This window comes from Canis aureus, chromosome 35 (genome assembly GCF_053574225.1).
Source record: "Canis aureus isolate CA01 chromosome 35, VMU_Caureus_v.1.0, whole genome shotgun sequence".
Classification (NCBI taxonomy): Eukaryota; Metazoa; Chordata; class Mammalia; order Carnivora; family Canidae; genus Canis; species Canis aureus.
Genome location: NC_135645.1, coordinates 951,152 through 1,020,431, shown reverse-complemented (window position 1 = coordinate 1,020,431; position 69,280 = coordinate 951,152). Strand labels below are relative to the sequence as shown.

At 55.8% G+C, this 69,280-nt stretch overlaps 1 protein-coding gene across 15 annotated transcripts; it reads right to left on the bottom strand.

The window, feature by feature from the left end:
• Positions 1 to 38,691: 38,691 nt before the first annotated feature.
• Positions 38,692 to 68,181, bottom strand: BDH1 (3-hydroxybutyrate dehydrogenase 1). 15 transcript variants are annotated; one of them, XM_077884235.1, is made up of 8 exons: positions 63,833 to 65,371; positions 59,626 to 59,761; positions 59,044 to 59,170; positions 54,180 to 54,252; positions 53,491 to 53,601; positions 43,644 to 43,785; positions 40,689 to 40,841; positions 38,692 to 39,478 (listed from the first exon to the last, which is right to left on the bottom strand). In XM_077884235.1, exons 3-8 carry the CDS (start codon positions 59,124 to 59,126, stop codon positions 39,009 to 39,011), a joined length of 1,032 nt encoding a protein of 343 aa, XP_077740361.1. In that variant the 5' UTR covers positions 59,127 to 59,170; positions 59,626 to 59,761; positions 63,833 to 65,371; the 3' UTR covers positions 38,692 to 39,008. The 15 variants fall into 15 exon arrangements, with proteins under 15 accessions (XP_077740361.1, XP_077740356.1, XP_077740353.1 ...); XM_077884230.1 differs by lacking the exons at positions 59,626 to 59,761; positions 63,833 to 65,371 and adding exons at positions 62,258 to 62,502; positions 62,856 to 63,755; XM_077884242.1 differs by lacking the exons at positions 38,692 to 39,478; positions 59,626 to 59,761 and adding exons at positions 45,115 to 45,316; positions 62,258 to 62,502 and having other exon boundaries at positions 40,701 to 40,841; positions 54,189 to 54,252; positions 63,833 to 65,409.
• Between the last annotated feature and the right edge of the window lie 1,099 nt (positions 68,182 to 69,280).

The following is a 69,280-nucleotide window of genomic DNA, read 5'->3' as shown; positions in this document are numbered from 1 at the left end:
ATAAAAATGGTTATGTGATCCAATAGAGTAGAACTGACGTTAAGAATGAAATGACTGCATCTGTTTACCCTCCTTTGGAGGCCAAATCCCCCTGTTTTGTTTTTCCTCTTCCCCCTGTTGTTTATCTCTGCGGAGAAGGTGGTTTTCAGGCCAGCAGAGTGGGAACCAGACGTGCGTGCTGCGCCCTGGTCAGGGGTCCAGCCCCAGATGCCGGGGACAGGAAAATGAGATTTGTGTGTGATGCAAAGTATTGTTGACTTGACACGGCACCAGCAGGTCACTTCTGCAGCGTGCACCCAAGTGGGGCCAGGAAACAGGCCCTCTGGAACTGTTTAAGGCAAAGATAGATACAAACCAACTCAGAAGATGTTAGCACAGAATTAGCAGACTGGAGCTCTGGGCAGCATATGGCTAGCAGACACATTTCGTTTGGCATGAAAAGGTTTTTAAGTCCCTGGATTGGTTTCCAATGTTTAAAAATTAGGATATTTCACATGAATATTCAGATCTCGAATTCTCTCGAAAAATTGGAACATGGTTTGCACTCCATCTGCATTCCTGCCTGACAACACTTGCCGGGAGCCGCGAGGTCCCCGTCCCGTTGGGTCAGGCAGCGCTTGCCCATCGAGTACAGGCCTCGTCATCCGGAGCCCGCGGTACCGCGCCTGCCTCTCTCTCTGCAAACTTGTCGGGCTCTGACATTAAGGATTTGAGCGCAACCACTGTTTTAGCATTTGCTTACTCTTTATATCAGCTTCCTTTTTTAACTGCCCGGGGGCATTTTGGGGTTTCTTTTCAGAGTTTGAATGTCTTAGACGTGGAGGCTACTCCCTGGCCAAAAGTTTTATCGCTGCTGCTGTGTTCTTTGCCTTTGGCATTGAACCCGCAGCCGTAGAACCATAGACCTATCCGTCTAAACAGTGGAAGCAGTTTACACAACCGTCTCATTTAGGAATTGAGGCTCAGAGAGGACAAGTGGCTTCAAGGTCACACAGCGACTTGAAACAGAGCTAAGACTAGAAGCCGTTCTAGTGTGTTTCCCCTGACACTTCAGCCCTTTCTGGGGCGCTGCTTCATGATCCTGCATGTCTCAAAGCAGGAATATAATGTCCCAAGTCATTGTGCAATCTGAAGTCTGAACAACGTGGGCCTGTTGGGCATGGCTATCTGCTCTCCAAGATGACCCCAGATGATAAGGCCCAGCGTTCAAACTTGGTTTCTGATTTCCATCTGTTGACTTCGGGGAGCTCTGAACTGGGAGCGAGGCCAACTGGGCTCAAGTTTCAGCTCTCCCTCTCAGCAGCTGTGTGATCTTGGGCAAGTTTCCTTGCCTCTCTGAGTCAGAATTTCCCAATTGTAAGATAGGAATGCCTGCCTCACAGGGTGTTGTGATGATCACAGGACATAAGAAACGTGTGCAAAGTGAGATAAATGCCAGTTACTATTCCAGTGCCTTGAACTCAGTTATCAGAGGATCTCAGATTCCCGCATTTTGCAAGCGAGGCAACGGAGGCTCAAGAAGAGTCGGTCCACAGCCGGCTACTGGCAGAGCTCAAAGGGCAAGCGGGCCTCATGTCTCCCCAGCCACCAGCACAGATGGACTCGGATCTAAGTTACAGCCACGTGCGCCCCAGCACATGGGCAGCCGGGGAGTAGCCGCTGGCCGGGAGGCTGAGATGGGAAATGCCTTGACCTCCCCTCATGGAGGTCTGCGGAAGTAGAGCCCCAGCCTCAGAAACAGAGTCACTCACTGGCCCTTATTCCAAGAGCTGAGCCCCAGACTTGCCCTGGTTCCCAGTCCATGAGCGTGAGCTGAGGGAGCATTATACTGTATAAATGAACACTGTTTTTGCAAATTTGTGGGACCTGCCAGCCCTCTCAGTTTAACTAGATCTCCGCAGTGACATCCAGACATGTTCTGCATTAAATTAGAGCTGGTAATTTCAGAGGGAAACAGCTCTGAAATGGCATGAAAGACGAAAATCTGTTCCTTGAAAAATGGCACCATATGTGCTGCATTGCTGCAGTTACGGTAAAAGGCTTTTCCTCCCTTTGTTACTCATCAAGCCGCCAATGTTAATGTCAGATTTGCAACAGAACCATATACTAATGGAACCCAAATTAGCTCTAAAATTAGCTCTTAACAAGAAACTGGAGGCTAGCTCAAGGCAAGCAGATTTCTCTGACTGTGAGAGACAGAAAGCATTTTAGCACAGCAGCCACATATTGATATTCTGGGGCCTCAAAAAAGATCACTCTTTGAGTGAATCGCCCAGGAAGAGTCGTGTGCCGCCTGCTGTCTGCCTGTGTGTCAGGAACTAGCAGCTCAACCTGCAGTTTTAAGAAAACCTCCCTCCCCCCCGCCCCCCAACAAAGAAGCTATTGAGAGTCTGGAGCATGACTGAGGAGACTGAGGGACGGAAGGGGTCAGGTCTGGATGGGGGACCGGGTCCTGGGAGGGGCAGTATTCTGGATTTTAGAGCCTGTTCCATTATCATTGTCCAGCTAATACCTTCAGAGAACCTAGGGACTATAGAGAGACCGGCGATGGGAAATATTTATATGGGTAAAGAACACTGAGCAGCTGTAATGGGTAACCGTGAGTTACATTCCACCCTCTGGGAAAATTTTTGAGAAGCACGGGCTACACTTTAGAGATTAATTAATAGAGTGGTAATCACCACTAACAGGCCCAGCCCGGCCAAGTCTTTGCTGCCCCTGGCTCCTCGATGACCCCAGGTTGGGATTTGATGGTTAATAGGTCTGCATTTTGGATGCCACCCCAGGTGTGCAGAACAGGGCCAGGGCGGGGGTGTTGGGGCAGGGGTAGGGGGTGCGGCTTCAGGCGGCAGGATGGGTGCGGAGAACCTCAGAAACCTACCAAGGAAAAGACGGAAGAAGAAATCAAAGTAAGGATGCAGTTGAGGAGTAGCAGGAAGGTGGCTCAGGTGCAGGGTGGTTTGAATCAGACACCCTCCCACTGGGCAACATGTATCCAATTCCATGAGTGGGGAGTCTACATTCCCATCTATTCGGGGAAGCAACACACTCCTGTTTGGCCAAGGAGCGCCCCTGAACCTGACATTGAGGGCATGGAAGTTCCATTCGGCTTCACACCTGAAACCTGCATTGAGCACTGTCGGTCGAGTACTGGGTTGGTTAGGCTAAGTCCTCCTGTCGACCTCGGGGAGCTCAGTGTATTGAGGTGGTGCGATGAGCACACAGATAACCAGAATGCAAGCGACGGTGTGTGAGAGCGCTTAGGAAGGACCCAAGAAAGTATGTTGGGGCTACAGGTGAAAGAGCGACTAGATCTGCGTTGTGCGTACCTGCGCAGTCTGCCCGGAAGAGGCAGTGTCTGGACTGGGCCTCGAAGGATGGGTAGAAATTAGTTACAGGATTTTTAGACCACCAGAGGCCAAAACTCTAAGGGAAAAGAAGATAGTGTAGTGGAGAAAGCTCTGGTTGGGTTCTAATCCCAGCTCAGCATTAAAAAATCGCTATGTATCTTCAACCAATTCATTGCATTTCCCTGGCAATTAAACAGGACAGTGTATATGAATGGGCTTTGTAAAAGATAAAATACTACGCAAACGCTAGTTTTTGGTCATGATACTCCTACTGCCTCACAGGATTGTTAGGAGACTTCTTTGAAAGCGCTGTTCAAAAGAAAGTCATTATTATAAAAAAAAAAATTGGGGGATCTTCTGGCCCCAGAAAGAACTGTAGATGTAATAAAGGTTTATCACATTATCAACAATCGAAGGAAAAACTGAAGCTCAGAAGACTCTGCATTAGGTTAACTAGAATTACAACTGGCAGGAACATATTTCTCATTAAATTAAAAAAAAAAAAAGAGCTGTTTAAATGAAACAAATATCAAGTTCTCTAATGATGCTGATAGATCAATATTTAAGATGAAGAACTGGCTATCATAATTCATTTTTCTCCCGGCAGGACAAATCTCATAAACTCACCACCTTCTGTGTCGGTACAAATAGATCCATCCTTCCGGATTATCAATACGGTCTAAGATCTACGGTGCAAATGTGCCGACGCTGGAGAGAAGGCTTGCATTTCATCCTTTTCTAAGCCTGCCAAGAGCTTCATGAGGTGGTTTCTAATACACCTTAGTGGTCAATAAAACAAGCTCCCTTTGGATAAATCCCTCAAACGCAAGGGAAAGAGAGATTGCCAGTTAAAAGCAACAGACCACAGGGACGCCTGGGGGGCTCAGCGTCTCCCTCAGGGCGTGATCCCGGGGTCCCAGGATCGAGTCCCATGTCGGGCTCCCTGCAGGGAGCCTGCTTCTCCCTCTGCCTCTCTCTCTCTGTCTCTGTGTCTCTCATGGATAAAAAAATAACATCTTAAAAACAACAGACCACAAGTGATAGCGCCTCTAAATGGGGAGGAAGTTTCCCGGGGCTGCGGGAACAAGGCCACCGCAGACCAGGTGGCTCCCCTTGGCATCGTCTCACAGTCCTAGAGGCTAGAAGTGGGGGTCAGGAGGGTGGGTTACGACTCAGGCCTCTCTCCCTGGCTCGTGGTTGGCCAGCGTCTCCTTGCGTCCTTCCTCGGTACCTGCCCGTGTCTCACCTTCCTCTTCTCAGGAGGACACAAGGCATATGACCTCATGTGACTTTAATTATCTCTTTAAAGGTTTTATCTCCAAATACAGTCACTTTCTGCGGTTAGGACTTCACCGTATAGATTTGTAGGGGTGGGGAGTGGAGACATGATTCCGCCCATGAAAGGAAGGTACTTGGGGCCTCATGTAGCCTCTAAGTAAAAAGCTGAGCAGCCCCGGTGGCTCAGTGGTTTAGTGCCCAGGGCATGACCTTGGAGACCTGGGATCGAGTCCCACGTCAGGCTCCCTGCATGTGGCCTGCTTCTCCCTCTGCCTGGGTCTCTGCCTCTCTCTCTGTCTCTCAATCTATCTCATGAATAAATAAATAAAATATTTTTAAAAAATAAAATAGTAAAATGCCACAGGTGACCCCCGCAATACCAACAGAGGACAGAGATACTCCCATCCTGTGCTGCCCAAATGGCACATCTGTAGTGTGAGTTTAGCCCACTCGTGGGGCTGGCGTGGCCCCGTGGGGACCCATGGCGGGGAGCACGTATGGCCTGTGCGTCACGTTGAGGTGAGCCGCGGGCACCTGAACAGCAGCTGGAGCAGTGGCGAGGCTCGGGGGAAGGCGGGAGGAGGGCCGGGCAGCTTGTCCAGGAACCGTGTTGGTTCTTTTTCCTCCTGACAATATTTTTTTTTCCCTGAAGGACTCGCTGCTGGCCAGTTCGGAAGGTCGGAGAGAGCTCCCGAGGCCCTGGAGGTCACCCCTTCCCCCGGCCCCAGGCCTGACAGGCCACACCTCGTGGGGAAGACACAGATGGAAAACACGGTCTCATCAGCAACGGGCTCGGCCCTTTCAGGTTCCCAGCAAAATATGCAAAGAAAACAAGTGTGTTCAAAACCACTGCACCCCACCCTGCAGATGGGGGACCTGGGCCCTCCAGTCTGGAAGCTTCCGGGTCTTCCTGTGGGAACAGGGGGTGTGACGGGAGGCGTGCTCCGGAATGCCTGCAGGGTCCCACCTGGGCCCTCCCGAAGGACACAAGCCCAAACAGGAGCGACAAAGGGAACGAGGGAGGCGGCTTCCAGCCTGATGAGGCAGGGTCACCCAGAAACACTCAGAACCGAACCAGGCCTGACGGCGCCCGGGCTGTTGAACGCTCCTGGCGCCAGGAAGGTGCCTGTGGGTACAGGGTAATCCTCGCACCCTGAGGCAGGGCGCACTTCCTTTATTTCCCGGACGAGAAAGCCCAAGTTCAGCGAGGCGAAGCAGGTCGGCGCCCCGAGACCCACAGCTATGAGGGCGTCGGGGTCTGACCCGAAGCGGGGAGCCGCACACATGCGACGCGGCCTTCCTCTGTGGCTACCGATTCCTCAGGGGCCTCGGGCCCCGGCGTCAGCACCCAACGGCTCGGTCCTTTGCCTCTGCCAAGTGGCCACTCGGGGCCCTGCTCGGGATGGCACTTGGAAGGCCCGTAGCAGAGGGGAACGGAGTTCGCGCGTCATCAGGTCAGGATATAAGCCACGCTAGGGCGCCGGGGTGAAGCCAGCACCCTGGCTGCGGGTGAAGGCCTCGGGAGGCCCAGGGGAGCCCTCACCGGGTGCCGCGCTGCTGGCCTGTCGGCGAAGACGAGCACCCAGCCCGAGTGCTGCGGGGTGAGCCGCAGAGCAAGCCCACACATTTCCAGCCCCCGTGGGGTGGCCCTCCGTGAGCGAAACGGCGGCCCCCTCCCGCCACAGCCTCCGCCGTGCGGTGCTTGATCAAGGATGGTGACAGCAACTTCTAGGCTGAAACAGCAACTTCATCGAGAAGACAGAAAACGGAGAACAGGTCGGCCTGCCACTGGCCCTGCTTCCTCGCGGCAGCCTGGGCTTCGCCCCCTGCCACGCAGAGCCCGGAACGCTGCCGTCTGCTTCCCTTGGCGGGGGGAGCCCTAGGGCCGCAGAGCTGGGGGCCGGAGGGAGGCACGCAGGAGAGGAACGCCGTGCCGGTGGGATGGAATCGGGCTGGTTTCCACTTTCTTTCTCTTTTTTAATTATTTTAATTAATTACTTATTTATTTTAAAGATTTTATTTATTTATTCACAATAGACATAGAGAGAGAGAGGCAGAGGGAGAAGCAGGCTCCATGCCGAGAGCCCGACGCGGGACTCGATCCTGGGACCCTGGGGTCACGACCTGGGCCAAAGGCAGGCGCCAAACCACTGAGCCACCCAGGGATCCCCTGTTTCCACTTTCATTGCCCCCTGGAAAGCACACAGCATTTCAAAAGTGTCCTCAGAGCTTGAAAAGCCTTCTTCCTTTCCTGCATGTTGTGGGAAAGAAGGTCCTAATATGTTTCAGAAAACTGTATTTTCTCTTCTGGAATTGGAATTGCGGACTAGGTAAGGGATGGAAGAGGCAAGGGAGAGTCGGATTACAGCATCCATCTGTCCCGTCGCTAAGGTCTGTACCCACGCGCAGAGCCTGTCCTGGCGGGGGACTCTCGAGAGCGTAGGAACACGGTCTCCCTGGGGGAAATCCAGGCTCCTTCGCTCATCCTCGTGGAAAGCAGGTATTCGCTTTTCCTTTTTCTTAATCAGAACTAGTTTCTTCCCTGAAGCCGTTTCTAAAAAGCTATTGATTGTCCCGACTGGAACAGGCCAGGAGCAATGCTGGGTCCCCAGGAGTCCCTTTAATGCTCTCTGTTGGGGGGGGGAGGGGGCGGGGGTTGTATTTGTCTGCAGACTGTTCTGGGGGCTCCCAGGCACCGGCCACCCGGGCCGGGGAGGTAAGCTGGCCCGCACCCCCCCACCCCTGCCCCCGGCCTGTGTCCTGCTTGTGCCCCTGCCCACAGGCACCTGCTGCAGAACAAGCTGTAGGCTGGGCAGAGCCGCTCAGGGGGAGGCAAGGGACCAGACCCACCGCGTATCTCGGAGCATCGCCTGAAGCTCTTGGGCCTGTGTTCCAACCCCAGTCTGCACCGTGGTGACATGTCGGCCGCATGGCCCCAGGACACTGGGCCTGCCCCCGGGCCTCGCCTAAGGTGGTGCCTGCCCCTGGCCACGGGTCCCTGCTGATCCCGGAGCGCCCAGCCGCCTACACGGCAGAGGGGACACAGGGGAGTGCAGGCACGCGGGCCCGGGCCCAGCTGCCCCCAGGAGCCCGGAGCCCGCAAGCCCTTTCTGCTCTCTCCCTCCTCCCTAGATGCAGAAGGGACATTGCGTTTGCTTATCGCACGTCCCCTCAGGAGATGGTCTCACAAAATGAGCAGCTGTAGTTTCCTCCAAGCCGTGGCCTGTCCCCCGGCTCCCCCAGGGTCCCCCCCCTTCCTCCAGCTCCCAGGATCGCGCCGCCTCTGCTGAGGAACCCGACGGGCACAGCCCTTCAGAGGATGGGAATTTTAAGAGGGGCCTCTCGGGGCACCGGGGCGGGGGAGGGGGGGGTGCTCGGCGGGTGAGCGTCTGCCCTCGGCCCAGGGCATGACCCGGGTCCTGGGATCGAGTCCCCGTCAGGCTCCCTACAGGGAGCCTGCCTCTCCCTTGGCCTGGGTCTTGGCCTCTCTCTCTGTCTCATGAATAAATACATAAAATCTTTAAAAAAAAAAAGCGGGGGGGGGGTGGACCTCCTGAAGGAAGAGGTGTCAAGACTCAAAGAAAAGCATTCCAATGCTAGGATCCCGCACACCGGGCCGGTGCATCCAGACCCAGGAGGGGGTCGGAAGGGAACAAGTCTCTCTTTTGCCGCCCGGTGGCCCCACCACTGGCCTCCCGGGCCCGGGCTTCCCCTGCCCGGCTGCGCTGTGACGGGCTCCTCTTCCACTCGGACAACCTGCGGCCCAAGGCGGCTCATCCCAGAGAAGCCCGCTCCCTCCGGAGGAGGCCGCCAGCAGCCGGGAGGGAGAACCACCGTGAACAAGTGGGTCGGAAGGTTTCGCCGACACCGCAGGTGATGGACACTTTGCTCCCCCTGGAGCCCCGGGCTTAACCCCTGAAGCCAACCTCAAAACGGTCCGAAATCACCTTGGACCGCCTCCCTCAGGAGCTCCGGGCTCCTCCGCTTGCGCTCCTCGCCTCGCCCTCTTCCCTCTTTCTCCCCCATTTTTACATGTGTCCAAGTCCCACGTGGTCCTCGGGACTCGGAACAAACCGCCACTTCCTCCGGGGAGCCGCCCTGGATTCCCTGACTGGGCATGACCTCTCAGGCCTCAGTCCTTTCCCTTCTCCACTTTCCTACCTCTGATTCCAAACATCATTCGCGGGACTCTGGCCCGGTTCTTCCTGAGGCTGAAAGGGCCCCGCCGTGGTGGCTGGTCCAGAAACAATGAGGAAAGGCAGGAAGGAGACCCGGGGCCAGACAGGGGTCTCCTGAGTCTGGGATCCGACAGGGCCACGGGCCACTTTTCTTTGTTTTCTGCTTTGTTTTTGTTTTTTTTTTTTAAGATTGTATTTATTTGAGAGAGAGAGAGAGAGGGACAGAGAGCATGAGCTTGGGGCCGAGGGAGAGCAGGCTCCGCTGAGCAGGAGCCCACGTGGGGCCTGACCCCGGCCCGGGACCCTGAGCTGAAGGCGGCCGCTTAGCCCACCGGGCCCCGCAGGCCTGTTTCGTGCGACCCGGCCGCGGAGGCTGTGCAATCTGCTGTTGGGGGTGAGGCGTTTGCCCGAGGTAATGCCCCCCCCCCCCGGGGTCCTCCGCTCACGGAGGAGCCTGTGCCCGAAGCCCATGACCCACCCAGGCGCAGGTCCCCAGGGTCGCCTCGGCCCCCCTCCTGGCCGTGCACCCCGGCTCTCCTTTGAGTCTGGTCTCCTGGGCTCCCTGTCACACTCGCTGGGGTTTGAGCCTCTGGCCACTGGGTCCGCGGCGTCACCTGTTTGGACGAGGCCGTGTGCGCGCGGGAGCCTCGAACAGATGGACTGAATCAGCAGAGACAGACCAGGCCTCAATCCAAACTGCGTCCAGGTCCCCCCTTCCCTGAAGGCAGGGCTCTCCGCGGGAAGCGGGGGTGCGCTCAGAGGGACCCGGGCGCCCTCCAGGCCGCCGAAGCCCCTGTTGGATGCCGGGGATCCCGCAGGCCTGCCCGATAGAAGACGGACGCCCAGTTACATTTCGATTTCAGATAAACAATGAAAATATTTTAGTGTATCTCGTGCCATACGTGGAACACACTTATACCAACAATTATTTGCTGTTTATCTAAAATTCAAATTTAACTGGAGGCCGCGTATTTTTATTTGCTCAGTCTGGCAACACTTCCTTAGAAGATCCTGGAACCATCTCTTGGGGTCATTCTCTGGCACCCACTTACAGCTCCCCCTCTAGGCCCTTGAGGCCGGAGAGAGGTGGTCTCAAGGGCAAGAAACTTTAGGAGTTTTGGAATTGTGACTCTCTGCCCCTGTAAACTACTCTGCAACTGGAGAAGTAGGATATCTTTTTTTTTTTTTTTTTTTTTTTTTAGGGTTACTTCTAAGATAGGTTAAAAATATCTGCGGTGCCCTGCCCTGGATGCTCCATTGTCACAGGAACCGTGGAACTTGGAGAGGAGCTCACAAATGAACGGTGTGGCCCTGTGCCCTCCCTCTTGGCTGTCAGGGTGGCCCCTGCAAGCCCAAGACTGCAGGGCGGGTCTGCTTGTAGGTGGGGAAGCATAGCTCAGTCCGGGGAGGTCAGTGGCTCGGACCGTCCCAGGACGAGTACAGGGTTGGGTAGAGGAGGGGGTGGGTGGCGGAGCCAGGACCAGCCCTGGGTGTCGGGCTCCTGGCGCAGAGCCCCTCCCTCCCGTGCGGCCCCCCTGCTTAGGCCCCGGGCTCCAGGTTAATAAGGCAGCAGAGAGGGCTTTGGAGGAGCTGAAAGTGAGAGCAGCGCCCTGGAGGGACTGGTGTGGGGAGCAGGACCCACGACCCACGACGGCATCCAATTGATCTTGGACGGTGCCAACAACTGCCAGCTTCCAGCGCCAGCAACCGCTGCTTCTGAGTCAGCTTCTGAGTCAGCACCCTTCCGAGAGGCCTGGCCTCCAAGTGCCGGCGTTTCTGGCTTTTTTATTTTTTTCCCTCCCAAGCTCTTTGTGCAGGAAGGGGGTCTGTGCAAAGCAAAAGGTTGCTTCTGCGTTCTTAATTAGCCAAGCAGCTTGGAGCCCGGAGTCCTGGGAATACCGTCCAGGGTCACTGCAGCTTCCCCCTCCTCCGCCCGGTTCATCCTAGAAGCCCCAAGAGACCTCACTCTGCTGATGAAGCTACACACAGCTCCGAAGACTCCGCAGGAAGCTTTTGAAGTAGGAAATCCTTGTGAAGGAGTTTGAAAACGTCTGTGCTACTTACCAGGTTCCCTAGACACGCAGTGACTCGGAGCTCCCAGGGTGCTGAGGCCCCGCCACACTGCTGGAGAAAGCGAGGCTTCTTCCAGAAGGAAGGTCCTCTCTGCGGTCTCCCTGGAGGCCTTGGGATTTGGAAAGGTGTCTTGTCACCGAACAGGAAGAAAGACCCTGGATGAGGGGCACCTTGTGCCACTGAACTCACGGAGCCAGTGACTTGCCAGCATCTCCACAAAGATGTTGAACGAGCATCTTGGAGCTCACAGAACCCTTGACTCCCTCCCTCTCACCTCCAACACGCGCCTATCCTAATCTTCTCCATTTTAATAAATGACCTCACCAGCCACCCAAAAATAAGTGGTTTTGGCTTAAACCAAAAATCTAGATTGGTCTTCAATTCCCCTCTTTCTCCCAAGCCCACAGCCAACCCCTCAGCAAGTTCCTTTGGTTCTCTGCCATCACGAGATACGCTGAATCTGCCCGTTTTGCTTCATCTTCGTTGCTGGCATCCTCTTCCAAGCCACCGTAATCCGCCCAAACAACCCAGTTGAGTGTGTCTACAGCCGCTCTGGCTCCATGACAATCCCTTTTCCCAACCCAAGGCCCTCTGTGATCTGGCTCCAGCCACCCCACCCCACCCCCCAGTAGGCTTCTCTTCCTTCAAGTAAGAACTAAATTAGCTCGTGTCCCTGCTTAATGGGCTCAGTACCTGAATCTGCCATTTTCCTATTTATTCCTCCACGTTTACGGTCATGCCTCCTTCTTTGGAATGTGAGTTCTATGAGGCAGGCTGTGTGTCTTATTCTCCATCAGATCCTCAGGCTGCCAATGCATTAGTTTCCTAGGGCCGCCCTAACAAAGTACCACAGAGGGAGTGGCTTAAAACAACAGAAATGTATTCTCTCACAATTCTGGAGACTGGACATCAAAAATCAAGGTCTTATAGGGTCATCCCTTAGGATCCCCTAGGACAGGATCCTTCCTGTCTCTTCCAGCTTCTAGTAGCCCTAGGGCTTCCTTTATGGCACCAAGTTCCACCTCCACTCCCACACAGTTCTCTTCCCTCTGAGTCTGGGTCTCCTCTTCTTATAAGGACACGGGAGCCCTATTCCAATAGGGCCTCATCTTAACTTGATTATATTTGCAAGGACTGTATTTCCAAATAAGGTCACATTCACAGATACTGGGGGGCTAGGACTTCAACATACCTTTGGGGGGGTGGGGGAGTCCACACAATTCAACCCATAACAGCCTGGCATAGTAGGTGCTCAAAAAACATGTTGCAAATGAATGTGTTCAACTGGACTACAGTAAGCTGATTTGCAGAGCAGCAAACACAAGGGCCTAGGACCCCATCTACAAATGAAAGGAAGTCTGTCACCATATCAACGCCAAAGCAACTCGCTAGAAAGAGACATTCCCATAAACCAGTTCTTTGGTATTATGCGGTTCCTGAAAATCTTAGGAACTGAATTTAGAACTTTTCTCACTGATTCCAACAAGCTAGCCATCAAGGCGGCCTGCAGTTTATAAATGTTTCTACCTATAACCTGTCTCCAGCTTCTCACAGGAGTGGACAAGCCTAATAGCTGAAGGGGCAAGAAGCTCTGAGGGAGGATGTGGTTCGCCTGGAAAAGGCCGGGCCAGGATGGGGCCCCGGCCTGGCGGACTCCTGGGCCAGTGCCCCTGAAGGCAGCCAGCGTGCTGGTCTCACAGGCCCTGGTCAAGGCCCGCGAGACCGTGTTCGTGCAGAGCTGTGTGATAAAGGCTCCAGAACGGGGAAGAAGGCGAGAGGGGAGGAACCCGGTTTAGCTTTAATAGAGTCTAACCAGCCAGGCAGGGCTTGGGCATTGAGTAATGAGGCTGATTCTGCACCTCAATTCCATTTATAAAAGCAAACTCTATTTTAGAGTAACACCTTTTGAGATCACAGCTTCATAGTATTTTAGGGCTAGAAGACACTGTTAGAGGGAAGAGGCCCTTGCCCTCAAGCAGAATGACATCTCAGAAGTGGGATTAAGTCCCAATTGGCTCGAAGACAAAGCACAAGACCCTAAAATTGTCATCAGAGTTCCAGAGGGATTTTTTTTTAAGATTTTATTTATTTATTTGAGAGAGTGACAGAGCAAGCATGAACAAGGTGGTGGGGGGATGGGCAGAGGGAGAGGGAGAAGCAGACTCCCCACTGAGCAGGGAGCTGATGCGGGGCTTGATCCCCGGACCCTGGAATCATGACTTGAGCCAAAGGCAGATGCTTAACCACCTGAGCCACCCAGGCACCCCATCCAGAGGGATTTAGAAGTGAGACTGAGGCATTCTCGCTATGGTCCTTAAGGAGACTTCATAGGAGAGGGGAAGTCCCTTTGACCTTGGTGTGGAGGGAACAAAATGCAAGTTTCACAGCTGAAGTGCATTCTGAAAAGAAGGAACCGCTTGAGCAAGGGAGACCAGAAAGGACTGGATGTGTTAGTAATGCGGGGGACACGATGAATAAGTGAGTTAGGCAATCAGCTCATCCTTCATGGGGACCCTCCAGTGGGAATACGGCGAGTGGGGTTCCAGCCCTAGTCAGGCTCCGATTTCCCAAGGGACCTCTCCCTGGGCCTCTGGGCCTGTTTTCTCATCTACACAGAAGAGGGTTTTCTAAGGATACCCAGGCCTCACGTTCTGTAAAGATGCTGCATTGATAGGTTTCCACATTGAGCTGCATGGTAAGATTTTAAGAATGAGTTTTGGCTTTAAAAATGTTCAAAAGTCACTGCTCTTCATAATCGAGTTCCCTCCAACTCTATAATTCTATTTCGTTCTGCTGCAGGCTTGAGAGTTCCTCTGGTTTGTTATTCAAATGAAGCATGACTCATTTAGGATTTACCAGGTCCCTCTGAATTATCTGTGGCTATATTAAGTCATTTGACCCGTTTCCACTGGAAAATCCATTTTTATTTATATCCTTAGGAGAAAGGGCCTGGTGTGGCTGAAAGAGGCCTGAGAAGCAACGCAGAGGATCTGGCTCCATGCTGGGATAACAAATATCATTCATAAGTACGTACAAATAAAACAATGGATATTTGTTGAATAAAATGCTAACTAGTGACACCATCTCAAGCAAGTGTCCTTGCCTCTCTGACCTTGGCGGTTCCCACTGCTAAAATCAAGACAACACCTGCCCGGTTGGCCTCAGGCCCTTTTGTGAGGCTCAAATGAGAGATAGCACCTGAAAGCTCTTTACAAACTGTAGGGCACTCCCCACGTATAATGTACCAGGTGGTGCTGGGTGGGGGGCAGAGGTCAGGGCTCCAGAGAGCAGTTTTCCTGGGTGACTGGGAAGGGGCGGTTTGATGCGGAGACTTTAGCAAGCGACTGATGTTCTTTGATAAGCAATTCTCAGCTTGGTCACATTAAAAAAAAAAAAGTAGCAAAAAAAAAAAAAGGAGAAGAAGAAATGCATGTGCTGCCCACTTTATTTTTTTAAAGATTTATTTATTTATTTATTTATGAGAGAGAGAGAGAGGCAGAGACACAGGCAGAGGGAGAAGCAGGCTCCATGCCGGGAGCCCGACATGGGACTCGATCCCGGGACTCCAGGATCGCGCCCTGGGCCAAAGGCAGGCGCCAAACCGCTGAGCCATCAATAGGCTTGAATGTGATCCCCATTTTATTTTATTTTATTTTATTTTATTTTATTTTATTTTATTTTTAAATTTATGATAGTCAGAGAGAGAGAGAGAGAGAGAGAGAGAGAGAGGCAGAGGGAGAATCAGGCTCCATGCACCGGGAGCCTGATGTGGGATTCGATCCCAGGTCTCCAGGATTGCGCCCTGGGCCAAAGGCAGGCGCCAAACCGCTGCGCCACCCAGGGATCCCGGGATCCCCATTTTAGATGTTTCACCTCACTCCAGGTCCCAGCTAGCCTTCCGGGCCACGGGGGAACCAAAACTGAGATTTGTCCTAAAGACAGGTGGAGGCGCCCCACCCGGAGGCGTGACCGAGACGACCCCGCAGGGAAGACGGAAGCCGGGAGTCTTGTCTGGCTTCCAATGCACTGATTAGTTGTCTGCACCACTTGTGCGCTCAGGAGGGGCTTTAACAATCCTTGTTGAGCTCCTAATTAAAGCCACACCATCAGGCCAATGAACGAATGGACACAATTTCCCCTGCAGCTTAAGGAAGCACCGATTCATCTATTTACCAAAACTTAACCGGTGACATCTGTCTGTCCAGACCCGAGCCGCCATCCCCAGTCTCCCTAACCCCGCATGGTGGCAGCCACTTCTCAGCTATTTCTCAAAAGTGCCAGATTGGGACCCAGGAGATCACGGGCCGGCGGGGCTGTGCCTGCAAAGCCAGGAAGGACGCCTGGGCCTGAGCACCCCGGGGCCCCCAGCAGCGCCCCAGGCCTTCCCGCAGTCTCCCCAGCCTGGGCCCTCCTGGGGACGTGGGCCCCGCCTGCCCGAGCCCTGGCCTGAGGGACAGACAGGGCTCCAGTCTTAGCCGCCTCTGCTTGTGAAAGCAAGTGATCCTGTGCCTCTCGGCCCCGTGCCTCGGTTTCCCTGCTGGTGCCTGAGAAGGTTGAGGTGGCCCAGCCGTAAAGCTCCATTCACTTTCCGCCACTAAGTGGGGGGGGACGTGGCAGCTCGGCTTCGGGCAGGTCGCCACACCCTCAGTACATTCCTTTGGCCAACGATTCTACTGCGCAAAATTTAAAAAATGCTCGGGAAGCCGGACCTCCACGGCCGGAGCTGCCCGGACGCCTTCCTGCCCACCTCGGGCCAGTGGTGCTGGGCTCTGGCTGCGGGACTGTCCCCGGCCCCCATCGGCCACGGAATGCTTGGGCCCCTGGGACTGCAGACAGGGAGGGGGGGCGGGGGGGGCACTGGCAGGGTCCAGGGCTGAGGGCCGCCCACCAGAGGGTCCCGCCCGTGCCGCCTCCCGCCCGAAGTGGGGGCCGCTCCCAGGGCTGGCGAGTCAGAGAGCACACGGGTGATCCAGACTGGCCCAGCTCCGCCCAGCTCCCCGCAGCCCAGCTCCCCCCGCAGCTGCCCCACAGCTCCCTGTGACTCAGCTCCCCCCTCCCAGCTCCCCTCCAGCTCCTGAAGCCCAGCTGCCCCCCCAGCTCCCCTGCCAGCTCCCAAGGCCCAGCTCCCCCCCAGCTTTCCCCCAGCTCCCCATGGCCCAGCTCCTGCCTCCCAGCTCCCCTCTGCAGCTCCCCTCCCAGCTCCCCCCCAGCTCCCCCCCAGCCCCCCCCAGCCCAGGTGAAGCTGTCACTGCCCTGCCCGAAGGCCCTGGGCTGCACTGCCCTTCCTCTGTGGCTCAGGCTCCCTCTCCCTCTCCTTTCTGAGCTCACCTCTTCCTCTGAAGAGACCACCCCCCACCCCTGCCTCTAGTTCTGCTCCGCCCCTGATAATGGCTGAGTTTGACCTGTCCCCTCCGCTCTCTGGTCCTCTGTCTCTGATGTCCTGCCTCACCAGGTTTTCTGGAACTCCAGCCCTTTGCATGGATCCCTGCGAGGCTCCACCCTGCCCGTGCTGCTCCTGGCCCAGCCCTGGGCCCTGCAGGCCGCGGACACTGGACACCAGACACGGCCTGACTTGAGGCCCCAGGCCTAGTCCTGGCGAGAGAGTTGCTGAAAAGCAGGCTCAGTCCTTGCATTTGTTCCCATGTGACACCAGGCTCCCGGCTGGGCCATCCTCCCCCTACCCCCCCCCTCGTGGAACAGCAGGCGCCCGGGGTCTGGGGGGCTAAGAGGGAGCCAGCCTGACCTGCTGAGGGCACTGACTAGGGTGGGCAGGGCTGAGTCGGGGTGAGCAGTGCCCCAGCAGCCAGCACGCCTCAGGAGAGAGGCCCAGCTCTGCCTCAGCAACCGGGTGACCTCGGGCTGGTCCTCCTGCCCTCCTGCCCTCCTCCCTCTCTTCCTCCTCTGCACAAACGTTTATTGAGCATTGTCTAATGACCAAACCCTCTGCTAGGCTTTGAGGCTTCAAACACATAGTCCTGAGCCTGGGGACCCGCATGGTCTAGTGGAAGCAGAGATGTGAACCAGTAACTGCGACATTTTCCTCCCTGAGGCTCAGTTTCCCCATCTGTAAGTCAAGGAGCTCTGGTCCCGATACTCTGGGATCCTCTCGATTCAAACTCTGCTCTGGAGGGAGCTCAGGTGGCCCAGTCAGTGGGGCTTCCAACTCCTGATTTTAGCTCAGGTCATGATCACAGGGTCTTGGGATTGAGCCCAGCATCGGGCTCTTCGCTGGGCACGGAGTCTGCCGAAGAGTCTCCCTCCCCCTCTCTCTGCGCCTCTCCCGCGTGCTCATGCACCTGCGCGCTCTCTCTCTCCCTTTCTCCCTCTCTCAAGAACAAAAACAAAGGATGTGCTGCTCCCATCATATTAGAGCGTCTGTTCCCACCGTCAGCAGGTAATCCACGGAGTGGACTGAGTGAAAAATGACGACTGGCATTGCCTCAAGGGCAGCTGGCAGCGTGGCTTGCTGTGGCCGAGACAGTGCTGTGGCCTGCTTCTTGCTCTCCAGATTTCCATCCTCCCGGCTACTTCAGCCAGCACAGCACGCCGGAGCTGTCGGGGATTATTTCCAGCAAGTCCAGGGAATCCAACAGGGATCAGACGAGAGACAGATTAGACTGCTGTGTAAGCCGGCACCAAACTCACAGCCTTTCTGATTGTTGGTCCAGACCACGTGCAGGCCCACCCGGTCCACCTGCCACCTTCCCTGCCTTGGCTCGGAATTCAGGAATACGAAATACGGGCCAGGGAAGAAGCTGTCCGATGGGAATCGTTCCAGGGGTGTACAGAACCCCTCGGCCCGGGGCAGCACCTGGCAGGTGGCAAATCTCAGGTGTTAGCTGGGGAATTCCTTCCCTTAACATCCACGTCCTCTCCCTCACTCATGCCCTCCACACCAGCCATACTCCTTCTTCTCTTTCTCAAGCTGAAACCCAGCAAAGAGCAAAGAGGGTCCCCAGGTCATTGGACGCACCCAGGACACCTTCCCAGTCCCCTAGAAGCTGCGGCTTGGGGTCGGAGCCAGCGGAACAACCATCTCCGGAGACCAGCAGCTCCTAACCGGTTCTAGGCCTATGCATCAGTCTTGGTCACTTGTCTTTTCGCCTTTTTCCTACACTTGTCTCTTCTCGCTATCTTCTAGAACTTAGTTTTCAAGGTCCTTGCCCTACATTTGCGTCGTCTGCAGAGGAGGTGCCAGGTATCATACTAGCCAGTCCCTTTCCGGGGTGCAGAACCCCGGGGCTGCCAGCACTTTTCACGGCCTGGTTCACCCGGAGTATCCGGCCAGAGGCAGGGCGCGGCCAGGGGCGGTTAAGGGGTGGTTGTGGAGTTGCTGCAAGTCCCGTGGTGAAAAATGACTCTAGAGACTTCCATCTCCACCCGGGAGCTGGTGGGAAAGGGCTGGCCGCCCTGCACACCCGCTGAACGGCAGCCCCGACACAAGGGTCTGACCGGCTGATACCCAGGCATCCAGCTTGGCCAACAGACCCCGTCAGGGTCCAATCCATCCGGCTTTGCATTTAGCTCTGCAGGCGGCTCTCATCTGCGGCCGAGCTCTGGTTTTGCAGGTCCGCTCTGGAAAAGGCGTCCGGGGCCTCTTGCACTTTCCTCCTGAAGGGTCGGGATGGACCCCGAGGCTAACGACTGAGGTCACAGGGACGCTCACAGCTGCTGCACAGTCACGGCGCGGTCACGGTCACGGCACGTGGGCATGACTCGCAGGGGAAGCCCTGGCTGGCCCAGGAGGCACAAAGGGTGGCATTTAGGGACTGAGGGGCCCTGGGCCACGATGGGCAGAAGCAGAGGGAGTGAGGCCACATTCTGGGGTGGGGGGACCCAGGCAGTGCCAAAGGCGGGCAGAGCTGCCAGGAGGAGGAGTTTTCACCTGGTGGGCTTGCAAATTCTTTTCTTTGGCTATTTTTTTAAAAGATTTTATTTATTTATCAATGAGACCCAGAGAGAGACAGACAGACAGACACAGGCAGAGGGAGAAGCAGGCTCCATGCAGGGAGCCCAACGAGGGACTCGATCCCGGGTCCCCAGGATCACGCCCCGGGCCTAAGGCGGGCACTCACCCGCTGAGCCACCCAGGGATCCCCTTTGGCTGTGTTCTTAAAAAAAACCCTCTTCAGAATTTTCTGCAGGTTTAGTTAAGCTCTAGCCAAGGCTTCTCAGAAAAATAGGACACGTTACATAGTTACTGGATTATCAAGCTTTGTCAACATCAACATCATCATTATCCAAATATGATCCAGGTGTTCAGCTGAGCGGATCCTGGCACAAAGTGATTTACATGAATAAACACACTTCCTTCTCATCTTTGGGAATTTAGCTAAGAAGCAAAAAACCCAAAAACTGGTGCGGATGGAAATGTAAGAAGCCTTGCATTCACGCACCAGGTGCATAACATCTGGGGGTAGAAACACACGAAGGAACTAAGGGGAGGGCGCGCACCCCTCGGGACCAGCACGCCCCACCCCCACCCCGGACGCAGGCTGGCGGCTGTCCGTTTGGGCTGATAGGGGGAGAAGACTGGATCTGAAGGGGCGTTTCAAACTTTTGAGTCAAAATGATGAGACTCGGAGCCCTTGAGGACAGAGCTCTTACCTTGTTTAGGTCTGAGTCCTCACGATCTGACACAGCCCAGCACCCCGTCTGTGGTTTAATAACAAGAGCTGTCATTCTGTTGTTGCTCTAACCTCCCATAGGAGTGTCCCTGCGTCACCTACTGTGCCAGCAGCTGAGGCTGTCACAACGGGGGCTGATGCTCACAGCTTCCGCTGGTTGAATTTTATGGGACGTACACTACGTCACTGTTCTGGAAGCTCTTTTCCCCGGGATTCTGTAAGCCGGACCCACGAGTTACGAGCCCCATTTATTAAGAGATAACAATTGCTGATCTAATGAAATAGATGCCGTGGAAAACTGAAATTTAGTGTTCTGGTCAAATAATTAAATCTATGCGCCGGGCAGGATGGGTTTTATCTCCCTCTAGCCCTGAGTCCATTCAGACTGCTCTAATAAAATACCACAGACCAGGCAGCTTAGAAACAGCTGATACATATGGCTCACATTCTCACATTCCAGGGGCTGGAAGTCCAAGCTCGTGGTGCTAGCATGGTCTGGAGATCCATACATGGTGGAAGGGGCAGAGGCCTCCGTGGGATCACTCTTCTAAAAGCACTAATCCAAAAAAAAAAAAAAAAAAAAAACCCAAAAAATTTAAAAAATTAAAAAAAAATAAAAGCACTAATCCCATTCATGAAGGCTCTACCCCCAGGGATCTAATCACTTGCCAGAGCTCCACCTACCAACACATACCCTTGGCCAGGGGTGGGGGGGTAGGGGAAGGTGGGGGGGGGTTAGGATTGCAACATGTCAATCTGGGGGGAGGGGGCACAGACATTCAGATGATAACAAACCTTCACCCCACTCTCCTGCCTTCTCCTGGGGCCTGACAAACCAAAGTGAGGCCAACTCAAGGGGAGAAAGAGTAGAGATCCATAAGCACCTCAATGTACAGGGGATAGACCCAGGAGGCCAGCTTGGCCAAGAGCAAGCTCAGCTCACCTTACAGAACCCATGGCCTGTCTCTCCTGCCAGCCCCTGCCCAGGCCCCCAGGGAGAGCAGAGTCCAAGGTGACCTAACGCCTCCCCTGTCTTAGAGGCTGAGGATGCAGTCATGGAGGGGAGGGGGAGCAGTAGGGTAAGAAAGTCAGAGGGGGAGGAGTAGGGTAAGAAAGTCAGAAGGAGCAGGATTTGGGGAAGGGATGCTGGGAGGAAAGAGGGCCAAATGGGAAGGACCCCCCACCCAGCCTACTACCTTGGCCTAGCTCAAAGGACCAAGGGCTGAGGGCCCAGGGACTATCCCCTCCTGGAGTAAAAGAGCCACTTCTGATCTCCATCCTCACCACTTCCGACTGGTTTATTTTTTTATTTTATTTTTTATTTATTTTTTATAAATTTATTTTTTATTGGTGTTCACTTCTGACTGGTTTAGAAGATACAATTCACACTTGAAGGGCTGTTTTTGGACATTCTTCGGATCCCTGGTACATGGATAGGCTAAGAATAAAACTATAGAACTGAAAGGTGCTCTTCTCTTCCGCTCTTCAAGGAAAAGCCCTGGGTTGGGGTCTTCTGTTTGGTTTGGTTTGGTTTTAGATTTTGTTTATTTGCGAGAGAGAGTATGTGTAAGCAGGAAGGGGAGGGAGAGAGAATCAAGCAGACTCCACACTGAGCACAGAGCCCGGCGCAGGGCTCCATCCCACGACCCTAAGATCATGACCTGATCTGAAATCAAGAGTTGGACACTTAACCGACCGAGCCAGCTCAGTGCCCCTCTGGGTCTGTTTGTAGGCCTTCCCCCCTAGCTCTCATACAATTAAGGGAATCATAGTGTCATCAGTTTCCGAAGGCCATACCCAACTTCCTCTATGTATCCTGTGTCTCATGGGGGCCAGACAGTCTCAGGGACCTCACCACAAGGAGGATGGAACTTTCTAAATGGACAGTTACGAAGCCTTGGTGCTGGCTGGGCAGGGCAGCTCAGAGAAATGCAAAGCATCCCAGGCATCAGCCCAGAATTTGCTCCCATCCTCTCCTCTGCCCACAGAACAGCACCCCCAGGCCTCAGCCTTCTCTACGTGGAGCCGAGGGCACCCTGAGACCTCTCCTGGAGATTTACCCCGTTGGCCCAAGTGGAAAGAGGGGAAGAGGCCCAGGTCAGAGGGAAGGCCTCCCAAGTCATCATGCAGAAGGAAAACGCAGAATTTGAACAGCTGCCTCTGCTGGAAAGGTCCACAGAAAAGGCGTTTCCAGACCTGTGAGTTAGGCGGAGGGCTCACCCAGTGGGGCTAAAACTCCTGGAAATTCTGCTTCCTGAACCCTGGGGCAGACTCCAGAGCCAGGTGGAGGGACCCGGGCTGGGGAGGGTCTCCCCTTGGTACAGCCTGACACCCTCCATGGAGGCAGGACAAGGAGGAGGGATAAGAATGGAGATGAAGGGGACGCCTGGGTGGCTCGGTGTTGAGGGTCTGCTTTCGGGTCAGGTCGCTGATCCCAGTCCCGCGTCGGGCTCCCTGCGTGGAGCCTGCGTCTCCCTCTGCCTGTGTCTCTGCCTCTCTCTCTGTGTCCCTCATGAATATATAAATAAAATCTTTTAAAAATGCAAATGAAGGATTAAAATAGGTTGGGGGGCGGGGTTCTAGCCTGAGGAAAGGAAACACAGGAGAAAAAAAACCTATGCCCTGGGGGACAGCTCAATACATTGCAAGAAGCGGAGGCCTGGGAGCCGGGAAGCCTAGGACAAGCGGTTCTTCTGCAAACCTGGAAGGGAGCGGGCACAGGGCACCGACGTGGGGCTGGCGGCCCGGGCCCGTGTGGTCACTCCCGTGTGGTCACACCCAACATGCCCAGAGCAGCACAACAGGCTGGGAAGCAGAGTCATCAGCGCGCTGCACCTGCTTTACAGATGAGGAACCGGAGACTGGGCGCTTGCGGACGGGGCCTCAGGGCAAGGACAGAAGAGCCCTGCTGGGCGACGAGGGGCCGGGCGAGGGCTACAGGACACGCATTTTTACCTCCATGCCACTTGTTGGTTGTAATACGCCTTTAAAAATGCAACTAGCCTTGATCTTGGACTTCCCAGCCTGCACAACCATGAGAAATAAATGTTTAAGCCGAAAAAAAAATTTTTTTTAAATAAATAAAAATGTAACTAAAACCATCAAACCTGCGGTTTCGAGGATACCGTTGCTTAGGAGGATACTGTTTCAAAAGTGAATTTATTTAAAGTTCATGTAAATAAAGTATCAAATAAATAATATTACATATGGTACTTGGTTTTGATTTTTTTTATTTTATTTTATTTATTTTATTTTTTATTTTTATTTATTTATTTTTTAAATGCTTTGACTCGCTCTTCATCTTTTTTTAAATTTTTTTTTAAATTTTTATTTATTTGTGATAGTCACAGAGAGAGAGAGAGAATGAGGCAGAGACACAGGCAGAGGGAGAAGCAGGCTCCATGCACCGGGAGCCCGACGTAGGATTCGATCCCGGGTCTCCAGGATCGCTCCCTGGGCCAAAGGCAGGCGCCAAACCGCTGCGCCACCCAGGGATCCCTGATTTTTTTTTTAAACAGTGAAGGTGAGACCCTGAGCACCGATGACAATCACAAGGTCACCTACCCATTTTGTGACGCTCACTGAGCGCCCAAAGCCTGTACATACATTAAGTCACTTACTCTCACGACGGCTCCGTGGGGTTGGCGCAGTTATGGTTTTGCGTGGGGGCCTGGGGGAGCGCGGGCTCCAGGGAGGAGGGTGTGGGCTCCAGGGGCACAGGCTGCAGGTTGCAGGCCACGGGCTCCAGGGGCGCAGGCCACAGGCTGCAGACTCCAGGGAGGGCCGCGGGCTCCAGGGGCGCAGGCTGCAGAGCTGGGCTCAGCACGAATTGCCGGCTTCAGCTGGGGTGGGTGTAGGGGGCTTGAGACTGCCCACGGCGGGGTGGGGGGGGTGCCGAGGCCCCATGTGCCCTCCCCCTGGAGCTGAGGGACCAGTAGCCCACCTTCCTGATGCACATGAGGACGAGGCGGGAGCGGGCACAGCCAGAACAATTCCCTTGCACGGTGGATGTGAGAGCCTCGGGCAGAGTCCCTGCGCACTCCATTTCCCGTGGCCTTCCTGCCTGCTAAACTCTTCCAGATGATTCTGGCTAGATTTGCGAGGCTTTACCAGACAGGTTGTTTCTGCATTGGAGGAGCAGAGGGACGTCTGGAAATTGCCTGGAGAGAGGAAAGGAGAGCGTGGAGTTCAAAGGCTCACAGCGGGGATGGGGAAAGAGAGGCAGAGGCTAATAGGTCCTAGGAACCCTGGGGCGAGAGTGTGCAAACGGCTGTGCTTCTTACTTTTAACCGGTGGTTGAAAATCCTACACGTGAGCAGTGCTTCAGGGCAAGAGCTTTGGAATCTCTCTCTGGATTCAGCTGCACCAACCAGATGGCCTTGCCCTCGGCCATTTAACCCCACTGGGCCTCAGTCTCTCCGTCTGCAGGGTGGGAATTGAAAAAGTGGTTCTCCCAGAGGGTGCGGCGAAGATTAAGTGAGGTCCTCTTAGCAGCGAGCACAGGAAGGGGGTTCGTGCTCAGTCAGCGTACCTGTTACTGTTAGGATCCTCCAGAATGAGGTGAAGGTTTCCACCTCTCAGAGGAGACTGAGCTCACATTTTTAAGTCTGGACTGAGCTACCACGGCAAAGCAAGATTTTAGAAATCCTTGTTTTGACATAGTTCGTGTCCCAAAGATGATGATGACGATGGTGGTGATGATGATGATGATAAAGAGGCACGTGGGAAAGTGTACACATTTAGTAGAACATTTTAGCCAAAGTCAAGAACTGCAAGTGGCTGGGAAAGGTGTCCAACATTGAATTCGTGAGCTCTCACCCAAAGCCTTCGTGTTCCCCACCCCAGGAAACATGCCTCATTGTGGGGGCTTGGGCCTGGAGTGGCTCCATTTCCAGGTCGGAGCCATGGTTTGGGGCCAGGCACAGGCTTCCTGGACTTCAGGCTTCTACCACGGGGGCAGAGCCGGCCCCAGTAAGCTCACTGGGGGCCTCAAAGAACATACTGGATCACACTTGTCTGGGGCGGGCAGAAGTGACCAGAAAACCCAGAAGGCTCTGAGTCACACAAGCCCAGTTCCTCGTCCCTAAAGCTCCAATCATACAAGGAGGAGCCACTGGGACAGAGCCCGGGAGCGCTCCTCTAAGAGGAGTCCTTCCACTTGGAAACATGAGGCGTGGGGAGCAAGTGTTCCCCTAACACCATCCACCTGGCGGCGTTGTCACAAACCTGGGAGTCAGCTTAGCCATGCCCTCCCGCACCTGCCCCCCAACCCATAACCCGTCATCACCAAGTCCTATCAATGTCACTTGCTAAATATGTCTTGAATCTCTTCTCCTTGTTCCGTCTACAGTCACCACTCAGTAGGCCGAGACATGATTGTTTCTCACCTGGATCCTCACGAGCCCCCTCATCCACCTTTGCTGTCTCCAATCTGGTCTCCACTCTGCTGAGTCCAACCTCTCCTTACTTTTTTTTTTTTCTTTTTTTTTTTTCTTTTTTTTTTTTCTTTTTTTTTTTTTTTAAAACCATTCCTTGTTGCTCTTTGGGAAAAACTAAAATCCATGACGTGAGTTCAATGTCCTGCTGGTCCAGCCCATGCCTACCTCTCCAGTCCCCAGAGGGCATGAGTCTCCCCTTTGCAGCAGGAGCTCCTGCTTCCTTTGACTTCTGGGAGGAGGTAAGCTTCATTCTGCCTCAGAATCGTTGTCATGCTGCTCCCTGTATGAGGGATGCCCTCCCTTCCCCTTCCTCCCTTCTTCCTTCCTTCCTCCCTCCCTCCCTTCCTCCCTCCTTTCCTTCTTTCCTTTCCCTTCTCCTGGCTAACTCTTGCTCATTCTTTACATCTTAAGTCAAACGTCACCTTTCCATGGAAGCACCCCAGTCCCCTTACTAACACATTCAAAGTTTGGGTGAACTTTCCCTTCCTAGTGTTTCTCTCAGTGGGTATGATTCTTTGATTAATGCCCGTGTCCTGTACTATGAGATCCACACAGACAGTGTTGTCCTATCCTTCAACACCCAGCACAGTCACTGTCACATAGTAGTTAACAAGTAAGCATTAACGTGTGGCTGGATGAAGGACAAAAGTGAGTGGGGAGGGGCAGCCTGGGTGGCTCAGTGGTTTGGCGCCTGCCTTCGGCCCAGGGCGTGATCCCGAGGTCCGGGAATCGAGTCCCACGTCGGGCTCCCTGCATGGAGCCTGCTTCTCCCTCTGCCTGTGTCTCTGCCTCTCTCTCTGGGTCTCTCATGAATAAATAAATAAAATCTTAAAAAAAAAAGTGATTAGGGAAATGTATGATTCTAGTTGATGGTTTTAGAGATCAACTGCCCTTCCTCTGGGACAGTGGGGCAGAGCAAGGAAACATGGGATAGGGTGGTTGTGCATGAGTGTTTGGGCAGGGGGACAAGGGTTGATCTGGAATCAGAGGCCAGAAGCTAGCAGCTCCACTAGTTGGGTGTGGAAAACATGACTATAGCATCATTAAGAATAAATGGGGTAGAGCAAAGGAGATGATTCCCAGTAGGACCCTGCTCAGATGGGATGCACATGGGATTTTGAAACTTCTCTAGAAGAATAGGAAATGCCATTATTGGCACCAGCCCTGGCAAAAATCGCCAATGTTTCTCCGAGCATAGAGTCTTTCACCTGCTCCATCTACAGATGAGTAGAGAATTTGTCATTTTGTGGGGTGCACAGCATCTAAATCCCGTCTTTAGTTCTTGGGAATCCTCACAGCGTGCGTCTCTATGGGAAGTAGCCGACTTTGTTTCTACCTGTTTTCCGAGTCTGGCTCTCTAGCCTTGCTGGCGAGTCTCAGTGCTTCCCACTATCCTCGAATAAATTCCCTTTCAGCTTAAGTCAACTGGAATCCGTTTCTGTTGTTTTCAGCCAAGAACCATGACTGGCAGAGTGTAGGGCCAGCAGGGCAATGGCATCTAGCGCCTCCGTGAAGCCATGCGTGTGGATGCCAAGCAGGCAGACCCTCCAGCAGTGGGCAGCACTGATGGGGCAGCCTGGAAGTGAGATGCTCCTCAGGAGCAGGGAGGGCGGGTGGCCACTTTGAGCTAGACTTTGGAGCCTTTGGGATGAATCAGAATTCCTGCAAATCCGTGGGTGAAGGCCACATCACAGAACTCATCCTGTTGTTGGGATATGCCCATGGGGTAGGTCATCTAATACACCCCAGACCGGTGGCCTGGGAAACACCTGATAGGTGGAGGCTCCGAGAACCCACAGTTGGCTCATGGCCCCGTGGGAATGCCAAGCCCTGCCCCTCCTGGGCCTTCTCGTACTTGTTGTACTTTTCCTGGAGAGGCTGTACTCTGGTAATCTGTTCAAGGTATTTTCCACTTCTAGGACCCTGAGTCCACTATAAAGAACAAAATATGGAAGGAAACAAGCGGAGAGTCAGAGTGCACTTACCACACTTCCTGATGCCTCAAATAATAGGATGTCAGAGCAGGAAAGGCCCTTGGGACCAGCTAGTCGTGCGGTCTCAAGCGTCAGTGGGCCTCACGATCACCCGGGGAACTAATGACCAGTGTGGTGGATTCCCACAGACTTCTCCATCCCCACGGCTGATACACCAGATCTAAGGTGACACCCTAAGACCTCGGTTTGGTACAAACTTTCCCAGGTGATCCTAAGATGAGTTGTCCGAGAATAGTGACCCTAGTCTAGCCCTTCATCCCATCATACAAAGGGGGAAAAACCCTGAAACTGAAAAAGAAAAGTCCTCCTGACCAAGGGCCCCGGAGGGTCAGCTGTTGAGCCAGACGGCACGCCCGGGCCTCTGACTCCCGCTCGCCTAGGCTGCCGGGCGTGAGAACAGAACACGGAAAGTGCCTATTTCCAAAGCCAGTTACCAGATTTGTGGCCACTCACGAGGCCCCCGCTTTTCTGATTGTAAGACGTGCAGCTTGTCGTGGGCAAGTGCTGGAAATAGAGATGGGTCTGCTCTAGTCTGTGCCAGCGAGGCTCCCGCAGCCGTAGCCCATAGGAGGCCCCATGGGCCAAGGCGGGAAGAGCCCCAGCCGGGCCGCAGCCCCACACGGTAGCACGTTCCGGTTCTGGGGCTCGCGACGCCCCGCGTGCACCCCCGAGCCTCTGTTTCGTCCAGTTCATGAAATGGGGATAGACGTGCTATCCGCGGTCTCCCCTCCCGCCTCCTGGCCTCTGGGGGGGGGGGGGGTGTTGTAAACTCCCATGTGCTGCCCAAGCAGGAGGGATTACAGACGCTGGGGACGTGACCAGAATCCTGATTTCCACTCAGGGTCCCTTGAGGACGTGCGGGGCTCCTCTTCGAGGCAGCAGAGGAAGCTAAGAGGCTGCCAGGAGTGCTGGGGGGGCGGGGTTGTTCTCAGAGCCTCACGGCTGCTGGCCAAGGGGGCCCTCTGTACACAGCGCTCCGGGGTCCGGGGCCTGCATGGACGAGGACCCTGCCACTGCCAGCGCGAGTGTGTAGCGGGCCCGGCGGGGGCACCGGGGCACTGGGTCAGCTCTCCTACCTCCGCTCTGGTCCCGCCGGGAACCTTTGTCCATCTCTCGGGGCGTCCTGGCTCAGGAGCCCTGGGAGGTGTTCCGAGGACCCCAGGGGACCAAGAGAGGTCACACACACACACACACCCCTTTCATGCCACAGCCCATTAGAGCAGGTTCAAGAGGGTGGATTTGCTCACGTGGTATCTGCGTCTTGCCACGTCAAACGTCTCAGAGCCACTTCCCCAGCTGGCAGGAGTCCCGGCTCTCCTCAAGTCATCAGCATTCCTACACCCGTCTGCCAAAAATTTGCCTTGTCACCTTGCTCCATCCCCCCCTCGCTGACCCTGTCTTCTCATCTGTAAAATGGGGGGAATAATTCCTGTCCCCCACCTCCATTGAAAGTTTGTGGTGTCACCTGAGAGAGCAGGTGTGGGAGGGTTCTGTGGTCATTACCTCGCAGGAGAAGATAGAGGCCCGGGAAGGGAGAGAGAGGAGGTGAGCACAGCAATAATCTGCAAATCCAGGAGGCAGGAGAGCCCTGCAGAAGGACCGAATTCCTGCCTCTACTTGGGGCCGCTCTGGGGCAGCAGGCCCTCTGTCGTACGATGCTCCTCGTCCCTTCATCTTTCTCATTTCACTGTTTGTAGCGCATTTAACCAAATGATCGCAATCATGACCTGATCCTCAAAGTGCATCTTCCCATCATTAATACTTTACATCCTAAGAAGCCCCACCTAACGGCCCCAGGTCACGAGAACTGGCACGGCTGCATTCGAGGAGCCAGCCCAACGTAGGACACGGACACGGCCGGCCCGCTAGCTGTTCACTTCACATTTTTGTCCCTCATCCCCCAGTAAGAAATTTCTATTGCAGGGATCCCGGGTGGCTCAGCCGTTGAGCCTTCGGCCCAGGGCGTGATCCTGGAGTTCCAGGATCGAGTCCCACGTCAGGCTCCCTGTGTGGAGCCTGCTTCTCCTCTCTCTGTCTGTCTCTCATGAATAAATAAATAAAATCTTAAAAAAAAAAAAAGAAATTTCTACCGTGTGACTATCAAGCACAAGACATTCACTATCACGCGCCAGGCCCCGGGACCTCCCGTGACTAAGCCTAAGAAAAGCCTTCAGTCAGAAACCCAAGCAGACAATTCCTTGCCGCAGGTATGAGGTCATCTAGGTCAGTGGTTTTCAAGCTTTTTTTTTTTTTTTTTTTAAACAGAGTACTTTCTTCACAAGATCTTAAAGCAAATAGCTACTTCTGAAGAATGGCTGAGACTCCAGGAAGCACCGCTGATGTGTTGTGCAGACGTGGAAAATGAAGCCCTTGGCACACAACAAACCTAAGGAACGTACTGGGGTCTGGTTCTTGAGCTCACAAGGTTGGGGTTGGCTGGACCCCAAAATCCAAGGTACTAGCAAGGGTGTCCTGAGGTTACAACTCAGGCTGCGGGTAGACCCGATACCAACAAACACCACTTGGGTCAGCCTCCCAGACAGCGGGGAGGCCCTGCCTACATAGGGACGGGGCCCACTCAGGTGCGCTCAGGTTCCCCCACCCAATGTGCTGATAAGGGAAAGGGGGGGAAATGCCTCATCTCGATTGGCACAAAGGACCACGTCCTGATTGGCTGGAAGGGCCTCGTCTCAATGGGTCTATATCTTCAACTCTCACAGCTCACTGGAGGCTTTTGGAGCCACGGTCCCCTGGTTTAAGTCCATCCACTTGTCTACGGGGCCGGATCCTGGCCGGATCCCGGTTCTGCTAAGACTGGTGGTTTGAAGATAACAGCCAAAGGTCCTCGGGTGGCTCAGTTGGCTAAGTGGCCAGCTCTCGATCTCAGGGCCCTGAGGTCAGGCCCTGTGTTGGGCTCCACTCTGGGCACGGAGCCTACTTATTAAAAAGAAAAAAACAGGTAACAGCCAACAGAAAGTGCCCTACGTACACGATGTTTTTCATTGGGGTTTTGGTCCCATGGTCCCTAACTGTCTCAAACCAGCTTCCGTGGAGGTCTCCAACCCCCAGCACAGGTATTCCGAGCTCAGTGTGGCGTCAGAGAGAAGCAGAAAGTGTCCTTCATCCCCCAGCCTGAGGAAGGAGGCCCTTAAAGGAGGTAAACCGAGGACGGGGATGCACTGACCCAGTTGTCATAAACCTGGCTGGGAGGCACCGAGTCAACATCTTTTTTTTGAAAACAAGAATGTGTGGCGGGATGTTTCTGAAGCACCGAGCCCCTTGCTGAAATAAAGCAGACGCAGGCCTGGCGAGAACGGACGGATGGAAATTCCTTCCAGCTGCCGCGGCTCTGCCTTCTCGGTTCCCTGGAGCACCAGCGGCCAGGCGGCCCGTGGCCAGCCTCGGACGGACCCACGGGCAGAAGGCCCTGGCGTCTCCCGCCAATGGTCCAGGGCACTTTCCGGAGCCACGAGCCAGAGATGGGCATTTTGGTGGGCCTTTGGGGTAGGCTCCCTGCCAACGGGAGCTGACACCCTAGGGGGGGCGGTGCAGAGTCAGACCCGCAAACCCCCTCACTGTGTTCACACGGGAAGGGGCTTGACCGGAGGCCACGGCCTACGGGACAGGCAAGGACCGCAAGGACTGAACCCAGGCCGGTGGCTGTGACCCAGGCCCCACGTCGCCGTCCGAAGAGGGGCGGCCCAGGGTCTGTCCAAGGGATGTCACTGCCTCCATCAGCCGCTCCCCACCGGAGTGCAAATGCTGCCACTAGTTTGAAACGGAGTTGCTTTCTGCAAGGAGCTGTGGTCAAGCAAGCCGGGGCTCCCAGGTCTCCGAGGTGAAGACTTTGCTCACCCAGAAAACTGGACATTTGGGGGAGTTCACCATTGTGCAGGGGGCTCCCAGATGAGTTCTGGTCAAGCCCTGGGTCCCAGGCAGGGCAGAGACAGCAGGGCACCACGGGCTCTGTTCAGGGCCTTCCAAGCCCCTGAGACCCCCTTGCCATGAGCGACTCGGGATGTTCCAGCTGGAGGCCCCTGGAAAGCTTTGTGGCTTTCCCTCTGCTCTGGAGCCCAGGGGAGGCCAAAGCGCGAGGGCTTAGACCCCTGCTTTCTTCCCCACTGCATGGGATGCATGGGATGCACGGGGTGCATGGGATACATGGGGTGCGTGGGGTGCGTGGGATGCATGGGGTGCATGGGATGCGTGGGGTGCATGGGGTGCGTGTGATGCATGAGGTGCATGGGGTGCATGGGATGCATGGGGTGCATGGGGTGCGTGGGATGCATGGGGTGCGTGGGATGCATGGGGTGCGTGGGGTGCATGGGGTGCATGGGATGCATGGGATGCCATCTAAACAGGAGACTGTTACTAAACGCAAGCCCGGGTTCCTCTTTCAAGTCGACTGTTCACATTTCATCTTGTTGTGCATGACCTTGGGCAACTTCAGAACCTTACACCTATTCTCATTCTGAAATGAGAATAGTAAGAGTACCTCTTTTGTGGGGTTGTTTGTTATAAGGGTTAAATGAATTAATGCATATAAATGCACAAAGAACATGAGTCATGGGAAAGAGAGTGGTTTTACGATGAGGAGAGTGAGGCCCAGAGAGGACAGGGACTTGCCCGCGTGCCAGGAGACTTGGTAGTAGAGTGGGGAGTAGTATCAAGGTTTCCTGACTATCTAGATGATTCCTTACTGTGTTAGGCATTTTGTGGTTGATGCTCCATGGAAATCTTTGCAGATACACAAACGCCCATTTGGAAGAGACCATGCTGTATAAGGGGCTCCTGGTACAACCTCCGTGAACCTCAGGAAATGGAGGAGGAGGGGGAGTTTGGAGAGGAGGAGGGAGAAGGAAAGGAAGGCAGGGAGAGGAGGCAGGGGTGGAGGAAGAGAGGTCCGGGAGCCCTGTTAGCTCAGCCCTCCAACAGGGGACGGGGGCTTAATCAGCCCGGGCTGTTATAACAAGATGCCACAGGCTGGGTGGCTGAGGAACAACGGAAATGGGTTTCTCGCGGGTCTGGAGGCTGAAAGTCCAAGCTCAAAGCACTACGTTGTCCAATAAGGGCCCTCTTCCTGGTTCAGGCTGCACCTCTGTGTCCTCTCATGCAGGAAGGGGGTTAGGGATCTCTCGGGAGCCTCTTTTATAAGGCACGAATCCCATTCCGGAGACCTCCACCTTCACGGCTTGGTGTACCTCCATCTTCAAGGCCTCCCAATACTCTTGCCTTGGGGGTTAGGATTTCAACATATGAATTGAGAGGGGGGGACCCTTTCAGGCCGTAGCAGACGATCTCACTTGGGATGCTCATGAGGGGACACTTTCATTCGGTGGAGGGGTTAGACCTTAAAAATATTTCAAATCTAAGAATTTTGTTCGGGGAGTAGGACTGTGACTTGGGCTGCCCAGGGTCTCAGCCTGACTTATGGTCAAGTTCAGCGCAGTCGCAATTTCAGGAATGTCTCCTCCCAATCTAAGTTGAGCCTCAGGCCCTAGTGGCCCAGGTGAGGTCAGGGAGGCCACGGTCAGCTTGGCAAGGGACCCTCATCATTGGCCGAGGAACGGTCAGTGCTTGCACCCAGCAGCTGGAGTCTGGTTCTGAATCCTGTCGCTTTCTGACTCACTGGGCAAGGTATTTGAACCTAAGCTTCAGTCTAATCATCTATAAAATTGGGATTATAAATCTTGCCTCATAGTATCACTGGGAGGATCAAATGGGATAACACATATAAAGTGCTTAACCAGGGCCTGGCAAGGAAGAAGTGCGCAGTAACCGTTCATTATTATTATTACTACCATTATTATTATTATCGTCTGCTGTCCGTCGAGGGGTTGCATTAGTTAAGATCTGGTTTGCCTGCAAAGAAATAACCCCAAGATAGCAGTAATGTAGAAAAGATAGAAGGCTAGTGCTTCTCAAAACCTAAACGAGTGGTCAAGGGAGGAAAGCAGTTCGCCACCGGCCGGAATCGGGATCGAGACACGGCCCCGTAACACCTCGGCGGCCTCGACCTCCGGGTCCCACGTGGCTGCACCCAAGTGCCAACCGGGCAGCAGAATAAAGGACGGAAGGGAGGAAGGGGCCCAGGAGTGCCTCTGCTCCAGCTCCTAAGGCTCCGGAGAGCTGGGGCGCGACCATTGGCCACCCCAGAGCCCCGTGAGCAAGGGAAGCCGGGAAATGAGGCCTCCCCTCTGGAGAGCCGGGGGTCCAGCTGACCGTTGGTGGGCATATTCCTGTAGAAGGGACAGTGGACGGCGGGGACTTCTCGCGGCTCTGCCCCTGCTCCAGGTTGGGCCCGGCCAGGCACGCGGGCACTACGACACAGGGACGGGAACGGGCCGTTTGTCCTCAGCCACTCCTGGGGTGCAAGCCGCCCCTGAGCACCGGAACGGGAGCCCAGCCCTGCCGCTGTGGGTCAGGGAAGTCCCGTCCTGTCTGATGTCCTCCCCAGGACGGCCCCGCAGCTCCGGGCAGGACGCGAGCACAGCGCAGGCTCTGCGGGGCAGGTGGGCCTGTCCCACGCCGCTCCCTGGGGTGTCCGCGCCTTGCCGAGTGCCCCGCCTCCTGTCGCTCGCGGGGCGCTGCTGAAATGCAACCTCCCTGGGGAGGCACCTGTAACCTGTCCAGTCAGGAGGCCCCGCTCCCTCTCCCGGGCCCCCACCAACGGCGGCGCGCCCGGCGTGGCCCGGCCTGTCCTTAGCGATGGTTAGCCCCCACCCCCGGGGCCGGCCCCTGCCCCACACAGCCGGGAGCACCTCGAGGCTCAGAGGGCACCCCGCCACAGCCCCTGCGGCCTGACTCCAGACTGCACTCGACCCTCAGAACTCCGTGTAGAGGAAGAAAAGACGGGAAGGAAGCCAGACCTGGCTAAGGCATCCCTGAGAGGCAACAGGGAGAGCCCAAACACAGCCGGGGCAGGAGGAACTGGTGCGTCGTCCTCTTTTCCTAGGCGGAAAGATTGGGGTGATCCCCTGGGACAGCCGCAAGAGTCTGTGCTCGGGAAATCCCCTCTGCCTGGGATGCACTTGCTGCCTGTACTTCCAGGCTGAAGCCCTTCTGGCCAGTAGGGATTCCTTCATCCAGCAGCATCTCCTTCCAGGATTTCTGGCAAGGAGGTGAGGTGTAGGGCTGTGGGGTTTGTTCTGTGTTTAGCAATCAGAGAGGGGTACTAGGAGGAGGCAGCTACCTCCCGTGCCCCAGGCCCCAGAGGGAGCACGGTGAGCAGGAGGGTGGGCTGCGGCCACGGTGGTTCAGTCCTGAGTGTTTCCCAGATTCTGTCTCTGGCCCCAAAATACCCTTGGACAAAGGCCTATGCGTTTCTCTGAAAGGCCGAGATGTGGGTGGGGACGGGAGAGGGTTATTTAGGCTCTGGCTACGCCGACGGGGGAGCCCCCTGGGTCCCTCCCACACCGGAGCTCACACACTCACCAGCCTATGCCACAGCCCTGCAGGGGACCCACCGTCATCCCCGTTTTAGATGCAAAGGGCAGGGGGGCCGGGAGGGGCTGGTTACTGGACAGCTAGGCCAGGTAGGCCTGGAAGGTTGCCCAACAGGATTCAAAGTCAGGTCTATTCGGCTCTCAAACCTGTGTTCTTTTTACCCAACCTTGCCCAGAATGAAATTTCCAACTAACCTTAACCCTAACCTGTCACCCCGGGTTGACAGTTCTGGCTTCCTGGGTCAGTCTGTGTGCCCCCGGAGGGCCGTGGGCTCAGCCCAGGGCCTGGCACAGAGAGGCACGAATCACACGGGGGGATGGGGAGGGGGAGCCGATGCCACTGCCCTCGGGGCTCATCCTCTGAACGGGGGGCGCCAGGGGACCCTGATGGCCACCAGCAGTTGCTCCTCCGGGGCCACCACAGCCCCAGAATCCACCCCATCACGCCTTCCGCCTCTTGCCTCCGTGGAGCCAGGGTGTGGATCCCGCCAGCTGCGGGGGTTTACTGGGCCCTTGTTCGGGCCCTGCCGCCCTTCACCCCGTCCCAGGAGGGTGCCCGGAGCCCCACGGAGCCCGCGCTTCGGCCAGCACCACGCGTTTGTAGACCTTGCGTCAGTCACGACAGCCGGAGTGTGGGGCCAGAGGGGAGCAGCGGCTGGCGAGCAGGCCCCGGCGCGGGACACCCCAGAGCAGCACCCCGGGCCCCAGGGCGCCCGGCCCCCGACGGCGCAGCATCACCAGCCGCCCCCAGAAGCTGGGGGGCTGCAGCCGAAGCCCCGATGAGCCCCCCGTGGTCGCTCAGCGCGCTGTAATCAGGCCCGTGTGTGACTTGCTAAGGGGGAGCAGCCTCCCATTTTCGAGAGTAATTAGGTCTCCTGGTGTGTCTGGGCCCCACATCCCCCGGGGTGGGTCCCCGCCCCGCTCTCCCCTCTCCCACCCACCCACCCATGCGTGGAGGCAGGCCAGTCCGCAGCCCTGGCCCGGGAAACCACCCTCCGGCCTGCCCCAGGGCCCGGGCCCCGACGCGACAGCCACACCTGCAGGGACGCGAGGCCCGGCCTCCCCTCCATGCTGCCTCCGCAAGCCCGGCCTGGGACGAGTTCAGGGCTCTCCCTCACCGCCTCCCGGGCTGCGCGGCGCCAGGGCCCTGCCGGGGACACCGAGGCAGCCTAGCAGCAAAGCAAGGGCCCGGGCCCGAAGGCAGGCCTGGTTCACCGCCCCCAGGGCTTGGGCCCCCCCGGGCTCGGCCCCCCCAGGCTCGGCTGCCTCATCTGCGGCCCGGGGGGCCGGCCGACCCCGAGCTGTCGGTGGGTCAGGGGAGGGAGGAGGCTCGGTCACGCCTCGCGGACAGGCACTCGTGGCAGAGGCTGTCGGCATCTCCCGCGGTGGAGACATTCCTGCTGCTGGGGGGGCACGGGGGCCATTCAGCTGCTGCGTGCCACCAAGAACGAAGGACGGGGTGGCCGCAGCTGGAGCCCCTGTTCAGCCGGTGCCGGGGGGGGATGGAAGGCTTGTCCAGTGAGGGAGCTGGCCTCCGACCCTGGCCCGGCGGTCTCCCAACACCCGACAGTCTGCGCGGTTCGGGGTCACGGCCCCGAGCCCCAGCAGCTACGTCAGGAGGTCGGTCTCAGCTCGGGCTTTGGGGAAATTCGCCCTAAACCAGGGACCTGCTGTCTCCGGGAGTAATGAGCTCCCCATCACTGCGGGGCTCCAAGGCTCAGCTCCCCTCCCTCCTGCGGCCTCCCCAGGCCTGAGCCAAGCCCCGTCCCTGGCCCTCGCCCCCAGGGAGCTGGCCCCCTCCCCGCTCCTGAAGCTGCCCCCACAGACCAGCGCCCCCGGTACCCGCACCCCCCGCCCCGTTCCCCGTCCTGGTCTGAGGACCCTCGAGCCTTGTGCTCCAACCACCCCCGGCGCCGCAGGAGCACAGCCGAGCCCGAAGCTGGGTCTCGGGGCTCCTGAAGCGAGGCCCGGAGACGCCCGGGGGGCACGTTGGCCCCGTCAAGACACTAGCGGGCTCCCCCGGCCTGTCCCCTCCCGGGGGGCGCTCTCTCCCAAAGGGGGCGGGAGGGGGAGGCTCATGTGGCTGCGCTCCGAGCGCTACCGCGTGCGCTTACGGACCCTCTTACATAAGGAGGTATTTTTTCCCCTCCTTATTTTAGCTCCTGGTGCCATCTGCCCTGCTCGTCGTGCGCCGCCAGCTCCGCGCTGGAGGTTAGATCTGGCTCGGCCCCCCCAGTCCTATCCCGCACTCGGCCAGAGACTTGGGGGAATGTCTCCTTATGCGTAAAAGGAGACAGTGACCCCTCTGCCTCCGCCCGCCCCCCGGGGCTGCCGCTGGACCCGGGGAGGCCGTGCCCGCTGTTAACCGGCAGCCTGAGCCTGGTGCCGCCCAAGCCGAGGGAGCCGCTGCTCGCTCGGGTCGTACCTGCACCCGGAGGAGCTCGTGGCTTCGCAGAGCCGGGCCCGGTGGAAATACAGGGAGCGAACAGGCCCCCCAGTGGGGAGCCAGCGGACCCCGCACCCCCGCTGCTCACAGGCTCTGGGCCCCGGGGGGAAGCCGGGCTCACCCTGCCAGAAGCATCTCGCGGGAAGCTCTCACCCAGCGTCCAGCCCTGGGGGGCAGAGCTCCTGCTCCTACTCCAGGCGTGGGGCCGCCCTCACCGCCACCCCAAGAAGGGGCAGCTCTGCGGACAGGCGAGCAGTGAGGGTCTGCGTGCGGGGACCCTGCCCTGCTCAGTTCCCAGGGCCTGTGGGGTGACCAGCAGACCCTTGTCACGGAGGCACTGTGACACTACGTGACTCACTTTCCCTCTCTGGGGCCGAGTCAGGTCATCTGTGAAATGGGCACGTCGCTTCTCTCGCAAGGGCCGGAGCGGCCCTGCTGCCGCATGGGCTCCGGGGAGCGTGAGCTCTCGGCTCCCGGGTGCAGGAAAGAGGATGTGCAGGCCGGCCCTACTCGCGGAGACCAGCCGAGGAGGACATGGCCCGGCCAGGGCTCAGGTGCCGGCCTCCCCTTCCCTCCGGGTCCCGGGGCGCTGTGCACACGAGGGGCTCCAGGGGTTGCGGCGTCCATCTCTCATAACATCCGCACAAAGGCCAGGCCTGTGACCCAGAAGGATGGGACTGCGGTGTGACCCCACGGCCATCAGCGGCCCCGGAGGGCTCCCCGTCTGCCAGCGTCACCCCCACGGCCCTCGCAGGGCACTCGTGTTGAGGACGGCCACCAAGGCCCAGGGCCGGCAGACGCTCGTCCCGTGACGCCCCTGCTCTCGGCGGCCGGCCGGGCCCAGCCCTGGCTGCCCTCTGCTCTTGGGCCTCCCCTGGCGCCGGCGCCCCGGGTCTGCTGGCAGCTGCTCACCGGGCAGGAACGCGTCCTTGGCTGGGGTGCGCCGGGGTGCGGATGGCGACCTCGGGCTTGCTGGGGGCACCCCGAAACTGCAGGGGCCCAGCACTCGCGGGGGGGCAAGGTGCCAGCGGGGCTCGCGGGACCCCGAGGCCCAGGAGCCCGACTGGGAGCCACGGTTGCTTCGGGTCCACACATCCAGGCTCTGGCCCATGGCAGGGATGGGCACGTTCAACCCCAAAGCCAAGACGTGATAACACGGGCTGTCAGTGACCTGCTTCTTAATTAAGCATGAGGCAAGGGATCAGTGAAGGCCCCCTGAGTGTGTGTGCGTGCGTGTGTGTGCATGTGCATGCACCACCTGACACAGGCAGCGAACCGGGACCACCCCAGGTGCAGGCTGTTCTATGGCTCCTGCCCAGGATCCCCATCAACAGGGCCCGACCGCAGGAGAACCTAAGCAGACTCAAACCAGAAACAAACCAACCGCTTAGCCAGCAAGCACCTCCACTCGAGTCCTAAGAGAGGCTGCGGAAATCTCAGACGGAAACTTCCAGAATGTCCCCACCCCTTGGAATCGCAGGGCCAACACCACACGCAGGGCACCAGGGACACGCACCGCAGCACCGGGCACGCGGTCTGTACGGCTCAGGCGAGGACACCGAGCTCACCACAGGCTCCTCACGCACCTGGATCCAGAGCAGCCCTGGAACACAAAATGGGAAGTGCTTCTGCAGCAGCTGCGGAAACACCCACCCTGGAGCATTTATAAGCCAGAAGTAGGTTACTCGTGTACCCTCTTTGGTTCGCAAATCCTTCACGTACAGAAGAAGGCATCTGTCCTTTTTCCTTACCTTACAAGGTTGGTTTAAGGATCAAGGGCAATCGGTTTTTGAACCAATGTTTTGGCTTTAACATGTAAAGGACTTGGTTAAAAAAATAATAAATAAATAATAAATAAAACGTAAAGGGTTTGTATTGGATTTTATAAGAAATCTGTTTTTCATATAAACAGGTCTTCCAAGACTCTTTGTGTGAGATCAACTTCAGAAAGACGGCTGCACCGTGTTTGCCCTGAGATTGAGGGACCCTGCCCACCATGCCGAACCTGGCTGAGAAGACCCAAACCGCTCACTGCGCACACAGGTGGGGCTGGGCTGTCTCCTCTGCTTAACGCTAAAAGTGGTAGTAGGTCCCCCCCCGGGACTGTGGATAATGCACAAGCAGGTAATCAGGAGGTGGCTGCACAAGATCCCTCTTCCCTCCCGGCGGGGCACACTCTTCAGTGTATGTAGATCCTGTCCGACAAGGCTCCGGGCAAGTGGGTCATGATTTGCATTCGAAGCCACCAGTAGTAGTCCATGGGGTGGTAGCGGGTGTAGGGGCTGCGAGAGGTCAGAGCGTGGGTGACAGCGCTGACGACGGGGGATATGTCCGTGGAGCCGCTGTTGCAGTAGGCCTGCATCCTGGCGATCTTCTCATCAAAGTACTTCCTGCCGTAGTCCTTGCGCACCACCTCGGGCAGCTCGTCCCACATCTTGTCGGCAATGGCCTGGATGCGCTCAGGGTTGTAGAGGCTGGTGGCAGCAATGAAGTTGCCGGGTTCCACCACACTGACCTTCACGCCCAGCGGGTACATCTCGTAGCGCAGGCAGTCGGAGAAGGCCTCCACCCCGAACTTGGTGATGCAGTATGGGGAGCGGGCCGGGTTGGCCATGCGGCCCAGCATGCTGCTGATGTTGACGATGCGGCCTGCACAGGAAGACAGCAAACACCTGCTCAGGACCCTCCTGGAGCCCGGCATGCTTCCAGAGGCCGGGCCGGAACCCGGGCCCCAGGCTGGACACCTGGTTCGTTACCTGCTGGGCTGGGGCCCGGCCTTCCAAACTACCCAGAGTCAGGGGGCCTTCTAATTGAATAATCAAGGACAGCCCAGGCCCATATGTCCGGATTGACCCCCCTGATTTCCCCTGACTGTGCCAGGCGAGACAGGGCAAGGGAAATGAGCAGGGCTGCATACCAGGAGGGCCCAGCATAAGAGGGGAACTGCCAGCCCCCACCAGGGCTCCAGCTGCAAGCAGGCAGGACCAGGGTTCTGAATCTGATTTCAGGGCTAGGACATGTGGACAGAGCCTCCAGCCCTGGAAGTGAGTGGTGACTTCTAGAGGCTTTCCCACCGGCCCAGCCTTGGGTAGCGGGATGGAGGTGGAGCCCATCCAAGTACGTCCAAGCACACCCGGACCTGCTGGCCCTGGGTGTGCATTCAGGAAGCTGGGGCCCAGCCCCATCCTGGGCACCGCGGGGAGGCCCCTTTTCCAACCTTGAAGTTGGAAGCCACTGAAAGGTCAGGTTTTCTTTTAAAACCCTACAGCTGCTCTCTGGGTTCATCCTCATTGCTGCACCTTTGGGAGAGATCTATGGATCATCCCCTTTCTGCCATCATTGTGGGGGGGGGGGATCTAAATAAGTGACTTCTTAGCTCCCTAACACGGTTTGAGTGTTTTGTCTCTTTTCCAAATTCCTAATCTTGATTATTATTATTATTACTGTATTTTAGCTGCTACGGCAATTGTCTTATTTTGGGGTTACTATGCCACAGTAACCCATAGAACAGATGAGCCCAAGTTTACTTAACCACACCTTTATCGACAGGTGACGTACACCCACAGCTCTGTGCACAAGGTTCCCAGATTAGGTTCTAGATTAGGTTCCCAGAGTGGGATGCTGCTGTGCTTTCAGCCTTTGAGACTGCTGACCTCTTGGCTGCCCTCCTTTCTGGAACCACACGTCCCCTTCCGCCCGCCTGGCCGCGGCACCTCCACCGTCCCCAGGACCCCCGCGCAGCAGCTGACAGTCCTGCGCTCAGCCTCACTGGGGTGTGGATGTCGGCTCCGCTGGGACCTCTTTCCGTTCTAAGCAAAGCTGAAGAGGTGGGACGGGAGGACATCCCTTTCCAACTCACCTCTGGCCCTCCGGATGAGCGGGAGAAAGGCTTTTGTCATCTGCACGGTGCCCCAGAGGTTCACCTCCGCCACCTCCTTGTAGGTCTCCATGCTGGTGAATTCCACCTCCCCGAAAGTCGAGATGCCCGCGTTGTTAACCAGGCCCCACATGCCTGGACGGGATGGGACAGACCGCAGTCACCACGCAGGCCTGGCCTCACACATCACGCACCAGCCTGCAGCCCGTTCCCCTCCTCGCTTTTGTGCCTTTCCCCCAAAACCTGCCACTTGTTGTCCAAGGCTTTCGGGACTCCTTCTAGAGTCACCAAGAACAACAGGAGACAGAGAGGCCTACAGTGCTGGCTGTGACCTTCCCTTAAGTCTAAAACATCCAATTATCATCTCCACCTACCTGCACAGACTCTCGGGACCCACCTGGACCCCGCCCACCAGGGGTCCCCGGCCTGGAGCCCCCCTTCGGCTGGCTCACTCCCACTCTGCTCCACGCGGTCACATCCCGCACCCTGTGCTGCATAAGCATTCCTGCCTCTGCACCTCTGCTTGCATTCGACCAGAAGCCAGGAGAACCTCAGGAGTGCTCCAGGCCAGGCCTCCTGGTCTCCGGAGGACCAGGGAGAGGACCCAGCATCCGAGGTCACGCAGCAGTTAGAGGCTCAGCTAAGACTTGGCCTCAGGTAGAGCCCCAGTCCTGCTCCATCCGGAGACCCCCGGGCCATTACTCCTTTCTCCCATCTCCCGTCGCTGAAACACACTATCTGCCGGTTGTCACTGCTGAGCCCCGCAGCCCACGTGTATACACCCGGTCTCTGCAGGTAGAGAACACCTATTGCCCTGTGTGGTCCCGGGTGGAGCATGGCGTTGGAGCACACGTACACTGAGTACACCTGGGTTGAACGTTTCCTGTAAGACCAGGTAGGGGATAGATGGCTTCTGTGGACTCCGTGGACACCGGTGCTAGAAGGATCCCTGGAGCTTTGGCAACCACTTTACAGCCAGGGAAGCCGAGGCCCTGAAGAGGACAGCTCCAGTGCACCCAGGAAATCAGAGGCAGAGCCGGATTAGGGGAGGCAGCACCAAGGGGGCAGCCTTGTTTGCAGGGCCGTCCAGGCTCGTTTGTGGGGCGTGGGGATTGCAGGGCCTGCAGCCTCAGGGCAGAGATGTCCTCCAGCGGGTCCTCCTGCCTGCGGGAACCCGGCCCTGCTTCTCCTTCCCACTTAATCATGGAAATGAGTTTGTGTAAGTGACAGAGTAATTGGTATCTCGCTGCTTTCCTTCCGCGTTACCCAAATTAAAGCTTCAACTGACCTCTGGCGCCTTCTCCTTCAATTATGGGGAATTCAGGACATTTATTAGGGAAGGAAATTGCTGGTTAACAAAGTGTTCATGAAGCTCTCACTCCCACTCCCCACAGCAGCTGAGCTGAAGCGTCAGGCCCTCAGGTCCCCCAGTGACCTCGTGCTGATGCAGCCGCTACACCCCCCCACCCCACCCTGCAGACCTCTCCAGGGGGGTCCTCACCCCTCTCTGCTTCCCAGGAAGAGCAAGCGGCCTCCTACCACCTGCCAGGGCTGAAGCTTTCAGCCTCCGCCTCCCAAACCATTAGCCAGGGCTCATTCTTCCTTTTTTATGCAACTTCAACCCGCCTCTTGCCCCTGGCTCCGTCCCTGCAACACTGGGGCACAGGAGATGCTCAAGAAATGTTTGTCAGATGAATGCATGTCTACAAACGCCGTGTCTCCAGATGCTAAAGATGGAAAGGTTTCTGCACCGGGGGGCAGTGGGGCCTGAGCGCAGCCCGAGCGGGGTTGGGGTGTGGGGGGCGCCTCCCCTGTGGTGCACCCTGCCAGGCCTGCCACCCCGCCCCGCGGCTGCACCGGCTCGCAGGCGCTTCCGTCCCTGGCAGAGGTCTAGCAGCGCCCAGCTCTGCGGAGCCGGTCCTTCGGGGCACAGTAAATCTCCACGACGTAGGGTGCGCGGGGCGGGGGGGGGGGCGGGCGGTGGGCCCGCTGTCCAGTCTGCCTTCTCTCCCGGGAGGGCGCTCGGGGGCCTCTCCTCCAACAGCAGGGTGGCCTGACCCGGCCCGCCTCGGGGTGGTGGTGGCAACTGGGCCAACAGGTGCTGTGTCCCGAGCACCCCCCCACCCGTTCCTCCGCAGCCTGCGCCCCCGGACATCTCTTGGGCCGCCTGCCCCGTCCCCAGCCCCTGACTGCTCACGTGCCCAGGAGGCTCTCCTTGCACCTGCCCCCGGAGCCTCCCCTCCACCCGGACACCCCTCCAGCTGAGGAGGAGAGCACCAGGCATCGGAGAGGCCCCCACGCCTGCACATCCACCACCCGGCCCCAGCTGCGCCCGCCCCTCCACCCCCAGCACCCCAGGTCTGTGCCCCAGCACTCAGGCTCCACCCTCCACACTCGGCCACCTCCCCTGGCTGGCAGGGCATTCCCCCCTCCCGGAACCCCGTCCTGGGCCACCTCCCTCCTCCCCCGCACTTGCTGTCACCACCTCGGCCCCCAGCACACCCCGTGCGCCTCCCAGCGCTGCTGGCTCTGCCCCCTCCGGATCGCCTCCGGCCCTGCGCCACCACCTGCCCTCAACAACGGGCTCCCCACCCCACCCCAGCCGGGCTCCCTCCGCCCCGGGCCGCTTCCCGAGAGGGCTGTGGAAATCCCCTGGGTTAGCCTCCCATCCACCTGGAAGGGCCCTGGGGACAAGGACGGCGTCCCGGCCGTCTGGGCGTCCCCACCACTTGGTCTGGAGTGGGCATTCAGTGGGCGCTGCCTCAGTGGGTCAGCGTCGGGGCGCCCCACCACCCCTCGCCTTCACATTTCCTCACCGCGCAAGAGGAAGAGCTTCAACTACAGCAAAAGGGGACTTTTGGCAGGACAGTGGCCAACGGGGGGCGAGGCGCCCTGAGGACGGCTGCTGCAGCACCCCGCTGGCCAGGGTGCCCCTACCTTTCTCAGGGTCCTCCAGGCTCGAGCGGACGACCTCCACCACTCTCTCCACCTCCTCGCCTTTGCAGACGTTGAGCTGGATGGTCCTTAATCGATCGCTCTTCAGGCCGTCCAGCTCCTTGACCCCGTCGCCTCCTTGGTCCTGGGGAGGAGAGGGGGGCCGCTGGATGCACTCCCGCCGCCTGCCTCCAGCCCGAGGACCAGGGCCGGGGCCCTGCCGAAGCCTGCGGCCCACTCACAACGACCCGTGGCCGGCCGCGGGCTCCGGAGACCCACTGGGGCTGCGCCACCGCACGTGGTTCTGTTCAATCCTAGCGCCGACAGCGTCTCAAGCCAAACCAAGTGCCAGAGACACCGGCCCCCGGCCCCTGGCCCCTCTGGCAAGAGGCTTTCTCCAAGCGGAAGTTGCAAAGTCAGTAGCTACCCGACGACGAGGCATGTGGGAATCAGACAACAGGGAGGGCAGGGGCTTGGGAATGGGGCACACGCCTTCCTCTCATCCCCGCCAGCTACTGCCCGTGCGGGTGCGGGTGCGGGTGTAATCGGGCCTGCCACGTGCTCAGATTTGAAGCTGGCAACTAGGATTTCCCAATTTTTTAAGTGTTGGCAACTTACATAAAAAAAAAAAAAAAAAAAAAAGCCACTGTGCAGGCCAGAGCACACCCACAGGCCACATGTGACTAGTGGGCCGCCGGCTTGTCACCTCTGTCCTAAGTCAAGGGCCTGTCACCGCCAAGATAACCAGAGGCCAGAGCAGGCTCTAATTCCAGCTGGGTCACTACCCAGGCTTTGTGCCCTCAGGTACGGCCCTACAACAGGTGCCCAGTTTTTCCAGAAATAAGGACATTGCCACCTGTCCTAACCTGCTCAGGTTAATGGAATAAGGAAATTATCCTTACTAAAAACCTGTGAGACTATAAAGCACGATGCAAATCCAGGTATTATGAAACCTAAGAAAGGGTCACCACTCAGCATACATCATGGTCCGGCACTGTGCTAGGCGCTGGAGACGCAGAAACACCTCAGCCCCTGTCCTCAAAGAGGCGTGTTTTTGTAGATGCATAAGGGGACAGATGCATAAGGGGGCAGATGCATAAGGGGGCAGATGCATAAGGGGACAGACGCATAAGGGGGCAGATGCATAAGCAAATGATGTGGGCGGTATCTGTGGCATGAAAGCTGGCAGGAGGGGGGACGCTGCCCACAAGGTGGCAGGGACAGGGCAGCCTCAGAAGGCAGTGACAGCCGAGGCCGTGGACCAGAGGTGCCCCGAGAACAGGACATTTCAGGGAGAGGTAAGGCGTCTGCGGGCGGAGCAGAGGTTGCCCAGGAGGCGGGGAGGCGGGCAGGGGTCTCCCTGGGGGCCAGTGGTGAGCGACTGGGGGGCACGAATAACACCCGGCATCGTTCACGGTGGGAGCGCCGGGCGTGCCTTTCCCGTTAGTCCCCAGCGTGGGGCAGCTTCCCTTACCCAGCTCCATCAACTCCGGGACCCACGTTTCCACGTTTCCACGCGAGGGACGAGCTACAACGCATGTGAAAGTCAGCACTCTCGGCTGTAGTGTAACGACAGGGACGGTGGTAGCGGCGTAGGGACAGTCGCACAGCCGGCAGGGGACGGCAAGAGCTGCCCAGGGCCCAGGCAGAGGGAAAGGCTGCTCCCGGCTCCAGGGCTGGCACGGGAGGAGGAAGACAGGACGTCGGCGTGCGTCAGGCTCGTGAGTGCTCTGAGCCGGGGACCCCGACCCCAGGAGCGGACGTCGTCGCGTCAGGTCAGTGGGACACGGAGAGAGAACGCGAGGGGACCGCGGCAGGTGCCGAAGGTGCTGCGGACAGTCACGCGGAGAGCGCGTTGGGGGGCACGGGAGGGAGGGAGCAGACCAGTCCCAGGGCCCCGCACAACAGAAGCCTCCCCTCCAGGTCTGCGGCCTCCCTGCTCCAGGGCCTCCGTCCCTGTCGTCCTGTCCTGCTGCTCAGGGACAAGCTCTCAGTCCTGCTGTTGGGGCCTAGGCAGCTGGTTCACCCATAAAACCACTTCCTTCATTATCCCTTTAACTTTCACCTGTAAGCTCTTTTTTCTACCCTGGATGAGACTGTGGGCACTTGTTGCCGTGTTTCCACACATTCTCAGACAACAGAGAGTCTCTTTGTTTGACCTAAAGAGTCCACGTCAGGCCACTGATCAAGTAACTCCAGCCCAGCCTGCTCTCACAACCCGAACCCTCAAACTTGTATCAATCTAAAGGCTGCCCTGGCCCAGGCCTGAGGGACAGCGGGAAGCCCATGGGACGCCGGGGTCAGGGTGGGGGTGCAGTGGTGAGGACTGTCTCCCTATTTTCTAGCTCCTCCTCCTCTGTTCCTTAATCTGTATTTTTTTTTTTTTTTAATTCATGAGACAGAGAGAGAGAGAGGCAGAGACACAGGCAGAGGGAGAAGCAGGCTCCCTTCAGGGGGCCCAACGTGGGACTCGATCTCAGGACCCCAGGATCACACCCCGGGCCCAAGGCAGACACTCAACCACTGAGCCACCCGGGGATCCCCCCGCGCAGCTCTCTTTGCTCCACTTTCAGATGAGCCATTCCAGCCTCATTTCTGGGCCTCTAGACTTCTTTAAGGAAATATTAGCATATTAGCTTACCATTCCGTAGCTTCGGATGCCAGGGCATAAATGGTAAGCTAACAGATTTTTTTTTCTTTTAGGTTTTTATTTTTTTTATTTTTATTTTTTTTAATAATTTTTTTAAGATTTTATTTATTTATTCATGAGACAGAGAGAGAGACAGAGACAGAGACAGAGAGGCAGAGACACAGAGGGAGAAGCAGGCTCCATGCGGGAAGCCCGACGTGGGACTCGATCCCGGGTCTCCAGGATCAGGCCCTGGGCTGAAGCGGCACTAAACCGCTGCGCCATCCGGGCTGCCCTAGGTTTTTATTTTAATTCCTATGAGTTAACGTACAGGGCTCCATTAGTTTCAAGTTAAGGAGAGTCTGTTTTTCCAAGTGGTTTTCTTGAAGTTCACCTCATTTCACCCAAGACCAGAGGGAAACAGCACAGCTAACAACTCTGCCCAACCTCTCAAGCCTCTTCCACCTCCGTCTCGTACCATATTGAGGCAGGTGATGGACTAAACCTGGCAGAAAGGGTTTAGGACTCTCGGCAGGCCCTGGTAGGTGGCCTAGCACCCCGACGCAGGAGGGAGGACACTGAGCACGTTAAGCGTGAGCATCTATCACATGTACAAGAAACACGGAAGAGGAGCAAGCCTGGGCCACGGTAATAGTCACAGGATGAGCAGCAGGAGCAGCTGGCAAGGGAGCCGAAGGAAAACCAAGACGGGGCGCCCGAAAGTCACGACTCAAAGTGTAACACACAGGCTAGCTTGTTTGGTTAAAGCTGCTGATACGGTCAGTATTAATATGGTCTGAGAAGTGGCCAACGGATCTAGCAAAATGGGGGCCACCGGCATCCTTGATAAAAGCCGTGTCAGAGGCACCCTGGGCCCCTCTGGGGCTGGCCCTGCCTCCTTTTCCCAGCTGGTCTCCTCTTACTCCATGAGGGCTCTGGGCTTCAGCTTCCTCAAACTACCGATGCTGTCTAAATATGCTGCCACCATCCATCACGGGGAACTCCGTTTGTCCTTCCAGATGGCAATGAGATGCCACGTTGGCCCATCAAGCCTTCCCTTGCACCCACAGAGAGGCAATCTGTCCCCTCTATGATATAAGATCTGTCCCCCAACTCCATTCTCACCTCACACCACCACCCCCCTCACTGCGGCCACAGAGGCCTCCTGCTGTTGTCTAGCACAAAAGCACACACCCTGGGACCCCTGGGGGGCTCAGCGGCTGAGCACCTGCCTTTGGCCCAGGGCGTGATCCTGGAGACCCGGGATCCAGTCCCACGTTGGGCTCCCTGCATGGAGCCTGCTTCTCTCTCTGCCTGTGTCTCTCATGAATAAATAAAATCTTTAAAAAAAAAGAAAAAAAGCACACACTTTCCTTTGGGGCTTTGACTTGGCTGCCCTTCTTACCCCTCCTATCCACAAGACTTGCTCCCTTACTCCTTCCAATGTCACTTTCCAGGTAAGATCTTTCTTTCTTCTCTAAAACCAAAGACCCCCTATAGCCTCACCATCCCATAGGAAAGCAATTAACTTATTTATCTACCTCCCTGTGTGTCTCCTCTCCCCCATGTAAGCTCCACAAGGGCAAGAACTTTTCACTGAATTGGTACATGCTGTACCTCCAAAGGAGAACATTGTTGGCTCTTGTAGGTACTCAATAGGTATTTGATGAATGAAAGAACAAAGAACAGAGTGGTGGGGCCCAAAGCCCAATCCCTATGGGTTGAAAAGAAAACAGGAAGTAAATAGGTGAAAATACCTAATAAAACAATCCGGGGGGGGGGGGGGGGCAGAAAAATGCACACGGGATGTGAGGTTGTCAGTGAGTGCAGACGATCCAGTAGAGAGTGAGCAGTTATTGATGTAGGAGAATAGAGACATCTGCTGGAGCCAAGTCCTGGCGTTGGCCCAAGGCACTGCGATCTGAAGCACAAGAGGAGGAAGCAGGCTGAGTTTTGGGTACAGATGTAGCCAGAATCCACCATGTGGCCTAATATGGCAGATGCAGGCTGGAAGATTTATCCATGGCCTCCAGTGGCTCTGACTCTCCGATCTGCCTAATTAATTCAAACCCCTATTGACTTCCTAGCTTTTGACCAGAAAATACACACCCTGACACAAAAATAGCTAACAAGCAGCACCAACAGACATAATCTGGCAGTGACCTCGTCTGGTATTTTGAAGAAAACACCAGGGCAGCCCGGGGTGGCTCAGCAGTTTAGCGCTGCCTTCAGCCCAGGGCGTGATCCTGGAGACCCGGGATCGAGTCCCGCATCGGGCTCCCTGCATGGAGCCCACTGCTCCCTCTGCCTGTGTCTCTGCTTCTCTCTCTGTATCTCTCATGAATAAATAAATAAAATCTTACAAAAAAGAAAAGAAAACACCAGTCTCTACAGGAGGATCCGCACTAGAGGCTGGCAGGACTTGGGCGCACCCAGTCCAACCCCCTAATTCTAAGTAAAGGCGGGGATGGGAAGCATTTGCCTAGTCCCTGGGCTCGCGGCTGATCCGGGACTAGAATCCAAGGCTCTGACTCTCTCTCTCTATCAAAGGCTTCTCCGCAGCCCTGGGCAGCCTCTGCCCCCCACTGTGGTCAGGATGGAGCCCCTGCATCACCGGACAAGCCAGCAGGACCGCACAGGCGGCATGAAACACTCTGTGGCATCGCAGCGCCTGCCTGGACCTGCTGCAGCAGGCCCACGTTATGCAGAGAACCCAGCTCCCAGCCTGCCCCACCCATCACCCGGGAATCCACCCCAAAGCAGGTTGTTGCATGCACGGTCAGGGGGAGTAAGCACTGGGATGGCTTTGGGGAGCAGCAGTTTGACGGATCTGAATGAAACCTAAAACCTGCACACCTTTCTACCCAATATTTTCACACCTAGAAAATTTTCCTAAGGATTACTAAGGAAAGCAGGCAAAGATAGGAGTAAGACTGTTCACCGTGGCTTTGATTATAATAGTAAAAGTCACAAATAATGTGCACACATACATTTTAGCTACCTTGGGGCAAGAGACTGCAGTAAAAAGACTTCACTTTTTTATACCACCTACTTCTGTGTGGTTTGAATCTATTAGAAATATGTATCATTTTCATAATTCCAAAGAAGGAAAAAATTAACAGGACAAATAAATCCTCTCTGATCTGAAAATATGTTCAAATCATGGCAATGCAAATGACTATTATTTTTATTTGTTTTTAATTGTTGAAATTTTTGCATTGAACATTGTTTTTAGAGATATTAAGCTTAGTATAAAAATAATTCCTTCTCTGGATTCTTACTGCATGCACTCACAACAGAAGAAATATAAATTCAAATTGCATTGGGATACATTTCTCACCTATCAGATTAGCAAAAATCAAAAGCTTAAAGTACACCGCTGGTGAAATTATGTGGAAACAGGGATCCCTGGATGGTGCAGCAGTTTGGCCCCTGCCTTTGGCCCAGGGCGCGATCCTGGAGACCCGGGATCGAATCCCACGTCGGGCTCCCAGTGCATGGAGCCTGCTTCTCCCTCTGCCTGTGTCTCTGCCTCTCTCTCTCTCTCTCTCTCTCTCTGTGTGTGTGTGTGTGACTATCATAAATAAATAAAAATTAAAAAAAAAGAAATTATGTGGAAACAGATACTCTCATATATTACTGGTGGGAAGGTAAAATTACAGAGCCCCTATGATGAAAAATGTGGGGATATCTTTAAAAATCATGACATAGGGATCCCTGGGTGGCACAGCGGTTTGGCGCCTGCCTTTGGCTCAGGGCACGATCCTGGAGACCCAGGATCGAATCCCACATCGGGCTCCCGGTGCATGGAGCCTGCTTCTCCCTCTGCCTGCTTCTCCCTCTGCCTGTGTCTCTGCCTCTCTCTCTCTCTCTCTGACTATCGTAAATAAATAAAAAAAAATTTTTTTTTAAATTAAAAAAAAAATCATGACATATTTTATTAACCCTTGATATAAGAGTAATCTCACTTCTAAGAATTTACCCTTAAGATAAACTCCGAGCAATACAAAAATAAATACACACAAGGTAATCCATTGTGGCATTACGTATAATTGTAAAACATTGAAAATTACCCTAAACGTTATCTCCTATATCCTAAATATAGGAGACTGGTGGCATAAGCTATGGTCTAACCACACAATGGAGCACAATGATGCTGTTTAAAAAAAACGAGGAAGTCTCTATGTACTTACAGGGAGTGATTTCCAAGATATCGTAAAGCCTTTTTTTAAAAAGCTCAAAAGAGTCCATGCAGGATACAAACACTTGTGCGGGGAGGGGAAAACGAAAGAATGGAGGGGAAAGAATGGAGTGGGAGAGTAAGACTACTTTGTACCTTTTAATGTAATTTGACGTTAGAGCCTTCTTAAGGTTTTACATGTTCCAAAATCAACGAGAATGAAGGGAACAAAATCTAAACAAATAAATGAATCAAACTGTATTTCAAATGAATAAAATAATGACAAAGAAAATTAAAAATTAATCCAAGTAACATTCATTCACTTATTCATTCATAATGAAGATCCTAATAGTTCCCATTATGGCTCTACCATCGTTTATTCTGCGATTCCTCCATTGCTGGTCATTTAGGTTATTCCCAATTTTTTTTTTAAGATTTTATTTATTTATTCATGAGAGACAGAGAGAGAGAGGCAGAGACACAGGCAGAGAGAGCAGCAGGCTCCATGCAGGGAGCTCGATGTAGGACTCGATCCCGGGTCTCCAGGATCACGCCCTGAGCCAAAGGCAGATGCTCAACCACTGAACCACCCACCCAGGCGTCCCATATTCCCAATTTTTTTACTATTACAAATAGTATTTCGACCATGATTGAAATACTATAAATACTATAAATCTCTGGCTGTATTTCTGATTGTTTCTTTATGACTATTTCTTGGATATTGTCCAGATAACTTTTAAACACAGTACTTTGGGTACTGGCAGTCAATACATAAAAAACACTTTACAGAAAGCTTAAAGCTCTACTCTAATAGATCTCCTTTCAGGACAACCTCCCGTAGGAGCAGATGACAGGTCTCTGGCTGCCTCATCTTTAGATCCACTACAGCATGAATGTCATGCTGAGGCCACACTGGCCTGGGTTGCTCTCAGCCAGCAGAGCACGCAGACACACTGGGCCATTCCTGCCCCAGGCAGGTCTTCTCTAGCAGGTAAGCTTTGCCTCAGGATGCCCCATCGTCCCAAAAGAGCCTCTCAGATGAACCAAAGTGAGAACTCCGCCTACCTAATCCTCCTTCCTCCCTACTGCTTTTCACAGAATGCCACTGCAATTAATTAATTTTTTTAAATTATCTATTTATTTATTTATTTATTTATTTATTTATTTATTTATTTATTTATTTATTTTAGTTTTTACTTATTCAACTAACCTCTATACCCAGAGTGGGCTCAAACCCATGACCCTGAGACCACAAGTCACATGTTCTTCACGGAGCCAGCCAGGCACCCCAGGTCCTGCCTCTTCCTGCCCTCTTCCCCTTTAGCCATTACAGGCACTTCCCGAATCAATCTCTTGCGCATCCTAGCCTATTTTGACATCTGCTTGTTGGAGTAACCAAGCTAACACAACTTAGTATGTCCGCGTTTGCAATTGACTATAGTGATTCTGAAGCAATGGAGTCTGCATTGTAGGATCAACCTAATGAGTGAGTGGATTGATAGCGCTGGGTCCCAAGAGCAGGAAAAGGAAAAAACCAACGTGGAATGAGGGAAGCGAGGAAGAGTGCTACTGTGCTGAACTGGAATTGGAGGTCAGTGTAACCTCATGGATTATATGTGTGTGCATGTGCGTGGGGGGTTTACAGGCCCCCAAAAATAAAACACTTAGAAGAAAACAGGACAAAAGCATCACAACCTTGGATTTAGCAATGATTTCTTGGACATGACATCAAAGGCACAGGTAACAAAAGAAAAAAATGGACAAACTGGACTTCATAAAAATTTTAAAATTTTGTTCATCAAGAGACAATACCCATGGAGTAAAAAAAAAAAAAATTCATAGAATGGGAGAAAATATTTGCAAATCATATACCGGATAAGGAATTAATATTCAGAATATCTAAGTCCTAAAACTCAATAACCACAAATTAACAATCCAGCTTAAAACTGGGTGAAGAAAAAAAAAAACAAAAAAGAAAACCAAAAAAAAAAAAAAAAAACTGGGCGAAGAACTTGAATAGAGACTTCTCCAAACTTTGAAGATACATGCATGGTCAATAAGCACATAAAAGACGCTCCGCATCACTAATCATTAGGGAAATGCAAGTCAAAACTACAATGAGATACCGCCTCACAGGCATTTCAGATCGCTACCACACACGCAGCGACGGAAAAAGGAATATTGGTGAGGATGTGGAAAAACTGGGACTCTTGTACACTGTTGGTGAGAATGGAAAAATGACACAGCCACTGTGGAAAACGGTACGGTGGTTCCTTGGTTAAAAATAGAATTACCGGGTGACCTAGCAATCGTACTTCTGGCTCTCCGGTGAGAAGAGCCGAGAGCTGGGTCTCAGACATGCCTGTACACTGGTGTTCAAAGTGCCACTATTCATAGTAGCTAAAACTTAGAAGCAACCCAAGTTTCCAACGACATATGAAGGAAGCAAAATGTGATATACATACATGTCATGGAATTTAGCCTTAAAAAGGAAAAATAGTCTGTAATGTGCGACAACATGGACAAACTTCGAGGACATTATGCTAAGTGAAATAAGCCAGTCAACAAAAAGACAAATACTGTAAAACTCTACTTTTCTGGGATACTTAGCATAGACAGATGCATAAAGACAGAAATTGTAATGGTGGTGGCCAGGGGGGCGGGCAGAGGGGGAAACGGACAGTTATTGTTATTGGGTATAGATTTTTCAGGTTTACAGGGTGAAAAGTGTTATGGGAACGGATGGGAGTAATGGTCGAACAACATACAACAACGTGAATGTATTTAATGCCACTGAGTGACACACTTAAGAATGGTTAAGACGGCAGGGGCTCCTGGGTGGCTCAATTGGTTAAGTGTCTGACTCTTGATTTCAGCTCAGGTCACGATCTCAGGGTCAAGAGAAGGTCTCCCTCCACCCTTCCGCACCCCACAGTCTCTCTCTTAAAAAAAAAAAAAAAAAGGTTAAGGCAAATTTCATGTTATGTGTATTTTACTATAATTTTTAAGACCCTACAATAACAAAGACGAGCATCTCTTACCTTCATCAAGCAGCCGGCAAACACAAGGAAGCCTTTCGAGTGCAGATGCTTGGCCAAGGAGAACCCGAATCCCGAGTCGCAGCCTGTGACCAGGACAGCTTTGCTGCCAACCTGTTTTAGAAGGTGAGACCCCACGTTAGGAACCGAGGATCCCAAGCACAGCGACCAAGCGTCCTCGGGGCAGTAACGATTACTCGGCAGCCTGCCTCTAGGTTAGAGAGGCACTGCGGGAGGGCGGAGAAGGCTGGCAGCCAGAATCAGGAGGCCAGGCTCTAAGCCAGGTGCTGCCACCCGGGGAAAGAGCTACGTGGGGCGTCACTCTCCACTCCTGGACCTCGGTGTCCTCCTCCGCAATCCCCATGATCACCTCCCTTGTCACACGGCATTTGTCCTTTTCTACCACGTGCAAGGCACAGTGCACGCGTTTAATACCCACCGCGAGGCCCACAGTGAGCGGGACTCTTACACCCCGTTACCATGTTAGCGGGGAAACCGATTTCCTGCAAGCCCTGAGGAGTTGGGCAGTGGTGGAGCTGGGGCTCAAACCCAGGCCGGGGCTCCAGAGCCTCCCCCCTGAACCCCCAACCTTGCAGCCCTTCGGAGGGCGACCGGGCCCAGGTTAGGGCCCCGGTTAGGGCCGAGGTTAGGGCCGCAGTGGGCCGGGGTCCAGGCGGCCGGGCTGCACTCACCGGCCTCACCTCATTGGAGAAAGCACGCCGGCTGCCGGGGAGCAAGGGGGCGCCGCGACCCAGGGGCTCGGGCCTGCGGGAGAGAAGGAAGCAGTGAGCAAAGGCCAGGCTCGCAGGCAGATGGGAGCACCCTCAGCCACCAGGGCACACTCACCACCCCGCGCCCCGAGGACAGCCACCACACTGCTGAGGAAAGAAGCCCTCCAGCGGGGCTGCCAGGCCGGGACCCAGGGATACCCCAGAAGTACAGCGAGGTCCACAAACGTTCTGCAAACGCAGCATCCTCACCCCTAGGTCTCATGGTGCTTCCTGACAGTTCCTTATTTTGAAAAGATTTTATTTATTTGAGAGAAAGCACGAGCAGGGGGGGAGGGGGGAGGCAGAGGGAGAGGGAGACGAAGACTCCGTGAGCAGGGAGCCCAACGCAGGGCCCCATCCCAGGCCCTGAGATTGTGGCCTGAGCCGAAGGCAGGTGCTTGACTGACTGAGCCACCCGGGCGCCCCTGGGAGTTTTTCATTAAATGTTTATTTTGAAATGACTGTAGATTTAAATGCAGTTAAGAAATAACACAGGAGGATGCCCTGCAACCTTTTACCCAATTTCCCCCAATGGTAACATTTTGCAAAACTATGGCCCCATATCACAATCAGGATATGGACACAGATGCAGGGAAAATCTAGAACATTTCCATCACCACAGGGATCCCGCGTGTTACCCTTTACAGCCGCACCTACTTCCGTGCCACCGCACACCCTCTTTAACCTCGAATCTGTTCTCCATCTCTATCATTTTGTCATTTCAAGAATGTTATATAAATAGAGTCACACAGTATATGACCTTTTCAGATTGCTTTTTTTTTCACCCAACATATTTCTCTGGAGATTCATCCAAATTGTTGCAGGGATCAATAATTTGTTCTTTTTTTTATTGCTGGACTGTATTCCATGGCACGAGGATACCACAGTTTAACTAACTACTCAACTGTTTTTGTTTTTGTTTTTAAGTAGGCTCCACGCCCAAATGTGGGGCTTGAACTCACAGCCCCGAGACCCCAAGTCCCACGCTCTACTGACTGAGCCAGGTCAGGTGTCCCTAACCACTCAACTATTGAAGGGCATCTGCGTTGTTTCCAGTTGGGATCATGACAAATAAAGCTGCTATGAACATTCCTGTACAAGTTTTTGTGCAAATCTGTGTTTCTCTTGAGTAAATGCCCATGGGAACAGTCACCGGGTCATACAGTAGATGCAGATTTAGTTTTTAAGAAACCGTCAGACTAAAAAAAAAAAAAGAAAAAAAAAAAAGAAACCGTCAGACTGCCTTCCAGAAAATGTAAAGGTTTTGTTTCTTTTAAATTTTTTATTTTTATTTTTGGCTTTTTCTTTTAAAAATTTTAAAGATATTTTACCTATTTATTTGACAGAGAGATGGGGAGAGATCAAGCAGGGGGAGCGGCAGACAGAGGGAGAGGGAGAAGCAGACTCCCTACTGAGCAGAGAGCCCGATGCAGGGCTCGATCCCAGGACTCTGAGATCATGACCTGAGCCAAAGGCAGATGCTTAACTGACTGAGCCACCCAGGGACCCCCAAAACATAAAGTTTTTTAAATGTTCATAAAGATGTGTTATCCAGGGCAGCCCAGGTGGCTCAGCAGTTTAGCCCCACCTTCGGCCCAGGGCGTGATCCTGGAGACCCTGGATCAAGTCCCACGTCAGGCTCCCTGCATGGAGCCTGCTTCTCCCTCTGCCTCTCTCTCTCTCTCTCTCTCTCTCTGTGTGTCTCTTATGAATAAATAAAATCTTTTTTTAAAAAAAAGATGTATTATCCAACATTCTTAAAGAACAATGGGCTCACGAGACGGAAACAAGGGTCCTAGGAAAGTCTACCAAGGTAAACTCCTGTCCTTTGAATTGCCACAGAAGAATCTCTTTGGATTTTAAGTCCTGGTGCATGGTGGTCTCAGATGAGAGCAGAATGGTGTGGTTAGTACACCCAAAGGTAGTGAAATGACTTCATCCAAAGAGAATCGCTGTTTTCCCAAGACCCCTGGGAAGAAACAAGGTGACTCTTCTGGGCCAGATTAGATGTGTTCTTTCCCCGGCTGCCAGTCCCCTTTGTACTACTTGATACTTTAAAAAGTTAACAGAGGGAACCCCTGGGTGGCTCAGCGGTTTGGCGCCTGCCTTTGGCCCAGGGCGTGGTCCTGGAGTCCCCGGATCGAGTCCCACATCGGGTTCCTGGCATGGAGCCTGCTTCTCTCTCTGCCTCTCTCTCTCTCTATCTCTCTATGTCTATCATGAATAAATAAAATCTTTTAAAAAATTAAAAAATAAACAATAAATAAAAAGTTAACAGGTTACAGCAAGAGAAATAATTTATTTCAAACTGACTTGCCAGATTTTTTCTAACCTACCCATTAACCCATTGTCAAATACATTCAGGTCCAAACTTGACTCTCTGTGGGTGTACTCGCTAGGGCAGGCTCTGCTGCTCAAACCCAGCAGCCAATGGCCACTTGCTCCTCTCTAGAGAGCACAGAGACAGAGCTCCAGCCCTCCACACCCAACCTCCACGTGGCCAGACTGTACCTTCTCGGCCCCATCCAACTGCACTTGTAGGTCAGGGCCACAGCCAGTGAGCTCTTCTCTGAATGTGGCTGCTACCCCTTTGGGATTCCTCCCCTCAGAGAACCTACAGACTCTCCGGAGCTGAACGTGCACCACCTGCGAGGCTAGCGCAGCTGCTGGAGGAAGGGCTGGTTGACCTGCAGCTCGCTGCCGCCCCTTGCTGCACCCAGAATGTCCGTGGGAGGAACCTGGCAATCTGCATTTTAACAAGCTTCCCAGGTGCCTGTCAACTAAAGTTAGAGAACTAAGGTACCAAGGCCTTCCCGGGCCAGGACCTGGGCCCCAGAGCACTGTCATCAGGAACTTGCAAGGCCACGTTGGAGATGCCACCCCACGTCGGCCAGGGCATCATTCCGGCTTCCTCTCCGTCTTACCGGGCCGCGTCTCTTCCACCATGAATCAGCAGCAGTAGCCGGAAACCCAGCTTTCTGCTGAGAGGAGTCATGATTAAGTGAGTCAACAGGCTGACCCGAACAAGATGGGGCCTAGGAGGGACAAATGTCACTGACACAGTGCAGCTTGGGAGAAATATGGCCTCACACAGCAGCACACGCGAAAACAACGTAGTCTGGTCAACCTTGAATCGCCAGGGATGTGCCTGCCGACAGATCCCCGTGGGCCAAGGCTGGAGGGACAACGGAGCCCTCCTCCACACCTTTTTCAGGCTGGCCTGGAACTACACGTCCTGCCCAAGCCGCAAAGCCGAGCATTGGGGTTAAGCCACAGCTGTATGTGCAACCAGGATCCAGGAGGCGGGGAATGCATCAGTGAGTCTCCTGTCCTGGGCAGGGACAGAGCCTTCTGCCAAAGCCAGAAATTCAAAATCCGAGGGCTGTGCAGAGCCAGTGGGCAGGGCAGGTTGTCAGCTCAGAGTCCTTCAAGGGAGCCAGGCCCCGTTCCCCCTTCAGTGGGATGTGGCCTATGTGGGAAGGGCCATTTTATACTCTTCTTATATGATGGCTTCTGTTAATTGAAGCCCGTTTCCTACGAAGCTTCTGTGGCCCATGGAAATGCTTTTTAAAAAAAAAAAAAAAAGTTCAATTTATTCATAAGAGACACAGAGAGAGAGAGAGGTAGAGACACAGGCAGAGGAAGAAGCAGGCTTCCTCTGCAGAGCCTGATGCGGGACTCGATCCCAGATCCCGGGATCATGACCTGAGCCAAAGGCAGATACTCAACCACTGAGCCACGAGGCGTCCCCGATGGAAATGCTTTTAAGCAAATGGTCCCCAAAGCCTAAATGCATGTTCTTCTAGACAGACTCCTTCACAGGCATAGAAAATATCCATTGATCTTGGAGCCGTTGAATTTAACCTGACCCTTAATTTCACTCCTGTCAAATATAAAAGCACAAAAAGTGTATTATTCTTTCCCTGCTCTGGCTGCAAAAGAAGAAAATGAGGCAACAGAGCACTCGGACTCCCTTTGGAAAAGGCAATTCCAGAAGTTCTCAAAGAAGAGCTGCTCTTTTAATGCTTCCTCTAAATCACACAACCTACCAGGGAAGCCTCAGGATGTTTTTGGTTAACTGGTTTCGTGTGTAAGATTGAAAAAGAGCAGTTATCCAGGTGATCAGAGCATCGAGACACATCAACGTCCTACGCCTCCTGAGGGGCAGCACCCCACTTAGGGGTGACTCTTCCAACATCCACGTCTCGATGTACACGCAACGAAACACTACCCAAACCCAAACTGACAGGCATTCTTCCAAAGTGTCAAGGTCATGAGCTGTCCCCAGTAGGAAGAGACTGAGGACACACGACAAGTAAATGCAACCTGGGACCCTGCTTTGTACCTGGTACCAGGAAGTAGTAGGCCATTAGCAGGCCAGTGGTGATATTTGAATCCAGTCTATAGATAGTTAACCCTATTACATCAGCAGTAGTTTCCTGGTTTTGGTGATTGTGCTGTGGTTTTGTCAGACGTTCACATGTGGGGAAGGAGGTGAAGGAGATAGAGGAACCCTCTACTGTTTTTGCAACTTTTGCAGAAGGGCAGTCATTTCAACATTAAAAGCTGAAAAACATAAAGCAGGGGTGAAAGATCATCTTCTGTGCCCTGTGAAGGTCTTTATCTTTTGCGGACATCTCTGGGTTTCCTCTGCTGGCGGGCAGCAAGTACTGACCGACATCCTTGAGAGTCAAGCCTTCTTACCTCCCGCAGCGTCCATGTGTGGAGAGCTGTTTTGCCCAGCAGGTGTGACCCTCAAGGGGGCCTCCACCCTTTTGTTTCTTACCTTGTTCCGTTTCCTCTATCATAGAACCTCAGAGATTTCCCCGGGAGCTGTGACAGGGGTCTGAAGAGGCGGGCGGTCAGCATTGTGGCCACAAGAGGTGGGATGGTCAGCCTCCTCGCGGTGGGTTCTGAAACACACAATGTACCCTCAGCATTGCCTGGTCGCCTTCATGGGTGGACCCTTCAGGGGCTGAGGCAGGAGGGGTCGTTTTTGGCTCCAGGTTGTGAGCCTTAGCTGGGCTCTGGCTGGCGGGCTCAGGCCCGATCGTGGTACCCAGCAGTGTCCTCCGGCACCGCCTTCACCGAGCTGCAGCCTCATATGATGAGAAGAGTCAGGAGCTGGGTTCTAGGTCTAGCTGTGCCACCAACTCCCTGGAAGCGTGGGCCAGCTGTCACCCATCTGTAACATGTGGGACCAGACCACTGATCCTACAACAAAGTTAAGTAGCAACCACAGGGAGGACTTGGGGACCGTACCCCCCCGGGAATTCCAACTATATAAGCCCCATCCGCTTGTTCCCTATAACCAGATCATCCATCTGTGGTGACCCGGGGCATCAGCCTGCACTGTTTGGCCACTTGCCTCCACAGGCTGCTCTTCTGGCCCGTGGCACAGATCGACCAGACTCCACTCTCCACCTCTCTCTCCGCCCCCAGCACAGACAGGGCCTGGCTCTGAGGCGCAATTCATCAGTAGCTCTAGTACGTGGAGACGGGAGCTAGAGAACGACACCCTTCCATCAACTTAAACACACACACACACACACACACACACAGAGTCCCTCCCAACAACCTACCGGTCTCTTCTGAAGTCAAATCAACTTTACTGCAACAGGCCATGTACCACGTGGGGTCACTTCCAGCTACTCAGCACCATGACCAGTTGTGCATTATTAACTGTTGATTGGTGTGTTGCCTTTGTGGTGAACAGTGAGCCCTCCTGGCCCAGGGGAAGGAAGGGGTGGCTAAGAGGGAGCCAAGCAAGGCAATCACAGCCAGAGGAGCTGTTGCTCTTTCTCTGCTGAACCCTCCGAGCCCCCGCCCTTTGCACACCTGCCTGTGGTTTGTCAGGAACTACGGTTCTGCTCGGGAGGCAGCTCCCTCCTACCCTTGTGCTGCCACCCAAACCTAACCCGTAACCGGCCACCTGGGCCACGAGGTCTCTAACATATTCGTTATCTAGCCAAGCACTGCACTGCTCACTGTGGGTGGCAGGCTGAGGTATTTAATCCGTTTAATCCTCAAGAAAGGAAAACAAATGGGGACCCCTTGGCTTGTGGGTCTTCCCCGATTATGCAGCAGGCTCTTTCCACTCCCTACTCTCCAGGCCATCCTCAGCACTGTGGCCTCAGAGATCTTTATAATCCCAGTCAAGTGGTGCACCTGGGTGGCTTAGTCGGGTAGCGTCCGACTTCGGCTCAGATCAGGATCTCGGGGTCCTGAGACTGAACCCTGCACTGGGCTCTGGGCTCTGGGCTCAGCAGGGAGTCTGCTTGAGGATTCCCGCTCTCCCTCTGCCCTCCTCTGCTCACACACACGCTCTCTCTCTTTCAAATAAATCTTTTTAAAAAAATACCAGTCAAGGTATGCGACTCCTTTGCCCAAAGCCTCCCTCCTCTCCATGCCTGTTGGGAGTGGGCCTCTGTCTCCCTTCCCAACCTTGTCTGGTGCCGCCCTCCTCTGCTCACTGCTCCACGGCCACTCTGACCTTCTGAAAGCCTCTTGTGTGTGCCAAGCTCTTTCCTGCCTCAGGGCCCCGGCCTTTACTCTTCCCTCACTCCAGATGGCTGAGTCCTTCTGACTCTGGACATAAGGGAGGCGGATCCCGATCCCCCACGCAGCACACGCAGGTTGCTCCCTGTAAGACCACTCTTTAATCGAAAATCACCGTGTTTCTTTACTTCATCCTCCCCTTCTAAATCATAAACTCAGTGGGGCCAGGGGCCTTGTCCATCTTGTTCACCACTAAATCCTTCTCGCCTAGAAGAAGGCGGACACAAAGGAGGCACTCAGTGAGTCCGTGGGTGGGGATGAGCTGGGAGTAGAAAGTCAGCCTGTGGCCCGAACGGAAGTTTCCGTAGCAAGCACCTGGCAGGCAACAGCAAAACGGAGCCCGAGGTGGCCCTTCACAGAAGGCACACGCCCACGTGGCTCAATCTTTACCTGGGCGCCCCCCCACCCCACCCCGGGCGCCCCCCCAGCCCCCAAGCGGCTGGGCAGGCTGAGCACACGCATCTCCCCCGCATCTCCCCCTCTCCCGTCGGGACTAGAGGCTGAGGTCACCACCACCGGGTGACTCCAAAGCCAGTAGTCTCTAATTAAAGCCCCTCCATCCCTTGAGCTCAGTGCCTGCGGCAGAGACCGCTTCAATATTCTCTCCAGAGGGCTGCTTGCAATTTTTATTTTCCCTCAAGTCAGCAGTATCAAAAAGTGCTAGAGTCAAAATAGCTTAAAGTACATGAAAACTGGGATCCCTGGGTGGCGCAGCGGTTTGGTGCCTGCCTTTGGCCCAGGGCGCGATCCTGGAGACCTGGGATTGAATCCCACGTCGGGCTCCCAGTGCATGGAGCCTGCTTCTCCCTCTGCCTGTGTCTCTGCCTCTCTCTCCCTGTGACTATCATAAATAAATAAAAATTAAAAAAATTAAAAAAAATAAAGTACATGAAAACTAAAAAAAAAAAAAAGTACATGAGAACTCAGCCCTTCGAATAGCTGACTACTCACGAGGTCATCGCTTACACACCAAGAGGCAGGGCTTTAGGTCTCTTCTTGTTTTTGAAGTTTCTTAAATGTGTTTTTTCCACAGCAAACACAATGCCCGCTAGAGGCAGTGGGACGCCCGTGCGGTCTTGGGAGTTGCCTGCCGTCATTTTTAATGCCTTGTGCTGGGCTTTCTTCTCTGTGAACGTGAAGTTCTCAAACTTGAAAAGCTCTCACTTGTCTTTTGGTTTGGAAACGGAGGTGGCTGTGAGAGGTGGGTGCAGCAAGGAGGCAGGGTGACTTTGTGGGGAGGGGTGGGGGACAGTCTCTCGGGCCTTGACCTCAGCTGCCCCACTGAGGACTGCCAGTGACCAAATTTATAAGATGATGACACAAAACCAAGATGCTCACACGTCCATCTGTAATCTGGGAGAAACTCCTCTGACACTGAGAACACTTGGGTGTACTCTCAAGGGCGCCCCATTTCCACGGTCACTGTATCACCCATGCGCTACCTGGGGAAGGCACCTCCTCTTCAAAAAGAGCAGCGGGTGCATCCTTGGCCCAAAGCAGGGCTCCCCATGGCATTCTGACAGGCTTCCCTGCAGAGGCCCAGCTGGCTGCGGTCCTGTGGCTTAGGATCAAGGCCTCCCTTGCGAGGGACAGTCGCTCCCAATGCTGACATCCTTGGAAACGGCGAGCCATCAGATGGAAACAGGCACCCGGAAGGCAGGCCCCAGGCAGGGAAGAGCGTAGGTTTCTAGAAATGCAGTGTGGACGGGCCTCAGCACATCCAAGTGGGAAGGGAAGGCCCCGTCCTGTGGAGGAGGCCAGGCTGGGGTTCGGCAGGAAATCTGAGTAGGGCCCCACCCCGAGGTGCGGAGGACAGTCAGCTTCTGTGTGAGAGCCGCAGCCTGCCGCCACCGTGCTCTACGTGGCTGTTTGGAGCCCGGCATTTTAAAAGGCTAAATAACCAGGCAGCTAAGGTATTCCTGACCTCAGTGCGAAGCCTACACTCACCCTCTTAGGCCTACCCCCATCACCATTGTTGACTCCCTGCACTCCCCGGGCATTTGCGTGGGGAACCCCTACCCGGAGAGACAGAGCTATCACCTTCGGGTTCCCTCCGAGTACTTGGTAGCGGCCTAGAAGTGCCAGCCCAGCCCAGCGACACGAGGTGCCTGTGAGCTCCAGGGCCTCCTCAAGGCCGTGCACGGGGAAAGCTGACCGCCTTCAAGGCCCTAATCCCAAAAAGATACCAGTTACTCCTCAGAGACAGGATTATTCTGGAACCAAAGTCAAGAAGCATTTTACAGGGGCATTAATGATGGACGGTGATCTCACTGCCATTTGATCATAAACGGGGACTCCTAGGACTACGTGTGACGGAGACCATCAGACCATCAGACCATCAGACACAGCCACAGTAGTGGGGAGGGCGGGAGGCCAGAGAGATGGAGGAGGCCAGTCCGCGGAGAGGAGGGTCAAGCACAGGAGCAGAGGAGGAGGGGAGATGGATGCAGCGATGAAAGAGAAACACACCCCAGCCTCCTCGGGGCACAGCTGCTTCTGGGACCATCTGCCCTCCTACCCTCAGCTCTGTAAGGGCTGTGAGGTCTTTATTCTCCGTGTTAAATAGGCCTCAGGTGTCTGCTCCTCCTCGCAGGGAGATGACACCAACTACACTGAGCGGGTCTCCGCGCGGAGCGTTGATACAGACTCTTCAGCTTCCCCGCTTCTGGGACTGCGACGCTGTGGGTCTCGCAGCGACACCAGGAACCCGTGTCCCTTCCTCTCCACTTCTCATCTGTCCCTCCCCGAGTGTTACCAGAGCTGTCAAAATTGCCATAATCACAATGACAACTGCCAGACGAGGCAGGCATTCCATCCCTGGGATAACCAGATCGAAACCAAAGTCAAATTCTGCCTCTCAGTACGAGTCGGGGAGCACTAAACGGTGGGCGTCTCCGGCCCCGCTGGTGAGCTCTTCACACTCCCTACGGTGAACTCTCATAGCTTTAAATAGGATTTACATGCCAACTCCTGAATGTTTACCTCCCAGGGCCTTCTCCTCCCAACTCCAGACTTACACATCCGCCTGCCCGTCCATCATTTCCACCGGAATGTTCAACAGCTGATCCGTTATAAGCACCTGTCCACAGCTGAGCCCGTGCCACGGCACTGAACACCTGCTTCTCCAGCTCTTCTTCATTCTTGATCTTCTCTTTTTTTGCACACTCCACAGCCAGGCTGTTAGCAAATCCTGACTCCACCTTTTCAGTATATCTAGGACCCTCTGATGATCATCTCTGTCTAAGCCGTCTTCACTTCTTGCCTGGATTATTGTAGTCGCCACCCACTGGCTCCCTGCCTCTACCTTTGTCCCCCTTTGGACGCTGCTCAACAGTGGCCTGCCTGATCCTGTGAAATATGCAGATCATGTCCCTCCTGCACAAACTCTTGCTCCGAGTAAAAGCCAAAATCACTATGGATTGCCCCCGAGGCCGTCCGTGATCTGGGTCCTCATGACCTCACCGGCCTCATCCCACCTTGTTCACTACACCTTGGTTACCAGGGCCTTTCTTGCTATACTTAGAACATGACAAGTAACCTCCTGCCTTGGGAACTTTGCCCTTACTTTTCCCTCTACTTGGAACATTTTTCTCCCCCCGCCCCCATCCATAGGGCTCATTCTCCCACTTTGGTCTTTTACTCAAATATTTACTCAGTAAGACATTCCCTGGCTGGTCCATCAATCCCACCCCTACCCTGACATTTTCTATTCCTCCTTTCCCGTTTTCCTTTTTCCCCTCTCCTTGGCTTACTACATTATAACAGTATATACATTATACTTATTTATCTTATTTGTTATCTTCAGTCCTAGGAGAAAGTAAGCTCTGAGAGTGGGGGGGTTTTGTCTGCTTTGGTCACTGTCCTAGCCAACACCTAACAGTGCCCGCCACACAGTGGGCACATAAAATGTTAATTACTTAAGGGGGTTTTCAGCAGAGGCCTAGTGTGATCAGACTTTCATTTTAACACGTCTCACTGGGTTAAGAAGAAACTGAGGATGAACAAAGTGGAAGTAGGGGGACCATTATATGCTTGGGTGGCCATACAGGACCATCCTCTATAGCCTTCAAGGTTGTGCATGGCAAAAAAGTAAATAAATAAAAAAGAAAAAAAGAAAGAAAAAAGGTTGTGCACGGCAACTCTAGTGAATGGTGAAAAGGAGCTCTCTGGAGATAGAAGAGCTGCCGACCCCGACTCTGACCGTGACCGTAACCCCGGTGGAAACTACCAAGGTAACAAAAAGTGGTCAGAATCTGGCTACATTTTGAAGGTAGAGCCCAGTATGATTTAACTGACGCCTTTTAAATAAATGTTATTTATTTGACAGAGAGAGCACAAGGGGTGGGGAGTGGCAGGGAGAGGGAGAAGCAGACTCCCCAGTGAGCATGGTGTGGACTTCAGGTTGCTGGGTCTCAATCCCAGGGCCCTGCGATCACGACCTGAGCTGGAGGCAGATGCTCAGCTGACTGAGCCACGCAGGTGCTCCTTAACTGACAAATTTAAGAGGAGGACGTGCAAGAATAAAAAATCAAAGATATTTCCAAGATTTCCGGTGCGTACGCAAAAGAAATAAAAATATTAGTACAACTGACAAAGAGCCATTCCACTCGTAAGTGCTCACCACATTTCAAATCCGAGTGTAGGGATCCCTGGGTGGCGCAGCAGTTTGGCGCCTGCCTTCGCCCCAGGGCGCGATCCTGGAGACCCGGGATCGAATCCCACATCGGGCTCCCGGTGCATGGAGCCTGCTTCTCCCTCTGCCTGTGTCTCTGCCTCTCTTTCTCTCTCTGTGACTATCATAAATAGATAAAAATTAAAAAAAAAATTCAAATCCGAGTGTACACATCAGACCTCGGGGCGCCTCCGAACCCCGTCTCCGCGTTCGCACCTGCCCCGCGGTCGCTCAGCAAGCGCCGCACCCTCCGGTTTTCCAGGGCTGCTCACCCTATGCCACATCTGACTTGTCCACACGGCCAAGCCCTGATCGGGAGCTCGCTCCTCCACGAGGACTCCTCCACGATGCTGCTCCTGAGGCCCTACCTACAGGCCCGGGCTCCCGGCTGCTGCGTTTCCAGCTCGGCCCTTCCCTCCCTCCGCGCCTGCAAGTAGGCGGTACCGCGGGCGCCGGCGGGCGAGCTTCCCCCACGACCCCCGGGCCCCACCCGGACCGCGAGCGCCCCGCGGGGCGCCGGCCACTGCCCCCTCCTCCCCAGGGGCGGCTCCGGGGCCCGGCGGGGTCGGACCACACGCGGCGCGGGCCGAGCGCGAAGCCGCCAGCTCCCGGCGCAGCTTGGCTTCCCCGCGGGTCGCTCCGGGCCAGGCCGCGTGCAGCAGCGCCCGGGGCCGCCTCCGCAGGGACGCACGAGCCCCGGCCCCCGCCCCGGCCCCCACCCCAGCCCCGGGGGGACCCCAGGCCGCTGACCTCAGGCCGCTCGGCGCCCGCCGGCTGCAGGACGCGCGCAGGGCTCAGCCACGCGCACGGCGCCAGGCGCGGCCGGAACAGCACCCGCCCCACCCCGCTGCCCCTCCCGCCCCCACCCCGCCCCTTCCCCTGCTCCCCGGCACCCGCCGCGCCCCTGCTCCCCCCTCCCGCCTTCCACCCCGCCCTCCCCTGCACGCCGCGCGCTCCAGCACCCACTCTTCCCCCTCCCCGGCTCCCCTGCTCCCCCCGCACCCCTCCCCCGCACCCCCCGCCCTCCCCTCCCCTGCACGCCCTGCGCTCCAGCGCCCATCCGCCCCCGGCCCCTCCCCCGCACGCCGCGCGCTCCAGCACCCCCGGGGACGCCCCGGACGCGCAGGCGCCGCCCCGCTCCGCGCACGCCGAGGCCAGGGCGCCACCGCCGGCCCGGGTCCCTCCCTCCTCCCCGGCGGGGGCTCGGCTCCGGCCGCGCTCCCATTGGCTGAGGCTGCGCCGCCGCCCAGGCCCCGCGTCCCCGCCGCGCCCCGCAGCCCCGGGCCCCAGGTCCGCACCTCCCGGGGCCGCAGCGGGGGCGGGAGCTTCGCGGGGGCGTGGCGGGGCAGGGCGCCCGCGGGTGCGGCTCGGCCTCCCCCTCCGCGGCCCGGGGCGGCGTCCCTCCGGCGGGCGGGGGCGGGGGGGCCTCTGCACCCTGCAGCCTCGGGGCCGCGCGTCAGCCGGGACGGAGACCCAGACGGAGCTGGCGGGCGCCCCCCGGACCCGGACCCGGGACCCGCCCCCGGGACCCCCCGCCCGGCCAGGGGCCGCCCAGGGCCGCGGGGACCCGAGCGGAGGGCGCGGCGGGGGAGCTGCGGGGAGCGGCCCCTCCTGCCCCCGGCCTCCTGGGCGGAGCTTCCCGGCTGCGGACGGCGCTTCCCCGAGTCGGCGCTCCCGCCGCGGCTGCTCCGCCCTTGGGCTGCGGGGGGCGGGGGGCGGAGGGGGCGGAGGGGGCGGCTGCGCAGGGGGGCGGGGAGGGGGCGGCTGTGCAGGGGGCGGGGAGGGGGAGGGGGCGGCTGTGCAGGGTGGCGGGAGGGCGGAGGGGGCGGCTGTGCAGGGGGGGCGGGAAGGGGGGGTGGCCGTGCAGGGGGGCAGGGAGGGGGCGGCTGTGCAGGGGGGCGGGAGGGCGGAGGGGGCGGCTGTGCAGGGGGGCGGGGAGGGGGCGGCTGTGCAGGGGGCGGGGAGGGGGAGGGGGCGGCTGTGCAGGGTGGCGGGAGGGCGGAGGGGGCGGCTGTGCAGGGGGGGCGGGAAGGGGGGGTGGCCGTGCAGGAGGGCGGGGAGGGGGGGCGGCTGTGCAGGGGGGCGGGGAGGAGGAGGGGGCGGCTGTGCAGGGGGGACGGGAAGGGGGGGTGGCCGTGCAGGAGGGCGGGGAGGGGGGGCGGCTGTGCAGGGGGGCGGGGAGGAGGAGGGGGCGGCTGTGCAGGGGGGACGGGAAGGGGGGGTGGCCGTGCAGGGGGGCGGGGAGGGGGCGGCTGTGCAGGGGGGCGGGAGGGCGGAGGGGGCGGCTGTGCAGGGGGGCGGGGAGGGGGCGGCTGTGCAGGGGGGGCGGCTGTGCAGGAGGAACGGGAAAGGGGGGTGGCCATGCAGGAGGGCGGGGAGGGGGAAGGGCGGCTGTGCAGGGGTGCGCGGAGCGCGGCGGGGGGTGGCTGCGCAGGGCGGGGTGACCGCGGGGGGCGGGCTCCGCGCCTGCGGCCCCCCGCCCCCCGCGGCCCGGCCAGCCCCCGGGTACCCCCAGTCCCGCCCCCAGCCCGAGACCTACCCCTTGCGGGGCGTCGGCCTCCAGCGCCAACCGCCTTCGGGAGCGGCCGGGCTCGCGCGCGGCGGAGCAGGTGCGCCCGGACCCGGGACACCTGGCGAGGAGCCCGCGTCCTTGCAGCTCCCGATCGTGTTTGCAGACGTTGGAACCGGTCGGAGGCGACCGGGTGGTTTTTCCATTTGTCTTTTGATCGCACGAAGCGCATTTAAAGAGCGCGCGCCGCGAACCCGCGCAGGTCCTTAACCGCAGTGCAGCCGCAGAGCTCCAGCCCCGGGACCTGTGGGGCCAACAGGCCGCAGCTCCGGGGCCTCCGGAGAGAACGCGAACTCCCGGGACCCATTAGTGGCCGAGCTTCGTTTGGGTCCAATTGCAGAGGAGCGCGGATTGGCGGGGGGGGGGGCTACGCAGGTGAACCGGGGGCCAGCGCGGGCCGGTGGGGGTTAAAAAAACTTGTCAGCTTCTTGGGAGTGGCTGTGCTCTATCCCCAGCTCCTGACACACACAGTGTTGGTCACAAAGGCAGGATGCACGCAAGTCTCTGTACCCATTTTACAGACCACCTGCGGCAGCGCGCTCTGCAGAGTGCTCCCCCTGCACCTGCCACAGCCACAGCCCAAAGATCGTTACCCTGGGCTGCTGCTTTGAGGGTTATACGTTGCTAGGAAGGCGTTTAATTAAAGGAAGAATTTCTATTTCCACCTAAAAACCCAGAGGGCCTGACTCTGGGCCGAGAATGAAATGGAAATGTGGTTCTATTTATGGAAGACAGGGAAAGGACAAAGGACGCTTGGCCTGAAGGTCTATCAAACTGCGCCCGCCGCTGGCCTCACGTCTTCCCAGCCCATCTTTCTCTTCCAGCTTTGCTGAGGCAAACCACTGCATTCAGGTGTCACCCGAGAGCACCTTGCCTGCCTCCGCCGCACCTGGCGTCCTGCCTCGGGTCCTCGGGGTCACACCAGCCAGGGACCCCAGCAGGAAATCATTGCCCATTCTGACACACGCATGTGCCTGCAAGTGCAAAAAGAACCTAACACTTTTTGGGGACAGGCTTTGAAGCAGAAACAGCTGGTGGAGAAATACTCCCCTCTTCCCGTCTTCCGACGGGACAGTTCTGAGGTGCGTTCTGTGTGGCTCCTAAGAGGACAGAGCCCCGGTTGCCCACGGTGGGGCCCAACGTCCTCAGTTCAGTACCGCACCCCTGGACTGCTTTTCTCTGTTCTTCCTTGCTTGCCTGAGCTTCCTGCCCCTCTGCTGCTGT

Coding starts and splice junctions, on each gene's coding strand:
- BDH1 (XM_077884228.1), bottom strand. CDS start 62,447: ATGGCTCGCCGTTTCCAAGGATGTCAGCATTGGGAGCGACTGTCCCTC. Junction 54,253..59,043: donor GATAGAGGAAACGGAACAAG/GTAAGAAACAAA, acceptor TCTCTCCCGCAG/GCCCGAGCCCCTGGGTCGCG. Junction 39,479..40,688: donor GCTCATCCGGAGGGCCAGAG/GTGAGTTGGAAA, acceptor CTTCCTGTGCAG/GCCGCATCGTCAACATCAGC.